The 72,089-nt window shown below is 43.3% G+C and overlaps 1 protein-coding gene across 1 annotated transcript; it reads left to right on the top strand.

The window, feature by feature from the left end:
* Positions 1-16,155: 16,155 nt before the first annotated feature.
* Positions 16,156-71,441, top strand: arid1b (AT-rich interactive domain 1B). Its single transcript, XM_029461201.1, has 19 exons — positions 16,156-16,218; positions 18,803-19,103; positions 30,609-30,695; positions 33,629-33,808; positions 43,258-43,579; positions 44,944-45,105; positions 52,192-52,328; positions 53,863-53,966; positions 56,092-56,286; positions 57,200-57,415; positions 58,032-58,242; positions 62,509-62,650; positions 63,996-64,165; positions 65,030-65,162; positions 65,243-65,362; positions 65,546-65,621; positions 66,546-67,281; positions 67,871-68,001; positions 68,295-71,441. The coding sequence occupies exons 1-19, from the start codon at positions 16,156-16,158 to the stop codon at positions 70,086-70,088; spliced, it is 5,280 nt and encodes a 1,759-aa protein (XP_029317061.1). The 3' UTR covers positions 70,089-71,441.
* The last annotated feature ends 648 nt before the right edge of the window (positions 71,442-72,089 follow it).

Here is a 72,089-nt window from a genome sequence, read left to right as displayed (position 1 = left end):
TTCTCTCCAATATAATGGAACTAGATGACACTCAGCGTTTGTTGCTCAAAGCGCCAAAAAAATACATTTGAAAAACTCAACAGTAATGTCTCTTTCCAGAAATCGTGACCTGGTTACTCACGATAATCCACATGACTATTTTCTTTCTACCAAACTACACCTGCCAAGTGTATAACCGCGCAGAAGGAAGCATGCCTCTACTCACGGACGAGAGAATCGTACAGCATGAGATGTTTCCGTCCTCGGCTGAGCTAGCTCAGTGGTGCTAGGTGAGCTAGCAATATCGGTTAGCGTCCTTCTGCGTGGTGATACGGTTGACGGGTATTGGCAAGTTAAACCCATTTCAGGTGTAGCATTAACATGCGTACTTCCCAGATAAGAATACAGATTGCATGTCAATAGCGGGTATGAATTGGGTCATAGTGTGACATTGAGATATTTTAGTATAAGCTACTTCAAATAAAGACTAAAGGTTTATCATTGAATGCTGAAGTTTGATCAATTGCAGTTAATTGGCTTAACTTTTTCTGCAGGTAACATGTTAAGATCTCCTTTAGCTAAGTCACGAGTCTGACCCTTAACGTTCATAACGATTACCAACTTAAATTGTATTGAAACGCCTCAACCGTCTTATTTATTCATGTATGCACCGACTTGTGTTTCATTACCGCTATTGTTTACTTGCATGGCCAGAGGTGGAAAATGATAAAGATCTATAAAGACACACACACACACACACACACACACACACACACACACACACACACACACACACACACACACACACACACACACACACACACACACACACACTCTATTTTACCCTCTCCTTATCTCTTGGTTTATCTGTCCATCTCTAATTCTTTCATCCACCCCATGGTCTCCTCTTCTCTCTGGTTCTTTATCACGCTTTCTTTGCTTCTTTTTTTCTCTCCCTTTTTACTTTCTGCCCTCCATATATGTTTCATCCACCTTTCTTACATTTCCTCTGTAATCCTATCTAGCTCCTCTCTATTCTGTCTTCCCTGGGAGACCATAGAGGCAATAACCAGAGCTGTGAGAGGGTCAATCTGTGTAACCTGTGCTTTAACTGTTGGTATGAAATGTGTCCTTCCATCAAACCATTAACGCCAAGGCCAGTTGTGCAGTCTTATCGGGTAAGAATGAGGAAAATGATCTTGTCCTCCACGTATATTTTCATGTATATGAGCCGTTTGTAAGATGCATGGTGCCCAAGGCCATGGCTGAAAAGGCAAGTCCGAACAGGTTTTCATACGTTCCAGGGTCAAAAAATTAACTCAAGTCGCCAAATAAAAACAGAGAGATGGAGAAAAATTGTCATGAGGTTTTCACACACCTGTTAGCCAATGCCGGTCGCAGTCTTTGTATTCATGCTTCACAGCGGCCTTAGATTCCACTTAAATTCAAAGTATTAAATCAGTAATGGTATATAGAATTGGTATTCACTTGACTGTGGAAGTGGGTTTGGGGAAAAACAGGCAGAAATTGAAAATGAATGTGAACTGCATGATAGTCTGCCTCCCTTCCTCTCTCCTATTGTTCACAATTCTTTCTCCTGCCTCCCTTCCCATGTCACCATCTCTCTTCCTCGTCTCTCTTTCCTACCCTCTGTCTCCCTCTCTCCAGATGGATTTGAGTCTAACTGGCCTTGGCGCTCGTAATGAAACCAAATCTATTTAAAGCCAAAAGCGATGCAAGTTTTAATTTCCTATTCCAGACTTAACCTTTTTGGCTGCGCTGCATTTTCACATCCACTTAATAACTTTTTACCCACCACTCCTCCTCTCCCCCTTCTTTCATTCTCCCCATCACTCTCACTCTCTGTCGCTTCCTCTCCTCCATCAACCCCCCTCAATTCTCCTCTTCCCACCCCCACAACCCTCAAACCCCCCCCCCCCCCCCCCCCACACACATTGCTCTCAGTGGCGAGGCACAGGCTGCCTCTTCAAGGGCAATATCTGTCAAATGATTCCCCTGTGAAATTAAGACAGAGGCCATGAGAGAGGGGGGGGGGGTAAAGATGAGGAGGGGGGTGGGGTGGGTGGGCTGAATGCAGTAGGTGGAGGGTGAGGAGTAACAGGAAGAGCTGGGAGGGGGGTGGGGGGGGGCTCCGGTCTCAATCTCATTTGACTGTAAAATAAATAACTAAAGAAGTTTAAAGATAGATCTGGCAGCGAGTCTCTGTCGCCTTTCTACAGTACATGTTTATAAAAAAAGACAAGAAAAGCAAAGAAAGAGACGATCTGGGAAATGAAAGGCTTGGGGAAGAAGGAATGGAGACAGAGAGGGAGATGGGAGACTCCTAAAAAAAGAGAGAGAGATTTTCTCTTGTCTTTTAATGACCGTGGACTCACTGGCTGTGTGAAGAAGCCTTCTCTTGTGATGTGCGGGGTTGTGTTTACACAATATGGTTGAATTGAAACAGATCATTTTCAGTGATTTACTACAAGCCTCATATAATCCCCTGTCAAAAGAATATCCCATTATAACATTTTGGATACATACTATACAAACTTGACAACAAAACTCTCTGAGAATATCTTAGGAATAATAAAGTAGTATTATAAAAGATAAAATATTCATAAACACTCCGCTGAGATCACACACATGTCCATATCAGGATATTAGAGGAATATTATAGTGATGTTCCTGTTTATTTAGTGTTCCAACATGTGCTTTGTAGTAATAACTGTCCATGTCAGCAGTGTGAATCACATTATGAAACAATCAGCGATGTTGGCTGATCCTGAACGCACCCCTCTTCTGTTGTTTAGAGTTTGATCACATGCTCTTCTCTGCTCACACCAAGCACAGCGCCATCTCCTGTCCAACTCCACTATTACACCCAGAGATCAATGACCACTAGAAACTACCTCCACACTTCCCCACAGCAGCTCATGTGTAAACAGACACTTTTCTCTCACTGTTCTCAAACAAACTTTAAACTTTTTTTTCAACTGCTTTGCATTTATACACATAATGAATTGCTTACTTCTAATTATTCAATATCTCAATTATCAGTGCTGTTAGCCTCACGGCACACTACGAGAGCTTAAATTTACAGCCCTATTCCGTAAATGTCTAAAATGAAATTAACTTTTTACAAGGTGTCATCTGTGGCTTTTAAGTGGTGAAATTGAAGCCTCCCTCCCCTGCACACACACACACACACACACACACACACACACACACACACACACACACACACACACACACACATACATACACACACACACACATACACACACACCCACACACACACACATACACACACACACACACACACACACACACACACACACACTCACACACACACAGAGCTCATAATGAGAAGCCATTATTAGGCCGTGATTGGAGCCAGGGTGCTGATATTAAAAGTGGCAGGAGAGGCAATATCACCTCAGTGTCTAATACGCTAGTAGATATGTCATATATTTTAAGACAGCTGCTGCGCTATTTATAATTAATAGCAATTTAGTCCCAGCAGAAATTGGAAGACAGCTAACAGAGGGATCTTGTTCTATTAAGTGCAGATTCAGAATCAATGTCAAAGTGACATTGTGCAGTTTTTGAGTGGGTGGTCCAGACTCTGCAGGGCTTATATAAACACCACAAAGCCCATATGGTGTTCTGTGTGTTTTGCACGGAAGACGATTTCCCTTTGATTCCGTATAAAAATAAGTGCAGAACAAACAAAAAAGAAATGAAGTTGGCCTCTAAAGACACATGAATAAAAATAATCTGTCTTTATTCTCGTGCCTTACAGTCATAAATCACTCCTTCCCCAATGACACCCTCATACACGGCGTATCAGTGTGGCAAATGGCTCTATCTTATAATAGCAATGTAGCACATAGCAATATTATCTGCTGTGGAGTATTGTAGTGCATGTGTCTCAGCGCTGTGCCCTGGAGCGCTAGCCAGATTACACTGGCCCAGCGACAGTCTTATAATAAGACTCGCCCATTAAATCATATCAGCACTGCTTTTTATAGGCCAACACCTCAGCTACGACACTATGAAACTGTCTATCATACAGAAATGTGCGTGTCTGTGTGTGTGTGTGTGTGTGTGTGTGTGTGTGTGTGTGTGTGTGTGTGTGTGTGTGTAAGGCAGAGATAGTGTGTTAGTGAAGGAGACTGTCTGGAAGGAGACGCGTGTGTGTTTTACCAAACGTTGCTGGCGTTTGAGCTGCTCGCCGCGGCATCTGACAGCGTTTCATCTTCTCCTGTTATTAGATCAGCCTCGCGTCGCTGTCACCTCTCCTTTCCCTGTGCTTACATCACACGCGCACACACACGCCCTCGCGCACACACTGCCAGGGCGACCATTGGCTCAATGAGCTCCGCGAGGACGTTCTGGTTGGTAAGCTGGTCTCTGCTCCATCAGGCCGGGGAGGGGGGGAGGTCATCCAGGAAGACTTTCCATCTCAAATCACAGTGTGAATACGCAAACTGGATGGCTGTGTGGTGTGAATGTTGAATCTGAAAGAGTGTGTGTCGTTGTATTAAGATGCCTTCTTTGGATTGAATGTGATGCTTCAGCTGTCATGTGACACGTGTCTGTCTCCATCGTCCTTATCACTGGGAATGATTGACTTGGGGATGCCAAATGTTTCACAAAAGAATGACCTCACAGATCACATCATAACTGACCAATTAAAAAGCGTTTTGGCTTTCTATGAGTCATCAAGCACAAAGCATGATTGTGTCCATGCAAAAAGGTTTTGTGTTCCTAAAAACCCACTTGTTTCCAATGTGCCCAATCCCTGGTGTGTGAATTTGTTAAATGAGTTATGTCAACTCTCTTCTATGATTCTAAATAATTGGAATCTGGATTCTTGCCAAAATTGAGCACTAAAAGGAAACAGAACCAAATGAGTTAATTGCTTATAGACCTTTTTTGGGAACTTACATGACACAACAAGATAAGTAGATCTGAATATGTGGTTTTGTATTGACAAACTTCCCCTTGTCTCATACTGTGCTGTAAGTAGTTTTCTGTCTTTAGTCACTGCTGCTTCCCAAGCGGAGCTGTCATGTCACATTTGTCATCTCTGATGGATGACATTGGTGCCTAGCTAGGAAGAGTTAAAGAACCGATCCCACAGAAGACATAGCAGAGCAGCTCAAATTCTTTTGGACAAAGCAGATTGACGTGTTTTTGTTCCTCTCACATTTTTTTGCTGCCCTCTGAGGGACGTTTTTTTTTCTGTTCTGTTGCATGTTTGACGCCGCTTGCTCGATTGTGGCAGTGCAGCAGTGAAGTTAATTCAAAGGGTGTATGTGTGTGTTGCGTCTTGTTTTTTCTGACAGCTTTGTGATTTCTTTCCATATCCTGAAATTTCAGATTTGCTTGAGTTGTCACTTTTCATGACATTTCTCCGTGTCTCACTTTGTTACTTCTTTAAAATGTAGAATCTGGATTTTTCTGCAAATTACTGTATAGGGCTTGCAACAGAAAGGCATTTTTGGAAGTGTACTATTTGGTAAATCATATCTGAGCAAAGTCTTTTATTGTCTGTAACACATTTAAAGTCATGTGCGTTCCCCAAAAATAATCAGTTGATGATACATTTCCCAACTCCAGCCAAGAGAAACAAATACTCCACACAGTGGGATTTAATTGAAATGCATAATTGCATTGTTACTCACACTCGTTTTCATGCTAATGCCCCACTCCATACATGCATACGCTTTCCCTGTCATTTACACAGACAGACCTGCACTACACATTAATGCTGTGCGCACACAAATGTACGGGCAAAATCAACTGATAGACAGGAAGAGACACAGAAACTCAAACATCATCACTAACCCTGCAACATACTGCACATACAAAGTAATGTAGTATACACACGTAGATGAACAGAAGACTGTCTGACAAACACACACACAAACACACACACAGCATCCCAAGGCCTCTCCACGTCTCGGTTAATCCAAGCCGTCAGTCAGTGCTCCGGGGCCTGGATGCTGCCGTTTGATTGTAATTGCAAAAACCGGAGGCAGACGAGGGAGAGCCAGGGATGTCAATAGACAGGTGGAGGGACGGAGGGATGGATTCCTCCTGCCATACCCACAAGTCCCTGCTCAGCATGCTGTGTGACTTTGTGTCAGCAGTTTGTCTTGTGCATAGCTAATGACGGCTCGACGAAGGAGTGGGCTATAGAGTCTGCTCTCGTTCGATCTCTCTGTCTCTCTATGCTCTGGTCTTCAGCTGAATCCCCGACAAGTGAGATTTTGCCCGAGGTGGATGGACGGATGGTATGTGGAGCGAGGCCTCTGTCTGCCTGCCTGTCTGTTTGTTAAGAAATCTCACAAGCCATAAAGGACCCAGAGGTTTTTCTCCTTCCTAACCTCCCTATTCTTCTCTCCTCGCTCCTTTTCTTTAGCCTCCTCTCCCGTCATTCTGTCTCTCTCTTCCTGCAGCACCGTCTGTCTTCTCATTTAAGATGGAGGCCAGAATAACTCACGGTGAATTGTTTTAATGAAGAAGCGGGGAGAGTGGAGAGGGAGGGGAGAGGGAAAAAGAAAAGAGGAAGAGAGAAGGAGATCGAGGAGGAGGAGAGGGCAAGGGCATCCAGGCACACTGAGCAGCAAGAAATTGGAGGGATGAAAAAAAACAATAGACGGAGTGGGTTTGAAATGAAAAGAAAACAGCTTCTCCAATTAAAGAGAAGTTTTTTTTTTTTTTTTTTGTTTCTTTGGTCATGGACAGTCAGTCACACTTGCTTTTGTTGAGTGTGTGATGAATTACACCCCTCCACTCCTTCTCCTATGCCTTTGTTGTGGTGAAGCTCCAGCCGTTTGTACCTCCTACAATATATTTTGCGCTGTGAATTCTCCATGCCTGTTTACCAACTAGGGTTCTTTTGAACTGGCATAGAGAAATGGCTTTTTGAAAAGTCTCTTTGATGGTGAGCTCAATTTGTTTTCACCACTAAAAAGTTTGTTTGAACGCTCTCAAATGTCGGCTGACGTCGATCGCCGTGGCCTGTCCTGAGAGGGCTCGTTCGGTGTATGAGCGTGTGTATGTGTGTGTGATGTGTAATGCAGGCAGCTTGTATGATTTCATTAACCTGAAATGAGAATCATATCTTCTCGTATTGTTCCATCAGCCCACTGTCTCCCTAATTGTCTCTCTGTCTATTTGTCTAAGTAATTACTAATCCATTTAAACAGCCACGAATGTGTGGAATAATGATGTGATCTTTAAACATAGATATTTATTTATATGTTGGGACATTCTCTTTTCTATTACACTGACCTTCTCTGCTGAAAGGTCAGAGGTCAGGGTCAGCTCCAATGGCATTGCCAACTCTTTGCAGCGGATAATAGGTCACACATGCATAACAATTTGCTAGATGCTGCCAATTTATGTTGTAAATTATTTCACATAATTGAATGAATATTTGCATATCAAAACATGTTACACAAAGGATGATAAAAAACAAGCAGAACAGAAGACAATACACTTTTCTTTTTTATTCACACATGTGCTTTTGAATATAAAATACCATAGGTAGTTCTGCGAGAGCTCAACCAGCGCTTTAGAATATTAATAGTAGTTATGTAGCCTGCTAAATGCATGAATGTATGTATTGAATATAAATGAGCTGAGTGTATTTTACCTTCTCACAGTGCAGAGGACCCAGATGAGAATTATTAGTGTCATGCCATGTTAATTAGAAATAGAAAGGAGGGGTAAAATAATTACTAAGTAGCTCTTTGTTACGTGTAAACATAGCAAAAGCCGTAGTACCTTCATTTTAATCAAGATTTTGCCGTGTGTGATATTTGTAAAATAAAATCTCCGGCGCAAATTCCACACCATACTGTGTTTTTGTATTTGGGGTCCCTTTAGAGGTAATCATCTAATTGTTTAACAAGATTTTTATTTCAGATGTTTCAGGAGGAATGTATGTGTTTTAATGCTCTGAACATGCGCTCCATAAACCAAACATGGACGTGGGGAGTAAATACCCTAAATCACTTGACGTCGCTACGTAGTTCAAATGCAATATGACTGAATTTCAAGTTTGACACTCAGAACAGCGTGCAGAACGTTAGGCGGGGCTAACAGAGGTGATTAGCGATCAGTCTTCCTGATTGTATGTATCCTCCAGATTAAAGACAGATTAAGAGTCAGGCGCGGTAACCGTTAGGATACACAGATCGCAACCAGATATCTCGCAGGATTTCACCAATCACATTATTGATTAGCGGTGGGGGTTGATGGATTACCGAGGCGGACGCACTGACAGGCGGCACGTCCAATGGGGAAGAGTTTTGCATCGCACTGATCAAACCAGAGCCCTCGCCTCCCCTCCCTTCTTTTGATCACAGTCATTTTGACAGTGATGCACACGTCTCTGCAGCACAGGGCTGGCTGGCTGGCAGGAAATGCCACAGATCCCCCAAGAGTAGAGGGATGGGGGATTAAACGGAGAAAGACACCCCCTTTAAAAAAGGAGTAAAAAGGAAAATCAATGTTTCCTCCCTCTGCGGACAGGGAGAGCTGTTTAAGGATGCTGCCACTTTTGTGTTTTCTGTAGTCTTTTCTCTTCAAAAGAAGCTTTTGTGTTTATGTTTAAACTCGTCTCAGGTTAGTCTGGTCTGCTCCACACCTGCAAGAGACTGAAGTCCTACGTGGAGGTTAAATTGAAACAAATCCTCACTATCATCCCCTGTGCTGTCCTTACCCCCCTCCCCATCCCCATCTTCCAAGCTCTAACTTCCTTTCTTTATTTCTCGCCACTTCTATCAAGGAGAAGTGAATGGCACGCGTTTCATCTCTCCAAAGCGACGCTGGGCCTGAAACACCACAGAGGCAGCGCTGGCTAACATTGAACTGGATTGGGTAGAATAAATACAAAGGCAAGAGGGAAAAGAAAGCAGCTGGGGAAACACAAAAGGATGGAGCTGCAGATGGGAACTAACCTTGCCTGGGTTTCTCTGATGTTCCTTTACACACACACACACACGCACACACACCTCCACCGCACCCATTACTGTCAACCCCTCTTTCTCTCTCTCTCAAGTCATCCTTTTATTTGTCATGTTCAGAGCACAGCACCAAAGCATCTGAGGAATGGGAGGTTACAGTGTATTAAAGGAAATGTTGTTTCACAAAAATGGTCATTCCCCTTTCAGCAGGAAATACAGAGGCTGTGCAGCTACTGCACTTCAAAGCTGCCCCCAAAACTTCCCATGAAATGACTTTGATTGTCTGCATCTAAAGGGGACAAGCAGGGGATTTTCCCACTGGTGCCTCGACTTTCTCACGTTCTTCTTGGCCGGTGTGCTTTCTTGCTTTATAAAAGTAATAGAGTATGAATTTAAAAGAGAAATGTCAGGCAGGCAAAAAGCAGGTTGGGAAATCCACAATTTTGGAAGAAAATTGGAGCATTGCATGCGGAGAATTCATTCCTACATTTACAAAAAATAAAATCCGACCTTGGGCACCAATAGCTGGCATGATAATCAAATTCATGATTGACATTAGTGCTCTTGAACCCTTGAATCTGGCTCACAAAGCAGCAACACTGAAGAGGATGTCATTATTCATGTTTTTTTAAATGGCGAGCAATTTACATTTGATAACATTTGAGAATGAATGGCATCCTGGAATGAAACCTGTCATTCACGTATCAGCTTTTATGCCATTAAAAGTCTCTTAGAGCATTTCAATGAAAGATATCACATGGAAGTAATGTGTTGGAGGCAAATAGACTCAGGAAGCAAGTACGTGCAAATTAGCAAGGATAAGGGGCGGTGGAGAGGAGCAGGACGGAGACAACCAGAGAGAAGTTCGACTCGTTGTTTGGACGTGTTAGTTTGAAGTGAAGAGGCTGCAGTCGGGTGGACTGTCTCCCTGACGCACACATACACACACACACATACACATACATACACATACACACACATACATCCAATCCCCCACCCCACACACACACAACCCCCCCCCCCACTCCTCCAATGGCCCTGTCGGTGTGCCAGGGCGGGTGATTACCAACGCTCTCCCCCAATTATGGGCTGATTATTCCGCCGCGCTCTAATTGACTGGGGAGATATGCAAATGGCTGTCATTTGGGATGATAAAGGATGCGGGTGCTGGATGCCCCCTGCATTATTTAGCCTCGGCTGTACGCAGCGTGAAGGATGTGGCGTGCGCTTTAATTGCTGAGGAGAGAGAGGTTAAGCTGAACGAGCAGCTGAATTAGAAATGAGGAATTTGGGCCCTTTTATTTCTTTATTTATTTTTTCCTTCCATCTCTCTCTCTCTCTCACATACACACATATATATATATATATATATATATATATATATATATATATATATATATATGTATATACACACTCATGTCATGCGTCAGTTTTTTCTTCTAGTTCTCTCTTGGGTGAGCGGAGAGGTGAGGTGGGGGGTGGATGGCAGGATGTCATGCTGGAATGTCATAAATAAAAACATTAGTGCAACCAATACGTGCAGAACAAATAGGGTGAATGTGTGTGTGTGTGTGTGTAGGTGTGTGTGTGTGTGTGTGTGTGTGTGTGTGGGTGTAAGGGGAGGCGGTGAGTGGTCGGCTTGTGCATTAAAAGTGTGTGAAGAACCATTGCAGACTAATGAAGAAAAAAAGTTTCAACAGCTCGGCCCGTCTCCTCTGCGTCTGTAAAGCTGCCGTTTGAAAAGCAGATTTAAATACACCGTTCCAGGCGGAATAACAATGACCTAACTCAACCGCGTGAAAGGTCGGACTTGTGGGCGGGTGGAGACGGAGTGTATGGCATCTTCGACTTCAATACCTGGGCACACAAAGATGGCCAACCTCCATCTCTATTCAGCCACTTAAAGGAAGTTGTTAGTTGTTTGAGACACTTTGCCATCATTGGTGCTGGTGCAGAGAACAGTTGGGGGGCATTTAGTGAATAGGGCCCACTGGCTAAGTACTCCTAGCTGCTAAAGCTTGGCATATTATCAGGGGGAATCGGAGTGAAACTCAACACTAATCCCTACGGTTTGGAGACAAGCAGAGCCAGATTTGGGCGTCTTTAACAGCTTAGGGGTAATAGGGCCTCAAACGTCCCTTTCAGTGTGTCCCGCCCCATATCTCCACATTATGAGAGGCTTAAGAGCCGGGGCAGTTATCACTCAGTGAGCCCCCTATCTTACAACAAGCAATAATTGCTAATGCGTTGTAGTCACTGTTAGCATTATCGCCAGATTTAGTCTATTGGAAATCCCGAGTCAGGTGTCCATGCTTTTGTTTGACCCTCACACCTGACTTCAGGACCGCTCCGAGTTTTTCTCCGCTCAGTGCTGGTAGTGGAAAAACAGTGAGAGCTTTCTTTTCCCCTTATCGAGATGCCACAGCATTATCAAGAGATTGTCTGGGCTTTGTGAAGTGTGCAGAAGCAGAATTGAAAAGAAAAGCACAATTGCTTTTCAGTGCTGCTGTGGCTCTCCTCTGCACAACTTTGGGAAGCCCTGAACAGTTTGTTCTAAGGCTGCTTTTGTTCCAGATAACAAAAACAGAGAAAGAGCAAAACACTTGCTTCAACAATGTAGCCTTCCAAATAGTGCGGAGTGTTTTTCAAACCACATAATAGTTCCTCTGTAATCATGAACTGCTGTTTGCTCAACTTCAAACCAACATTTTGCTCTCTAATAAAGTGTTTCCTATGAACACCGTCTACATGCAATTATTTCTCTGCGCAGTATACAGTAACTGTTCGTTTTTACACCTATCTAAACAAGAGGTGTAGCGTGAGCAGCACATTAACAGAGCAGCAGCGTCAGTAGAAACATCCAGGACGTAGAACCACATGCATTCGGGGTTTGCTTCCTGCTGAGACACATGTGTAATCCTAAAGCTGTGTAGGCCTCTGTGTACTTAAAACAAAGGGCTTGTTGGATTGGCGAGGTGTGTTGCATCTTGAAATACACGTAAAAGACACAGTTTGTGGAGAGATGCAGCTAGGTGGAAGTTTTGACGGAGGGTTTTTTGCCCCTCTGTTGCCATTTGTAACCCTTCAGCCTTTACATGTGGTGGGAGGTCATATCGTACAACATAGTTAGTTTCAAGCACACTGAACCCGTAAGGTGCAGTAGCTGCATGGAGGCTGCACCACTGGGGGTCAATATCCTGCTGAAGTGCCCTCAAACCAGTAGATAAACATACACTCTGACCTGCATGGAGGATGATGATGTGTAATGTAAACTAACGCACTGTAACATGAAATAATATCCTTATATGTGGATATGTCCTCACTGGTCACCATGTTCCATCTCTGAGTTGGTTCTAGGAAGATAGTGTGCCACCTGTGGCAGTCTCGACTAGACTTAAGTGAGAGACTTTACGCACTTGAGGAACATTCAGCCTCCAAACACATCACAGACGTTCATGGGTTGGCATGCTAGCATAATTGAGTGCCTGCTGGGTGCTAGCCTAAAGCCCACATGGGTTTTTTGGCAAGCCTGAGGCATGCCAAACATCTCCCCTTGGTTAGCAAAGAGTGCCCTTGCCTGTATTTGGAGTCTCTCTGAGTGAAATCCTCCGTGAGGAGAGGAGGCACGAGGCAAAGACCCTCAGGAGGTGGCACAGGCTCTGCTCGAGAACTCTTATCTCCACACACACTGGCTCATACATATACATACCACAGTTTTCACACAAACACACACATTATCTAGCAAAGACATACCCCGTTGAGGAATGTTCACACATTCCTACATAGAATTATTAAAGCAGTACTGTGCATTAGCAAGCACATTTTGATCAGCATTTTACAGTGTAGCGCTTAAATCTTCATCATTTCTATCAATTCTCATCATCGTCACCAATTATCATCATCATTCCTGCCTTGGTAGACACTCCAGCTGATTGACATCAAAAAAAGAAATGATGGTGTGGGTGTTGTGTTAAATCTCCCTCCACTAAGTCTCTCCCTCCTTCTCAGTTCTCTTCTTCTTTCTGTACTTAATAGCACTTAGTGAAGGGAATTACAGTTGGTGCTCTACATGGGGCATCGCATTAAAATCCTCTTTCACACATACACACACACACACACGTTCAGCAGTCCATTTGGATTCATTTGCATGGCATTTCATTTGGATTTTGCCTCAATCGACGGTTAGGAGGGATGATAAAAAAAAAACATCTTTGTGTAATAGCATTTCCTCTTCGTCTCCAGTGCACCATAAAGATAGAAAACACAGCGGCCGGAGTCGATAAATGAGTGCAGTGCTGCCATGAGCAGACCTGTCCCTCAGGCCTACAAACGATAGCTGTTTGAGTTAATTACAGTTTACATCATCATATTTACCCCGAGAAGAGAAACCGAGATTAAAACTCCCCTCTGAGCCCACTGAGGTGTTATTCTGTATATACTATACCACAGTGAAGTGCAGTATAATCATCGCTCTGTGTAACAATATAATGGCTTTTACTCTTGACCTATGATAACACAGCTCCTATATGGATACTTTTGTAAAAACTTCAATACAGCACAAACGTGTAGATAGAAAAACAGCATTAAAGTATACGTAGGTCCTCGTTTCTTCCCGTCTGTCTTACAGACAATACTGACCTGCCTTTATGTACATTGTAAGACTTTATGGTTGTTGTAATCGTTCCTCCTCTACGTAATAGCCGTTAAGACATCCTTTCCTAATGCATTTCCAATGTAAGAGACAGCGGATCAAATCCACAGTCCTCAGTCTGTATAAATATGAATTCTAAACTTCAGTCGAAGCTAATATGAGGCTTCAGTCGTTGGACTTTAATTGCAAAATGGCCTCTTTGTGTTTCCCCTGACAGTGTTTTCTGTCTAAATCAGTAACCTTAAATTCTTCTTTTTATTTTATTTAAAGGCTCAGTTCACCCAAAAAAAAAAAGACTTACAATATGTTCTAGGGACACTGTTTTGAGATATGTTGCTTTTGGATTTTCTTTTTCAGGGCTGTGAGCACATCAAACAAATCCCACTCACCTCCATCAAAGGCAGAAATCTCAGAGACAGATATCTCAAGACTTGGACAAATAAAACCAACTGAAGTGATGTAACTATTTGCTATTAGAACATTTGATAATGATTTTATAGTAAATATAGTATTTTCCACACTAGTATGAACACGGTAATATACAAGGGAGCTAGTACCGATTCTATTTTCCTCTGGCAGAGGGAGTTGTTAGCTGACATTTTTCGTGGTGCTAATGAAACTTATTAATCAAATATCTAGGCGAATAATGGCTGTCTAGTTGTAAAATCTGCAAAGCAAAGTCTGTCTTTCGGTTGTGTGCCGTTTCAAGCCATAAGAGAGGTTGTGTTTGAGTGTTAACGCTCACAGCGCTCGGTTGCTGTGTTTGAGTTTGTCTTTCAGGCTCCAGGTAGCTGGCTAGCCATCTGGTGCAGAGCCCTCAGCCATACTATCCTTATGACTGGGGCACACAGAGAGAGAGACAGAAAAATAGATACTCAATATGTGTGAGAGAGAGAGAGCGAGAGAGAGCGAGAGAGAGGAGAGAGAGAGAGAGAGAGAGAGAGAGAGAGAGAGAGAGAGAGAGAGAGAGAAAATGTGTGTGAGATAAAGAGAGAGGGAGAGTTAGGTAGCTAGTTTCTCCAGTCGCTCTCCTTTCCTGTAGCCCACAGGAAGCTGCAATCATTGGCTCCTCCCTGTCTAGACAGAGAACCGCTTTCGCACACACACTCTCTCACACACTTACTCGCACGCTTGGTGCCTTCTACCATAGCAACTTTCATTAATTCCCAGTGTGCAGTGAGAGGAGACAACATCAGCACCATGGTCAGGGGAAAAAGGCCCGCAGTCTGCTGGATGTGACAGCTCCCTGCTTCACACTGATGCATTATACCCTGCTGAGGTGTGTGTGTGTGTGTGTGTGTGTGTGTGTGTGTGTGTGTGTGTGTGTGTGTGTGTGTGTGTGTGTGTGTGTGTGTGTGTGTGTGTGTGTGTGTGTGTGTGTGTGTGTGTGTGTGTGTGTGTGTGTGTGTGAGAGCAGGTCAGTAGTATGAGTGAGGGACGGGATGGGGAGTGTGTTTGTAGCTTTGGCTGTCCCCTCGGCCGCATCAGTGCCCAAGCATGTCTCACTGTGACAGCTCAGCAACCTGTGTGCCTGTCACACACACACACACACACACACACACACACACACACACACACACAAACAGAGGCACAGGCACACTAAACGTGGGAGTGCAGGCAGGCGCCAACACCAGCGAGGTGAAGGGTCACGAGCGACTGCCTCACCAATGTTGTGTGAAATGTGTAGATGACAGTCTCGGCCCATTATGTACGTGTACGCGACTGTATGTGTGTCTGTCTTGAGTCCGGGGAGGGGGTGGGGGCATCTCAAAGTAACTGGTTATTATCACCTCAATATTTTTCTTATTATGACAATTACATGCTCCAGGAGCGAATTAAGCGATACAGGACGCCAAGCGGGAGTGGTTGACAGCTATTTGGAGACTCAATGCACAGAGCAATTTGCAGCCCCGAGCCAAACAAATTGGATTTGGGCCACTTTGGATCGGGGCCCCAGATTGTTGGGCGTTTGGATCCTCCGACCGCATGCCTGCCTGGCTGGTTAGCTGGCTGGCTGGCTTCGATTCTTTACACATGACTATGTAGCCAACAGTTAGCCAGGTAACACAATGCTCCATGGCCCTTGACAAGGATTAAGTGTGCATATGGAGGAAGGGTGTATGTGTTGGTAAATTCATTTTACTGTTGGTGCATTGTGAAATGACTTTTTTACGGTAGTGTTTCAGCAACCATAAGTTATAAGTGAGGGTTTATAGGGTATTTACAATTGACATTTTTATAGTCTGCGGGTGTTAAGCTTTCCCACCCTTTCATGTTATTATACTGCTGCTACTTTTTTGGTCTTGGGCCACACAGCTGTGCTCAAGTGTGTGTATAATCCAAATGAGCCTAACAGCCTCTAAACGAATTACTGGTACACATTTTCCCACCCCTAAACTGCCACTGGAAAAGCTGGCAACAGCACCCAATTAGGTGAAATGCAATTATTCTCATCCATTCACACAATTAGCCTGTGGGTTAACAACCTAGCCGTACATCGGGCTAGCTCTTGGTGTTTTGGAAAAAGCCATCACCATGGTTACACCGGCGCTCATGGTAACCCCGCTGTGTCAAATGGCATGCACCTGGGGGCAGCAAGTCGGTCACAAATAACATTCAGCCCTATTGGTTGAGGCAGCGCATGACATCACTCAGCTCAGAATACTGGGTGACGTGATTGGCTGAGACAGGGAGTGGTGCCACGGGTGAGAGAGAGAGAGAGAGAGAACGAGAGAACGGAGAACGGAGAGCGGAAAGCGAGTGCCCCATGTGCTCAGTGGAGCGAGGGTAGATAATGCCAGGCGACAGACTGGCAGGCTGGCAGAGCGGGTGGGCACTCACAGCAGCCTGATGGAAAACAAAGGCTTTGTGTGTCACTGCGAGATCGCATTAACCAAAACAAGCAGCCGTGGACCGACTGCCACACTGACTTGGTTGTCTGTTCCACAGGCTAAGCCATGCGTGGATAGAGAGACATGGGAGACGCCTGTCTCAGTTTTTATAGGAAATAACATGGTGCTAGGGTAATGAGAAAAAGTACAGGGTTTGCCACTGTTGACATTGAATTGATGATGTGACAGAGCTGTATAAATTCAAAACAAATGCCATATTTGTAGTCACAGCCAATGCATTCAAGACATGCAGGGTTTGGCAGGCATTGCTAGTGTTCTGGTACTTTTGGACTGAAGATGTTTGCCATTTTCATTCTTTTATTTAACTTTTATTGGCCCAAAGCAGGCTATAGCTTTTACAATGTGACACTTGCAGTAACATATTGCCACACTACACCGGCATTCTCACTTCTGCTTGGATATCTGAAGAAATGAGCAACGCATACTTAAGTTGAATTATTGTGTATTTATTAAATAAGATGTTCACCAGTAGAACCACATTGTAGTAGCTTTACAACAAGCATGCGTTATTGTATTGACTTTTGATTTCTTAATTTCACTTGAGTTGAGTTTTACTTAATTTTCAGTAGTTTTAGTTTGTTTATATTAGTATAATGTCTCAGAAGTGTGTAGCTACATAAACATGCAACAACATGGCTGGAGCACTGTGTAGCAATGGCCATGATGTTTACAATCTTTTGAGTTGGGAATCAACTTGAGTGATGTTGTTCACCTGAGTTGAACCTCAGCTGCACCTTGTTAATGGCACTTTATCTGCTGCGATATTTTTGATCATATTCTTGTTATTGAATTCTACAAAACTGCATGCGAAAACCAATAGGGATTAATATTAATTGTGAAGCTATTGCAGCATATTCTGAAAGAAATATTGCAGCCATCTTCTGGAATGTCAAGTCCTCTCAGTTTCTGTGGTTCAATGTCACGAGAGTTGATGGAAATACATGCTGTCTCCTTTTTTCGCTAGTGATATATTATAGCTAAAAAACTAAAACTGAATAAAAATAAAAATAAATCAATATTCTTTTTAATTCGATTTTTATTAATTATTAGATCATTTGTTTAGCATTTCTTAAATAATAGTTAATTAATAATAATTGTATTTAGTTTAAATTTACAACAATATTTTTGTTCTGTGCTTATTTTCATTATTATTTATATACTTATTTTTCATATAGTCATATACAGCCATATAATCTCTAGTTGACACACACACAGACAGACAGATAGACACATCATTCTGTGGTGGCAGTAATGGTTGCACAGGACTCAGGGGGGACGGGGTCACCGGGCCTGATAAAGCAGTTAGGATCAGCTGGCATACACCAGCAACTCTTCCCCTTCCTCCACAAGCGGGCACCAGCCAGGAAACCAGGGTCACTTACAGGTGACTTCCCTCATATTCAGCTACAGCTGGGGCGCAGCCGCTTGTCTGTGAATGTGTGTGGTGTGGAGTGAGGGGGCAGCCATCGCATTGCATCACATCACATCTGGTCTTCTCTTTACCTCTAAAACTGTCTCTCTTTCATCTTTCATTGCTGTCTTACTACTTCCTGGGCTCCACACTTTTATACAATATTCAGTATTCTGTCAGCAGTATTGGTGGGGATTCCCTGGAATCAATTCCGGAGGGGGAGTACCTACTAAGCACAAACACACACACACACACACACACACACACACACACACACACACACACACACACACACACACACACACACACACACACACACACACAGTTCTGTGCTCACCACAGGGAATTAAGTGTAATATGAGCTCACCCTTGGTCTGGATGAAAGCCCATTACAATTCATTTTTCACCACGGCAGCCAGTGTACAGCAGTGTCTTCTTACATGGCTAATGGTTTTGCTCCTTTGCCATATTCACCACTGTCGCCATGACTGCATAGATTTTATCAGTGATTAAAGTAGATTACGGAAAAGTCAAACACTGTTTGTGTACGTGCAAAGTAAAGTTTTAACCTGTAGTGCCCTGCAAAAGCATTGGAAAGCATCATGTGTTACACTTCTTTTTTGGTTGTTCAAAAGGCTTTTACAGGTTATATGATCGTTTTCTTTTGCCAAATAATCATATTCCAACCATGCGGAAATAGTTGCAATAGTGCCGATTTATCTCAACTTTATATTTACCAGGGAGATTTTGTCTTTGCTTGAGCTCACGTATAAATGTGCCACCTGCTGCATGTCAGTTCTCATCAAATGCTTGGGTGAGCTTCAGAAACACTCACTGTGAGTCCTTTCTTCTGTTCCAGGATCTGTCCGGCTCGATTGATGACCTCCCCACTGGGACGGAGGCCGGTCTGGGCTCCGCCGTCAGCGTCGCCGGCTCCTCCAGCAGCAGCAGCAGTAGCCAAGGGGAGCAGGGAGGGGCCAGCAACCAGGGACAGTCCCCCTTCTCCCCTCACGCCTCCCCCCACCTCGCCAGCCAGAGAAGCGGGCCCTCTCCGTCCCCTGTGGGTTCGCCTGCCGGCTCCACTCAGTCCCAGCACTCGCGATCTGGTTCCGGACCCATCTCTCCTGCCAGCGGACCCTCAGCCAACACCACCGCACCAGGTAAGGTTGTCATTATAGCCTCTACAAGTATGTGCACTTGCATCGTGATAATCAGATTTTTTTTTTTAATGGAAGCTGTAACATGATAACTTTAATATGTTAAATCACTACAAACAAACAAGACTATAACTAACAAGAAGTACCAGACACTACACTGTGTTATATATCATGTACCACCGTGTTAGATTCCCTGGGAAATTTGCAAAATTGCTTTACAGCTTAAAGGGGAAATTGCTTTGTGCCACCAAACAAGAGGCTGCTGTTTGAAAGCAAATGAGAAAACAATCACAAACATTCCCCAGTCAGTTTTGCATCTGCAGTGATGTCAAATGAGGTGTATTGCTTTTGACAGAAAATAAAAAAGAGTAGCTGCTGTGACATCACTGATTGGGGCGTGGCCAGAAGTTTCAGTTTTCGGTCCCATGTGATTCAGTTCATTGCTTGAAAATGGCGCATCTTTAAGGAAGTACCATAAGTAAAGTTGTTGCTGCTGTAAGCATTTCACAGTCATCACCCCTACATTTATGCTTGACCTTTCCATATATTTTGCTATTTAAAGCCCTAAGCCTGATTTCATTTGTTTTTAAATATGTGCATTTAAAGAGGATTTTTAAAAAGGTCATATAGAAAAGTGACCCTAATGCAGAATAGGTAGACACAAATAACAACATGCCAACTTTTAAATGTAGTTTGTTTTGCATTGCAAGAGTAGATTTCAAGTAAAAAGCTTTCACACCTTTCCATAACCAAACAGGCAAATAAATCAGGCAAATAAATCAGCTAAAAAAAGTATTGGCGTGACACTCCTAGCGCTTTACCACCACCAAATCTCTGAAGGAGCTAATAATTACTGTATTAATAGTTACTGCGTGTGGCTATTTGCGCTGATCTTTGTGAATTGCACTGTTCTTGCAACAAGGCTCATTTGTATGGAAAGGGGCCAATTTTGCGCCGTATTCATATTACCTCGTTTAAATATGTGCGACAAGACCACCGAGACGCTATTTGCTTAGCAGTGCAGTTAGAAGTGCATTTCAGCCTTTTGCGGGTGCTTTGAGAATTACACAGTTTTATTTTTGTCTTACTTGTGCAGGTTTAGCGGCTGCAAAAGCCACGCAATCCTTTTTCTTGAATTTGCTCCTTAGGCTTTGCCTGAGTGTCAGGTGAGCAGGGTTTGACCTCTTTTTAGAGCAGTGCAGATGACCTAAAGCAAAAAGGTGACAATATCCTGGTTTAATAGCATCTCTTTTTTCACATCTCCAACTCACCGTCTAATCCATCCAGATCAACTTTCATTCTGCCAGTTTGGACAGAGGATGAAGCTGAGTGCACACTGCAGCAGAAGACAAATATTATCAATCCAACATGTCTAGTCTTTGATATCTCTGGTCCATTTGAAATCCTAATTCAGACGGCAGAATATTAGAGCTTAGCGCAGAGCACTTCATGGAATATGTCTCATTCGTTTTCCTCACACAGTTTTTGTCCTTGCATAGTAGGGATTTGTTAAGTCTTTGATCACAGTGTTGTAGAAACACGTCCCTACATTGCAGTGGAATTTTGATAAAGTCCATCTCCCCTGTGGATCGCACAAGTATTTCCAACATTTACGTCCAGACAATATTTCCTCTCCACTCTGAGTGTTAATGAATTGAGACTGACTTGTAGTGGAGGACCTCCCATCTGATTTGGGGCATTATCTAAGATATGGCAGGCCAAACAAGACACCAACAGGATTATCAGACAAAGCACGGTGTGTCTGTCTGTCTCCTGAGGCCATAGCAGAGCGCATATCCATTTAGATAAACACTGAGCATTATAAACCAGTGTGGATTTGATTTGCCTCAGACAGGCGTGTGAATATGTGTGTGTATGTGCGTGTACTCGCTGTTCTCGCCTGGCCTCCCCGTCATCTCACCACCTCTCTGCCCGACCTGCGTGGCTGACCGGCGCATCAGCATGTCTCAGACCTGTCAGTCACTCTGACAAGGCGGGGCAAAATGTCTTGAGTGAGATCCCAACGCCGGCTCCTCCTCCTCCCCTCCTCGCAGCCGCTTACCAGAGTGATTGACGCTAATGAAAAACTGGGACAGTGCTGTTCCAGGCGCCCGTGCCAAGAATCACGACGAGAACCCGAAATGAGGCGGGCGAAGACGGGAAGCGAAACTGATCGCTGGGACGTGATTAATAAGAAAATATTTTAAAATATTCCCCATGCCAAGTAAATGGTGATAAAGCGTGGAGCAGTGAGTAACATCTGGCATGTTTTAGCGGCTGTACTACAATCAGTTTGAATTAGATCAAGGAGCAGCCAGCCTAAGAGAGACACAGGAGAACTAATGTGGTTAGTGCACATCTGATTACGAACGCTCCACTTTCTAACACTTCATCACAAGTTAGGGCACTTTGGTTAATGTTATCGTTTTAGTTTGGTACAAGTCAGTGAGGAGAGGAGGGTTTAGAGGTAAAGAAGTCTCATCCCAAGCTTTATAGAACCTGTCACTTTGTGTGTGTGTGTGTGTGTGTGTGTGTGTGTGTGTGTGTGTGTGTGTGTGTGTGTGTGTGTGTGTGTGTGTGTGTTAGTCTGTCACTGGTCAGCCTCACTCTCTGGAGTGATGCGACATGTCACACGGCTGAGCACTCGCGGGACACACGTTACCCTTGACAGCGGTCAGGGGAGAGCAATTTCATCATGTCATCCTTTCACCTGGCTGTCAAACGCACACACACACACACACACACACACACACACACACACACACACACACACACACACACACACACACACACACAGGAGGCATACATAACAGCACATGAGGAAATAAACCTATTTCATAGTTTCATGTGAAACATATATGGCCACACATATAAATCACTTAGGCCTATATATGCTCGCTTGCTTGGATGAGTGACAGTGTTGTCTGTTCGTGTGTGTGTGTGTGTGTGTGTGTGTGTGTGTGTGCGTGTGTATATATGCAAGAGAGAGGCAGACAGAGTGGGAGACGGGGGGAGACTGACATATTGCCAGCCTATCATACACCCATATACTTGCACAAATCTATCTTGTCGGAGCTCCGCGGCACGTCTGTGATTCCCTCATCTCCTCACTTCTCCTCTTCTTTCTCCCTCCTCTCTCTCTCTCTTTCTCCCTCTCTCTCTCCGTCTCTCCATGAAGCAAATCCAATACACTGTAACATTATCCGGGCCTCGCCTTGCTATTTGGATTCTCTCCCGGAGCCAAAAAGGCTCACACAGGGCCAAATTGATTTTCCTGTTGCGCTAGATTTGTGACAGTCGAGCAGAAATCACATTGCTCAAACGCCAACCTCCCCCTCCTCTTCCTCCACCTCATATGCACACACACACACACACACACACACACACACACACACACACCTCCTTCTTCCCAGTGTCTCTGAAGCAATTCAGAGCGTCCTCAGAATATTTTTCTCCTTCCATGAGACATCGGGGACGGGGCAAGCAGACATTCGTCTTTCATCCGGATAGATGTGGGGCTGAACGGGGTCATCAGAACACAAGGTCCTGTAAGGTTCAGCATTCAGTCCCGAAGTTACTGTCAGTCGCTGCAGCCACAGAATCCATCAAATATGCTGATTTGTGTCTGTTTGCCTTTCCAAAACTCTGCATTTCCTGGATATTTCTAGAAGTAGAAAACATAGTGTTCCCTGTGTGGTTGTGAGTGTGTACATGGTCTGGTTCGTAATGTTGTCGCCAGGTCTCCTGTCAGTATGACCTGACTTCCTGTCAGCCTTTCCATGGCTGTCACTTCTCCCCCAAAACAAGTTGAAGCCATATCCATTACCAGACTCAACCTGATGCATACTAAATCAAACTTCACATAAACAGAAACTCAGTTGTCATCACCGTTGCTGATAGTGTGTGGCTGTTAAGGCGGAGAGATGCGAGGTAAAAACCCACAACAAATTTCAGTGTCAACTAAATATCCTGAAAAAAAATGCACTGCTCTTCTCTGATCTAAAAGTAGTGAGCAGATTGTTGCTCCATAACCATCTTTAGAAGCATTTGTTTCTCGACTCATTTGTCATATAGTAAATATTAGATTATTATACAGAAACACTGGGGGTAGAGTGTTTTGCCATTCATAGCTTGCAAATAATGTTTGCTGCTGTTATTACTGAAGGGATAGTATTAGCAAAACTCATTTTCATTTCTGTTAAATTAATTGACCATTTTAACCTCTTAGAAAATAAGTAACCTTGTGTCCCTGTCACCTAGACGGCCATGACGGAAGCAAAGTAAACCTGATTGGGACTGTGTGTATTTATGTTCCGTTATCAGATCTGGTACATATTTGGTGTTTTTTTCATAGGTCTGTGTGTGCCTGGGTTTATACATTTGTTACTGTGTGCCTGCCTCGCTTTGAGAGCCAAACTGCTCAATGTTTCCACAATGTGCAGCTATTAATTGACACAGAGCACATCCACACTCCTCCATGGCCCGGCTCGATCTGTCTGCTGCAGAAAATCACAAATACTCATCTCTCCCCTCTTCAAGCTCCTCCGAGGTCCAGTTAACAGTGCCCGCCTCCCCCTCCTTCTCTCCCCCCCCCCCCCCCTCTCTCCTCTCTGCCTCCCTCCTCACCCCTCCAAGTTTTTATTTTCTTCTAAAGAGGTGATTGGAGCTCGCGGGCGAGCGCTCAGGAGAGTTTAATCTGTGTATCTCCGTTCGCTTCAAGTGCTTCCAGGGCCTAGAAAAGGACGGAGAGGTCAGGGAGAGGGGAAGGAGGGATAGATAGAGGGTGGGAGACAGGGAGGGTGAGAAGGTCAGGCCTGACCAGTTTGTTAGCTTTAGGGTCCTTCCCAGTGAATCTCCTCAAACCCGTTGACATCCGCTCTTGTCCTTTACATCGTCCCCCAGCTTAGCCTGTGGTTTGCATTTAGTTTTTCCATTTCAGAAAAATATAATTCTATCTCTAATTATGGTAATGAGAACCACCGATTAAAATAAAAAAAACAAGTGCTGCGTTTTTTCCCACTCTGAGTTCAAAGGTCAAACACAGACGCCTGGAACCAATCAGAGTGATGACCTCAGATCAGGTTTACACGCATAAAGGTTGCCATTTTTTTTTTTATATATAATGTCCGTAAACGACTTCCCCGACGAGAAAGAAAAACATATTTATTGGCTGCAAAATATTGGACCACAAAAGACGCCGCAGGGTTGTTCAACCAAATCTTATATTTTTCCTCTGTTAGCTGTGGAAGTTATTACAAGAAAGCAGTGGAATAGGGTAGGGGGTTGAGTTTCTATGCAAGTATGTTTTGCGGTGTTGAGTGTAGGGAGCCGGGCGAGTCTTCTCGTCACACCACTCCCTAAGAGGCTGTGTGGTGGGAACACTGCCTCTGGCTGTCCCTGTCCCTCTCTTTTTCTCTCATTATTTTTATGGTGCTCGCTTTCACTTATGTTCCCTCTTGTGTCTCACGTTCCCTCGTCTCCACCCTTTCCTCCCCATTTCTGTTTGTCTCTGTTGCTTTCTTCGCTCAGAGCGTTGCTGTGGTACAGGCCTCCCACCGAGGAACAAGGCTGAATTTTCCATCCCTCTTATTTCTCCACATCTCTCCTCCAGCTCTTTATTTTTTTTTCCTTCTTCATCCCCATCCACACATCCACCCTCCTACCCCCATCTACCCAACTTTTCCCCCCCACTCCCACATACCCTGTTTCTCCTCCTCCTGATGGCTGCTTGTGTTCGTAGTGAAATAGCAAAATGCCCTCCCCGCAGACATTATATTCACAAAAGCACACCATCCGCCAAAACAGCGGGAAAAAAAGAAGAATATGGTGCCGGCTTGCTGCGTTAGCCATTTAGAGAAATCCCATTCTAACTCCGTCCGACTGGAAAACCCTAACCGGAGCACAGTGCACAATTATTTTCCCTACCCAACACCTATTTACTTGCTTTCTCTCACTCCACCACTCTCTCTCACCCGCTCGCTGTTTTTTAGCTTAAGCTGCACTTTTGCTTTACTTACAGTTGCTACTCAGCATTGGAAGTAATGAGGATCTTGGGAGAGCGCTTGTTTTGCGAGCCACAGCAGGCCTGCGCTCGTCCCCTACAGGGAGAGTTAACTGGCATTAGCCCCTGGCTTGGAGAGGCATTGACTCGCACCCATTGAGATCTAAACCGCCATTATTGGAGCACGCTGTTTATCTGCCTATTTCCCCTAAAGACATGACAAGTGGGGGATATTAACTTGGTGTGTGTGTGTGTGTGTGTGTGTGTGTGTGTGTGTGTGTGTGTGTGTGTGTGTGTGTGTGTGTGTGTGCATTTACAGCCTAAGGGTTGTATTAAGAGATGGTGCTGAAGCAGCCCTTTCTCTGTACTCTACACCGGTCTATTAGTGCTCACCGCCGTTACCTCACTTTAGCAAAAATGGCCCCTGCTGCTCCAAGGATTCTGCATTTGTGAGAAACAGTTAGTGTGTGTGTGTGTGTGTGTGTGTGTGTGTGCGTGTGTGTGTGTGTGTGTGTGCGTGTGCGTGTGTGTGTGTGTGTGTGTGAGTTTAGGCAAGCAGAGGCCTCACTGCATCTCAGTGTATACATATATCTGCACACCCTTGCAAGCATGTACACGCATGTCTGCTAATGCACACCTGCACCTTCCTTTCAACAGTAATTAATAACATTTACATTGACTCTCTGGTTGACCTTTCTTCATTGGCATTAGTCATACAAACAAATGCAGTAGCTCCTCTGCTTAATATTACCAGGGCCCTGAAACAAAACAGAAATATGGCCACAAGTACTCTCCCTCGGCTTTGAACTTCCCCGGCATTTGCGTTTGAAACCCTGATGAAAAAAAGCTTCAAAGACCCCACTCCCTCTCTTCAAAGGAGACTCAGGGTTGCCTCGACAGTCCTCGCAGAAATTACATTTAAAATGTGTATTGGGTTTTTAGCGAGGAGCATTATCTCCAAAAACGCAATGAACTCCCATTACTTTTGGCCCCGCTGCCTTGTATCATGAGCGAAGAGTAGAAAATGTATCTGCCTGCTAAGTGCCTTTTTTACAAAGAGGAAATTACAGTTGTTTGACTTTTCAGCACAATTCCAAAAGAGCATTTTCGTTCTAGACATCTTCCTGTTTGCTCTTGTCCTTGATGCAGCAGATCCTATCTTTCTAAAACTCCAACACGATCAAAACATCAGCTCTGTTCATCTTGAAAGCCGAGTGGTCTCTGATAGGTCAGTGTTTGCACAGGTACACTCTCATGAATGAGTTATGTTTGTTTTAGACTTGCCATCAAAAATCACTCTTTCGGGTATGTTTATGTGCGTGTGTGCTCAGCTGGGCGCTTGTGGAGGTGTAAATTGCCAGTGATAATGACCGTGGATAAAGATGCATGCTGAGGGATAGCAAAGATATTGCCATGCCACTGATGACCACATGTGCTAATTGTGTAATAGAGCACCTATGGGAACACTAGTACTATAAGGAATACACAGATTCATTCAGAAGAGATCAAACAAAGACACATTCAAGCAAATACACATGAAACCATACATATTTAAAGACAAGATACAAGAATGATCACAAATACAGTCCCTGTTACACTTAAAAACACACTTAAAACTTAACATAAAATATTCAAAACCCATCTAATCATATGTAATCACAAAGAAAATCTCAGAAATGTAGAAGACACACATTTATATAAAGTTCATTGTTACAGCCGGACTTACGAGCTTACAAATAGACCAGGACAAATATTAAATCACACTCATGCACACCAGCCAGAAGAAAGTGAACTGGACGGTTGAAGCATTACTTACCATTTTATTTGTTTTACATTTTCATTCATAGCAAGCAAATACGGCCTTTTTTCTTTTTCATTTTCTTCTTTTTTGGACAGGGAAAGATATACAGTCAGCTCCTGCTGACATTTAGCTCTCCTCGCTCTCTCTCAGCAGCACCTGGAAAAGAACTGCGCGTCAAAGATTCAGCGTATGAATTATTAATGATACGGATTAAACGTGCCACGACTCACTGTGGAGCCTGTTTGTTTTATTTGGACGTAATTATTTAATGGGACATTGTTAAAAATGAGAGTGAGGAGAGGCGAGAGAGAAAAGGAGGAGTGGAAAATGTGGGGAGAAGCTTTGTTTGGACAGTAATTGGTGGTGAAATAATTACGAAGTGTTCCAAGCTTCACTCGTTCATTGCACAGACCGAGGGAAGGAGGGGTGAGGCCTTGTCAGACTCAACTATACTTCCACTCCTCTCTCATCTGCTTTTCAATTCCTTCTTTCTCAACAAGCATTTCTGTTTTCTTGTCATTCTTCTTTTTTTTTGCCTCTCTCTCTCTCACACACACACACACAGACACACACACACACGCACACACACGCACACGCACACACACACATGCAAAAACGCACACTCGTATGTCTTTGCATTAATCTCATCTCTGGTGACAATGTACTTGGGTATGTGAAGAGAGTAGTGGAGCATGGAGGGCACTGTTCCCTATTTGTACCTTCATAGTGACTCACACACACACACACACACACACACACACACACACACACACACACACACACACACACACATACAGTACAAGCTGCTGTCACCACCACTCTGCCATCCAAACAAACAGAGTCTGACAGCATAGCCGGTGCCTGGCATGCATCCCTGCACACACAAACACACAAAGGCTCCCCTTTATCGTAGGGTTGACTTCCATAGTTTAAGGGTTCAGTAAACTCCTGCTAGCATACTTCGTCCTCACTACCCATCCACCCATATAAAGTGGTGCTGCAGCTAAATCTGTCCCTCTGGCTACAAGTGGCCATGACCCTCTATAAGAGGCTTTAGGCTCCTCCAGTCAGACACGTAAACACATACTACATAAACAGTACAATAAACACAGTGAAGCAGAAACATGCAAACAGTTGCTTACACATATACATACCAGTGGTGGAAAGTAAATTTATTAGTACTGTACATAGGTATAATTTCAGGTTATTTTACATAAGTATTTCCATTATTACTACTTTATATTACTGCGCTACATTTCAGGGGGGAACTTTTGTTCTTTTTAATTCACTGTGTTTTTTGTACAACGTTGAGATTACAGAATCAAATATTTGCGAGAAAAATATAAAAAATGCTCTGGGATTAAAGTCACAGATATACAAGAATTGTGCAAATGTGTGAGGATGTGCAACAGTATAGAACATGGCGATATCATGGCGTCTGATGGTTTGATGAGGTTTATTAAAGTGAAGTGGTTCCTTGACCAAAAACAAACACAAATATCCCAAGTTTTTTTCTTTATACTTAATTATTTTATTCATTCATTTATTCGTTTTTCTCATAATTATATAACACTTTAATCTTTTTCTCTAAATAATATTCCCCTCCCTGGCTCCGTAACAATAATAAATACGAAGTCTACAATGGCCCTAGTACGCTGTTGTATTTTTGACAGCGATACTATAGTTGCTTTGCAGAATAACATTAACATTAACATTAAAAATGTATGATTAGTTTAGAAAACGTGCATTGCTTAGATTAAACTCCAACACTATATAAAGTAGTTAAAGCTTGCTCCCATTTGAAGTAATAAAATGTTGCTTACATGTCAATACATCATTAAAAATAACCCACCTATAACACATATATATCATAATAAACATTCTGAAATGGGCCACAGTGCAAAATGAGTACTAGTTTTACTTTTTCACTTGTAAAGGAATATTTTTATATTTTGGTATCGCTACTTTTACCTAAGTAAATGATTGTTTCTATCACCACTGGTTCATGCGCACACAGAAGCACAGAGCTTGTGTTTCTTGTGTTATCTCAGGGTTTCTTCAGGGTTTGTGCTCTGACGTCTCCCCTTCCCTCTACCACATGGTGACGGACTAATCGAATATTCCCTCTTTGAAGCAGCGTCGCTAGATCTATTCATGTGTGAGGCAGGGGGTCTGTGTGTGTGTGTGTGTGTGTGTGTGTGTGTGTGTGTGTGTGTGTGTGTGTGTGTGTGTGTGTGTGTCTGTGTTAATATTTTAGCACATATCCTATGTGCCTTTATGCTCTTACGCGTGTTTCCTTGTGTGTTTGAGTGTGTTTATTTACGCTTATTTGTCCAATTACTTTTACATCTGTGTGTGTGCGTGTGTTAGTGTGTAGGCAGCTTTGTGTATGGAAATGTTGTTTATGCAGTTTATGCAAAGCAATTATGTTGACTTAATTGGGTTTGTTTATGTGGAGAGTGTGCCACCTCCAGTCATGTATTACTGCTACCGTGGACAGACACATCACACACACACACACATGTGCACACACACTTCTGGAAACAGCAACACTTTCTACAGCGTGATTGAATAATGTGAAGTGTTTCCTTTATAATAAGGGATTTATATTCACTGCGGGTTCTAAGGACACTATCGCAGAAACATTTTGTTAATATGTCACTCCAACAGCACTTCATAATGTAGCATCCTGAGTAAACAAAGTCAAATCATATCCCGTAATTGTAAAAATATGTAGTGACAATCATCACTGAACATGTACAGTTGAATAACGTCAACATTTATTGTGTGTTCGGGCATGCGGCATTTCACTCGCATTATATTTAAGCACTGGATTTTTCATCCACTGCAAGTCCAACCAGTACAGTTAGAAATACTAAATCACTTCCCCCCTCATCTTTTCCTCTCCTCATTGTCTCTCCTTCCTCTGGGCCAAATCAATCCACCATAGTATCTGTCTGCCATTGTCCTAATCAGACCCTCAACTCACAATTGGATTTCAATGGAACAGGCGCAGCCCAAAGACCTGCACAACCGCCTAATCAATGACCCTCAAATGGCCCTGGTTTTCTATAGGGGATCGCTCTGGTTTAAACGCTTACACAAGGAAGTGGCACAGGGTCCAATGACTTGATGTGTCCTCTGGAAGTGCATTTGTCATTTAGCGAATAGTTAATCACAAACAACTTCCTGTATAGTTATTGTGCTGAGCTCTCGGTGTGTCTTTAAATGTGGCATCAAGCCCTCTTACCCCATCGCGTGAAGCTTCAGAAACACATCCAGGGCATCCTCAGTCAAAATAAAAACCTTCAGCTTAATACTCATTTCTCATTGTTTTTTCAGTCAAATAACAGAACACTTGTGGAACCAGCTGACTTCTGTGTTATTCAGAGAAATGCAGGAAAAAAAGTACTTTCCTTCAGTACCTTCAGTACTTTTTAGTTAGTTAATGCAGTTTCCTTCAGTTTTCAAGCACGGCATAAGGCGGGGAATTGAAATTGAAAAAAAAATTGAAATCAATTTTCTTTTGACCTCGCTTTCATGCAAAGAAGGGAATTCAATTCATGCAAAATATTTTTTTTGGAATGTGACAGCTTTTCTTACAACCTGTTGAACCTTTTGTAACTCTGAAATATGTCAAATTAGTGCGGTATTTAACTAAGTGTATGTCTGAATCTTCACGTCATGACTTCATGTTGTTCTGCAGGTTCTGCGATGGCCCCACAGAGCTCTGGGAATGGACCCGAAGGAGCCCGCCCGCCTATCCCCCGCTCACCTATGGCTCAAGAGAAAGGTATGTGTATATGTGTGTTATCCACTGGCATGCTTTTGGTGTTTGGCCTTGTCTGGCAGAAGAATAGTGAAGGTTGTTAGTCTACGTGGAGTATACAGAGGTTTGTGTGTGTTCATGAGTTTTACTTTAGCGAAACTTAGTGGCTAACACACATTCTTAGAAGACCCAATGTAGTCTCTGTATATATGCAACATAAATAGTTTCCATGATCACACTCAGTATAAAAGAGGCTGTATAAAAACGGGAACAGTTTGTTTGTTTATATTCCACACCAGTGAGGGGGGGCATGAAGAGTAAAGATCATAAGAAAGAAAAACAGAACTAGTATGTTAGCAAAGCTCAGACAACAGCGCCAACAATCGTTGTAATGAAAGGTTTTCTGAGGGAGCAAAAGGACTTGGAGCAACAAGAGATGTTAGCACAAAGATGTAAACAAAGAATATGGCTAGTTTGGCTCAATGCAGGACTTTGTTCTTCCTTCTTCTGCTGTTCCAATATGAGTTCCTTCAGCAAGCGTACGCCTCTGCATTTTTGACAGTGCCAGCATGTGTTGAAAACAAACTTTTTTTATACACATACTGGATCAAATGATAGTTGTTGTCGACGAGGCTGAGCAGGTGCTCTCACAGAAACGTACACAAGGTTTTAGCGTCATCATTTTCCAACATAGGTCAGGGGGAAACCATGTTAAATATGTAACAGTAAACATTTATTCAACTTTTCCTCGACTTAGTTCAAGTCAGAGCGTGTGTTCTTTTCATAGAGCCACTTCAGTTTTGCCCACAACCTGTTGCCAAAGGCTTGTAGCGTGAATGCTAACCCACAAGCCACAGTGCCTGCCAACAGGGAAATTGTTTCCAACAATTATGGACACTTCTCGAGTATTACTAAAAACAGCAGGATAGCTCATTTAAAACAAAAAGCATCCACACAACATAGTAAAAAACCTGAAAGTCTGGGATGTAACTTTAATGGGATGACTGTGATGCTCCCTCTCTATCACCCGCTAAAGAGCAGTTAACATGGAGAGAGAGAGACAGGGAGTGGATGGAGGAAGACAGAGAGAGAGAGTGAGGCACTGTAAAAGGTTATTTCCCAACATGATGAAATCAAGCCGGAGATTTAATGCTGCTCTCTAATGCCTGTAAACCTCGAGCCCTCCCCAGTCCAGTCCAGAAAAACACAGCGCTGGTTAATAGGGCTGTTGTTTTCCGCTGTTTTCCTAGCAAGGATTAACCCCCTCTCCCCAACACACACGCCCCACTTTGCTCAAGTGCCTGCCTCCCTAAGAGCCTCTCTCCACTCTTCATTTCCATAAATCCGCTGAATGTCCCTTTTTTCCCCCCAAACTGTCTCTCGCGTGCTTCACTGGCTGCCTGTTGTTGTTGTTGTTGTTGTTGTCCGGCTGAGAGCTTCATTCGCTTTGCCAGAAAGAGAGAGAGGTTTGTGTGTGCGTGTGTGTGTGCGTGTGCGTGTGTGGAGGGGGAACGAAGCAGAGAGAGAGAAATCCTTGAATGTGTTATTTGCTTTTAGCACTGTCTGCACAATGTTCCTCTCCCCATCCATTTTCCAGGCAATTTAAAGTGCGATATTACACACTGTAATTTTTTTCTCCTCCTCTCCAGAATCCCCTTACCCTAATGGAAGCAAAACATTACAATAATGTCCTCGCTCCTTAAACCCAGCACTCGCAGCCTAAGCACTTTCAGGCCCCAATCGCTCTTTCCCTCCGTTGCTCTGTCTTTCCCTCCCACACACAGTTTCTCTCTGTCTCTGTCTCTGTCTCTGTCTCTCTCTCTCTCTCTCTCTCTCTCTCTCTCTCTCTCTGTTTTGGTCTCTTTCCCGCACAAACAAACACACACATAGAGCGTTTATTGCTCTCTTTCTCTGTTATCTATGTACACACATGTACGTGCACAAAAGCATTTAGTGAATACGCACATGGCATTTTTAAACTTTTATCTCCCTCCTCTCTCCTCACATTTTCTCTCACATTCTAAGCAGAAACAAGGAATTATACAATTGTCAACTTGCACTTTCCAACTCCGTCGTTTCCCTAAACCCCAAACTGGGTCTGTGCACGCTCCTTCAACAAAGCGGATAGCTATCAAAGTGTACAGTCAAGCAGACCCAATCCATTTACACCTAATCTGCAATACTGAATCCCCCCCCCAACACACACACACACACACACGCCCACACACCCTCGTCTTTTCCCTGAATGGCTGTCCAGCGACCTTTCCCCATTCGTGGTGGATTGGGAGACCTTTCTGTGGGTTTTTCAGGGCCGCTTGAAAGAACGAAGCCCAGGCGAGGATTGCTCCAAATGTCAATTTGAATGGTGGAGGCGGGTTTGGGCCTGAGAGGCTTTGACACATCTATTGACAGAACGGCTTAGAATAACATAGTAGCCATGGTCAAATCACCGGCTTATTCTGTGAAGAGTGGAGCACATGTTTTATTTTCGTCACACACCCCTGCACAGAGACACGTGGACTAAGCTTTGCAACTACACATACATCTTTGAGGCAATGTATACACTTGATCTGTGCTTTCGCCACAGAAAAAGTCCACTAAATTATCTGTGTGTGTTTTTATTTTGGCTCAGGATACCTTTTACATGTGAGCCTGTCCTGTTCCTGCATGTTTTTGTCTAATACCCGCTCCATGCTGAGTTACTCATGATGTATCTACGAGTAATAGGAGCCAGTGCCAAGGTAAAAGATTAGGGCTTTCATCGAAAAAGGAAGAGTCTCTTTACACATGGAAATTTAATGGGTTTATTGAGCGAGAGAATGATCACACCCACCCTCGCTTAATCCCTCAGTCAACATTTGATTTCACTGAGCAGGTACATACACTCTTGAAGAACTCTTTGGATTTTAGGCATTTTGTAAGAAAGTGTTGACATTGATTTTTTATGTCTATTTCAGGGTTCATGTCCAACATGCAGAGGAACCAGGCAAGCTCTCAGTTTGCTTCTCCTCAGTCCGGACCTCCTATGTCCCCGCACCCGTCCCCTGGGGGCCCAGTGTATCCTGGGATGGGTCCCTACCCCCAGAGCGGCCCTTCAGGCTCTTATGGACCTCAAGGATCACAGTATGGACACCAAGGTTAGAGCCAGTTTGCCTAAATAGGCATTATAACATTACTTTATCACACATTTCAACTTACTTTCATTGGTGCAATTACACTTAAAAAGAAGAGACATTTCTGGAAGATTGGCCCATTGATTATCCATGAACTGAAGCTCATATTAAAGGCCCAGGCTTTTATTATGATCCATTGAGGCTTGGTAACGTAGCGACTACAAACTTGCCAGCTACTAGTTAGTGAACTACAATTGACTGCAAGCCTGGAACATGCCAAAGCTAATCAGCTCCCCAAGCTTATTTCTCTTTGTGGTATTTTGTTCTCAGGATTACAATTGATGAAGAGTTTTACTGAAGGGAGGAAAGAAAGTTCTCTGAGATAACGAGCTTGCTAACTGCTAGCTATCACTTAGCAATCTGGCTGGTCGCCAACAAGATAAGTTTGCAGTTTATTTTAAAAAAAAAACACTTGTACCATCGACTCCTGTCTCTTAACCGTCTGAAAATCAGTCCTCTTTTTGTGGAGCAGTTTATACTCCAACACAGGAGCGTTTGATAAAATGGGTGGTTCAACCTCAGCTAATAAGCTACGAGAGTTTCATTTGGACTCCATGGCCATCCGTTCCCTTAAAGATAAGCACTGTCAAGTCACCTTGGTATTCGTCAATGCCACACATTTGCGTGTCAACGTCCACCAAGGTTGAACTCTTTGCTAAGAATTCATGCGGATGTACGTCACACAATCTCTGCAATTTCATTTAAATGATTTGATTTTGCTTTGAAATTGTTCTATTTTAAATTGCAGGTGTGCGCCGGCTTTAACACTTAATTATCCAGTATTTTAAGGAAATATATGAGAATATTTTTTTATTTGGAATAACGCATACATTTTTTGAATATATTCTGGTGGCGAAATTAAACATTTGTCCTCAGCTTTACAAAGAAATGTGTCACGCATGTACGTTGTAAATGGGACATAGTTAGCACTAATTTAAAAAACTATTTTCTCATCTCCTTCCAGGGCCAGATTTAGCTGCATGATAATGCTTCATATTGTGTTTAATATAGCGTTAGCTAAAATCCCCTGAACCAATCATCTATTGAGGACACAAAGGCTGATCAAGAAGTCTAGGTTTGTAATTTGACCAATAAGTCGGTCTACCCCACATGTCAGTGCATTCCTTTAAGCAGGAGTGGTGACATTATCTTTGGGCTCTAATTGAGTTGAAATTGAGTCCTTGGAGCCAAGCTCATTGAAACAACACAAAGCAACTTCTGTCACTCTTTGTCTGAAACAAAGGATGTACTGTAACACAGTTAAAGAAAGACTATTCAAAACCAAAAGAGAGAGAATTGGATTTCCTACACGCTATGAATGTTTTGAAATTTTCACAATGAATTATTAACCATGAAAACCACTAACAGACCCTGTGTTGACTTACTCTGTTGACTTTTACCTGACATCAGTTTTGTGGAACAGATTTTGCTTTATGACTTCTTGGAGTGGTTGAATACCGTGTGTCATTCATTCAGAACGAGTCTGGCCTCAGATGGGAACGCCACATTTCACTGTTGGCCCCCATTTCACAGTCACATTGGGCCTTGACATCAGTGTCATTGGTTTCAAAGAGAGTTTGCTAATGAGGAATACAAAAAGACAAATTTTGAAAGACATATCCATCCTTTGTTTCCATCCAACTTTATTTCTTTATACAACTTCCACACACTCACACACAGATACAGCCTTCTCTCATACTGTGGTGGGTCTCACTGCGGGCATTAAAACCCAGCTTTTTGAGGGTGTAACTCTCAGAATATTCATGAGACACTTGAACTCTGGACGGACCTATTGGCCCTCCTCATGATAATATTATGAGGTAGCTCCAGAATGACAAGGCAGACTGACACGTTGTGAGGTTTATAGGTTTATCCACTGAATGATGATGTCCAGTCGTGGAAGAAGCAGATTTTTTACTTAAGTAAAAGCAGCAATACCACAGTGTACAAATACAAGGAAAAGTCCTGCATTCAAAATCTTACTTTAGTAAAAGTACATGCATAAAAATATACTTTAAGTACCAGAAGTAAAAGTATTCATTATGCAGAATGGCCATTTCAGAATAATGTTTATTATATTATCAAATTACAATAATTGATGCATTAATATGTATGTCACTTTAATGCTGCAGTTGGTAATGATGGGGCTAATTTCTATTACCTAGTTATATATATATATATATATATATATATATATATATATATATACTGCTGGGTTGCTTAATCTATATTATTACATCTTAATGTATTAGTTCATTTAGTTTTATAATGAATCTGAATCTGGAAAGTAACTAGTAATTTAAGATATCAAATAAATGTAGTGGCGTAAAGTAGCATAACATGGAAATACTCAAGTAAAGTACAAGTACTTCAAAATTATACATAAGTATAGTAATTGAGTAAATGTATTTAGTTACATTCCACCACTGATGATGTCCAATCCTGTCACCAAGCTGTTTAAATATTGGAGCCAGTGTTTTAAAGAATATAAAGAGGTGTTTTTTTATTTCATCATTCATCTATAAACTCAATGTAATGTTAGCAGTAGGATATTGTATCCAAATAAGGGCGTCTCACACTTCCCCATATGCTACATCCAGCACCAGAAATAGGGACTTCTGGATTAGTTATGGCACTTTAATTTAGATTGGCATCGTCTTGTCTTAAAAGCCCACCGTCTCTTCTTTTATTGAGACATTTATCGTGTTTGACATATTTAAATTCACCAGTCATTCATGTATATTGTCTGTTGTGTATTTAAACAAGATGACTGCAAAGATTCTGGTGTTATCACATGGGGGGAAACGCTAATCCGAGGAAGGAGCTTGTTGTACTAAGATGCAAAGCATACAAACATAAGGCTTTAAACATTAGTACATTCACACGTTCACAACTGTGAAACTTGAAAAAAAGAAAAGAATCTCAAGACTTTCAAAGTATATTGCTTCACTTTTAATGTATGTGACGACCTTAGAGCTTTTTAGCACCGCTAGCTTCTCTGCTAATTTGCTACAGTTAATTCATTTAATAATGATTAGTTTCCTCAACATGATCAATGTGGGAACAACATTTATGTCTGTGTACTGCAGTGTATACTGTAGGCCTGTTTGATGAGACATTTGGTAAATCAGTCACATCAACCATCAATCCAAGCTTTTTCTGATTCTCCCAGAAATGTGGGTAAAAACTTTGGATCGCTCTCTGTAATTAAGCATTCTCAGCTTGCTTGTTTTTCTCCAACGTACGACTCCTGGCCATTCAACAAACGTTGACATCTGCTGTTGTACTTAGTTTTCTGCCTTTGGCAACACACCAGATGAAACATTATGGTATTCTTTTGGTAAATGTGTGTTTAAATGTGTCACCTTGATGAATGCGCCCATCCGTGCGTGTGTTTCCCCCAAAGTTGCGTCCTCTCCCTCGCATTTGTTAATGTTGATTAATAGCCCTAATGCATTTGGTTTTTGGTCTCCCTTCTCCACCCACTCTTATCTCTTAATGTGACTTTGGCTGGGCTGACAGCCCAGTAAGCAGACAGAAAAAGAGAAATAAAGTAAGCAGAGAGCGACATCGAGGCGGACTAGCCTGGAAGAGGCTCTGGAGGCAGATGAGCGTGAAATGTCACTCGGATGACAGGAGAGATGTTCCCATCAGAAACGGAAAGAACAGCTCAGGCTCGCTGTCTTCTCATCACACACACATTCAGTATATATATATTGATGTATGTATACGCTCATTCAAATTTAATACACTTGCAACTGACCTGCATATGTCCTGTGTAAGTACTCGAGGATATTTTCAGTCAGCAGCGCAGCATTCACCTAAGAAAGAGGGGCTTCTTGAGTGGCGATATTTGTATCTTCGCATAGTATCAAGAAAAAAACAAACAAATGGCAGGTAGTAAAATATATGTTTTACTACCTGCAGTATCTATATTTCACAGTTTATTAGGTACAACCTTAAACCAATGCTGTCTAATACAATAGCCCTGCAATAAAGCCTACATTCATACAATGTTCAGTTTTTGTTGAAATTGTTGAGATGTGTTTATGGTCATTTCGGAGTAGTTGGCAGTGCCGTTGTACTGTTTTCCATTATACTGAAATGTGCTTCTTATATCTTGTCAACCCCATTATTTTGGCCAGGAACGTGCTTTGCTGGATGACGTAGTGTTGCAAAGTTGAGTCAGATTAAACCTTTTTGCCAGACCACCCAGCGTTTCTTGCAGGAGCCTTCTGCACAGACACCCGCACTGTAGCAAAGCATTGATCTCACTAAAATGAATGAAACAACTTTGTTTTTTGATGCAGTGCTATTGTGTGTCTGAACACGGCCTTACCCTCATGTAAAACATTGTAAATGGCCCCTTTAAACTAGTAACTGGAGGATTTTCCTCAGATTTCCATCCTCTTGTGGACATGTCGTCCAAAAATTTGATACACAAAGAGAAACCTTTCAGTCAGAAATATGAAACATTTCTCCCGACACCTTCAGTACTGGAAAGTATTCAAATGGGGACATAGCCAGTGTCCCAGTTCTTGAAGGGCCTGTTTGGGGTGAACAGGGCAAACAGCTGCTGGTCATTGTTCTTAATGACGGCTCCATCTGTTTCCCTTCCCACTCCCTAGCGCTGTAACAAATTAGCCAGGCGTTAGCCAACACAGAAACGCACTCCAAGTTTCTGAACTCTGCTCTGCTGTTTTTCTTGTGTAAGGGAAGGCTGCAGCTCAGCTCTTTTATGCCTGTTGTACAGCTTGTGTAATCGACTACATACACCCTTCCAGCACACAGTTATGGTGATGCATGAGACTGCAGGAGGATATGACCCTTCTGCAAACAATCCTAAAATATTTAGTACTTATTTCCAGAGATATTTGATTAGTTGAACCCTTGCAAAGCTCTCCCCACCCCCCACCCCTTTGCTGTTTTCTCACAGTCTAGATGAGCGCTCTTACCGTGAATGGACTGGCTAGTATTTTCCCCAAAAAATATGTATGCTGCTTTATGTTCATGGCTTATCCAAAGTTAAACTGATCTCTTAATGCGTGTTGATATTGGGCTCTCCTCAGGACTCAAATAACTCCAACAGCTGTTTTCAAGACATCCACTTGGACATGGTGCAGAGCCAGCATGTTGAGAACAGTGGACACACAGACATCGCATAGCTCCCTCCACCATCCAACCCCCCCCCCCTTCTGGAGGGGTTAAGCACTCACTGGTAATGACCATGCTTCATACAGCACTTTTAAACCTTGGTGCCTTGCTTGAGCGGCAGTGTAATTCAGCCAAAAAAGCCAGCGCCTGGGGGGGGGAGTGGAGTTTTTTGGAGGAAATTGACAGTGTGTGGAGCTCGGGAGCCCCGAGGCGAACCCCAGCCCTGCTTAGGCTCAGACGCCCTGCCGGGGAAGGTGCTGAGGTGGCTGAGAGAGGATGTGGGAGCCTAAGGCAAGAGAAGTTGCTGCAAAAAAAACACTATCCATCCCAGCAAGTCATTCATGTATACTGCAGTCTAATACTGAGTCTTAAAAATGTAGAAAGCAACTAAAGAAATCAGCTGTTTGTATTTAAATTATCGATAACTGTGAACTGATCTGAAGATTCAAGTTTCACAAGCTTTATTGTCGTTATGCAAGCACAACGGAATAAAGGTTGTGTCAGCCTCGGTGCATTGCAATAAAAAACTTCACACATATTTACAAAGAATAAATAAGGCACGAATGAGATAAGTGATAAATAAGTACAAAGTATAAGCGATACGAAGTATAATAAAATAACCATAAAATACGTCAATTCCAGGAACATCACTTCATATTAGAGAAATGAAGTGATGTTGAATGATGATGGTTAGTGTAGTAATAAAACAAAACTGCATTAGAAACTGTTAGAATAAGGCTTTCAGTAAAATATTCTTATACTTCTTAATGACACTTTAAGTTGCAGGGGAAAATAGAGGAGATGGTGTTTTATAGCACCTCCACTGAGATTTAGAAAATGTAGCTTCTGAGTGAAAAGGAACAGAATCAGTACCAGGGTGTCCAGTGGCACGTCCACAAACAGTAAGGAGAACAATGCTGTTATTCATTCATTTTACTTGTGTTCATCCACATGTGGACATAGACAGCCTGCCCTGCTCTTGTCCTTGGCAACTCATGCATGCAGCCATGTAATCTGCGTTCCACTCCTTATTGATGGAGCTAACACATCCGGAGGGCTCGTTGGTGCACCATCATACCTCACTCCACCGTAGCCGAGAGAATGACTGCCTCGGCTGTTAGCATCGGACGGTCCAGTCTGCTGAGGAAGCAGTAGACGGTAATCTGCTCGGTCACACTCCAGCTCTCCCGCAGGACTGCAGGGATTAAACCCGGCGCAGTATATAGCATCCGGCCAATGCGTGACCGCGCCGGGAATTTCCATGTAATTGTGAACATAGCACCATGAGCTCTCCTTCTCCTTCTCCTCCCCTCCATCGCGCTATAAATACCACCAAGACTCCCCAAAGGCACCAAGTGCCCGAGAAACAGGCAGGAAACCAAGACTGAGCCACAAGGACACGAGAAGGGACAAATAAGAAATGACATCCTACTTGTCCTCTTTTCCTCTTGTCCCTCCTTGATTGGTTTCCAGCGTACTATGGGAAGCATGCAAAGTAGGTGAAGCAGATGACTCACTTCTGTGCATATATGTTAATGCTTACATGTGCATAATATAAGCTAACACGGCAAATTTCTGTTTGAGCAACAGGAAGTAGGAAGTTGGAGTTTGCACAAAAAAGTAACAAACTTACATCTTACTTCATATTACCTCATTATATTGCATTTTCATGATAATACAAAACAACCAATTGTTGCCCTGCAGAAACGTTTGATTATTTCTATCCATTTCAAAAGCGTTGTATTGATATTGCTGATATAACGTTACCAAAAACTCCCAATGAGGTCTCAAGATTGTTTTGACAGCGGGTGGAAGAGAAAGTACCTCTCTCATGAGTTCCATATTGGCTTTTACAGCCAAGGTTATCTGTCTCAGGTCTGGACTCACTTTTAAATCAACAGCAACGTATTTTCAACTATAAATATAACACTATATGGAGTCATCATCAATTTAGTCGACTAATGGACTAAATTAACAATAATACTATGTCAAGTTACGTTACAATATATTTGTTGTTATTGTAATGTGATATAATGCATATATTCTATAGTTATCGGTCGTTTGCCTCTCCAATGATCCATCTCCTCTGATGTGAACTGAATGGCACCTCCTTAGAAAGCATGACTGACTCCGATGAAAACATCTAGAATTTCAGGGTAGAGCTCTCAGTCATTTTAAAAAGTGGGTTACGCTATCTGTCCTTGAAGAAGCGCCCTGGCGCAGCACCAATCCTTCGGGAAAGTGAATCATTCTTGTCAGGACGGAGCAAGACTCTCATAGGAAAGCTTAGCGTTAACCCAGTCCCTCAGCTACTCTGTCTTTCCTTTGTTAGCCGAGGCAAACATAGCCCACAACTAGAACATTTTGAATGGTAGTACATCAAGACTGATAGGTTTGGCTTTGCATTTCACCCCTCTCAGTAAAGTTGAATACAGTCTCATGGAAACTTCAAGACTCTCACTCCCACTTTAGGGGCTTTTGGCCCGTTCGGCGAAATGAAGAAGAAAAAATGCAGATTGTCCAAATGGGACTGTGTGATATAAACAACTCCCCGGGAGGTGTGCTGAAGCCTCAGTCTGTCATAGGGGGCCAAAAAAAAAGTGTCATTGAGAATGTATGGCAGGCAGCCATGACATGGAGCTCAACAGCTGTCCAAAGAGGGCTGAGAGGTCACTGACTGTGGCCTTGTTCATCTGCAGCGAACCGTCCACCCGAGCCGAAGGGAAGGAAGCTGCAGGGCACCGCTCCCAGGATTTTCCACAGCATTGTAGGCAATCGCTTATGAGTGCAAGAAACATGGAAATGTATCTTTCACTGGTTGCAAGGTCTCAGAAGTATTATATATGCATCCACACAGAGAAGCAGATGGACACACACACATGTACTGTGCACCATATGTATCCTCTTGTGTTCGTTAGCAGACATCCTTTCTTCCTGAACGCTTCCCTATTATAGCCCCAAAACCCTTGACAGGTGTCAGCCGTACTCAGCTCACGACTCACCAAAGCCTCCCCAGAAATAATCCGCTTCGTCTTTTCCCATCTCCCACAGTAGATTTCATCACAATTTCTCGACAAATTCAACCGATGCTGCTGACTTTTATGGGAAAGACTTTTATTTTGATTCAATATAAATCCTATCTCGGGGCTTGAGGGGTGGCGCCACCCCCCCCTTACCTTCTGTCTTCCTCTCTTCCGCCCCACCCTCTGCCGCTTCCTACTGCTCTCTTCCTCTGTTGGACTCGCAGGCTTATGTCATGTGGAAAGTGTCTTCACTGAAGCAGCTCGAGGACACTCAGAAGCCATTTCCATTTTCGGAGACATTTCTTCCCCCTCTTGGTGAATATTGTCATTCAACTTTCCCTCGTCTGAGCGTGCGGAAAAGCCTTCAGGTTTTAAAGGGACTTGATCCCCTTTTCCAGACATATTCTCAGAGGATTAAGCAGTGAGGCCCAACTAAAGCACCCTTAATCAAATCAAAATAAATAGCGCCCTCACAATGCAGGATGCCACATTTTCCTTTATATCTTGCAGGGGATTTGTCCCAGGGAGGGGATATCACAGTTGAAAAGGCACAGTGCCTGCAGTGTGATGTGCTGTGTGTGTGGGAGTGTACTGCACTTACATGTGCAGTAGGTGTGTTTTAGTGTGCCTAAATGTATGTACATGTTGTCTTTGACAGCATGGTGATTCTCTTGCAGCTCTTATTGCAGCTGGTGTTGGAGTCGAGCTTTGCTTTTAGAGCCAAAATGGAGGGGTTTAAGTGTGCCTTAGGAAAGCTTCTGGCATCGTGGCCGTGTGAAACTCCGAGGCAGCAAGAAAGCATTTACTGCAGATTAGAGCTCCTCTCAAGTGTTTCACAGAGTCAGCAACCTGCAGCTGTAAAAAATGTCACCACACCACACCCCATATAGTTTTTCCGGTCTCCAATGGAGGTTAAAGAGGTTATGAATCAGAATTGAGTTTTGCACTTCGCATTCCTCATTCCCCATCTGTCACAAGATTATTTTCTTGATGGACGAACTTATTTTATGTGTCACTGTTCAAGGTATCAGGGTATTGATAAACTCCATTTCATCGCACCATCTACAGTATTTCACAGTAGCCATTTTGTGTTGTTCTTGTAAGCGATCTATCACATTCTAGTGGGAAGGTAAATGTCTCAAGCAGCCATGTTTTACCTTTTCATGTGACATTGTCTGTGTAATACCTGTTTTTACAGTGATTTTAGGCTCATTCACATGTTTCATCTTCTTCCAGGTAACTATCCTCGGTCCTCCAACTATAGTGGGCCTGCCAGTACCGGCTACAATGGCCCCAGCCCCGGCATGACCAACAGTCTGGGAATGAATGCAAGCAGCCCCATGCACGGCCAGGGGCCCGGCCAGCCCATACCTGTAGGACGCAGCCACGGCCCTGGCAGTCAGAACAGGGTGTACCCGCCCATGGCTCCCAGCTCCCCCGGCATGCCTCAGCCAGCTGGGCCCGGGATGGGGCCTCCTTCTTTGGGTGGCTCTAACCGCAAGGCCCAGGAGGCAGCAGCAGCTGCCATGCCAGGATCTGCCAACTCCACAAACAACAGGTGAGAACACAGCAAGGACTCTGGAGCTCCAATGTCTTTAGGAAATCGAGTATTTCTAGAGTTTAACGTGTGTTTCTGTTTTGTTTTGTGTATATATGTACATATGTTCAAATTAAGGGTGTCGCAATATACCGGCAATGGCAGGCCAGTGATATTAAAACATTTAATATTGATATCACGGTAATAATACCGTATATAAAATATAATTAGCTTAAAAAGAGACAAAACGCACAATAAAAATAAATTAAAGATGAATTGGTAGCATAATTATATTTTCTTGAAATGTATTGATAGTATATTATTATATTATTATATAGTTATTTTGGCCACGATAGTCGTGTAGTGAAAATCTGATATTGTGACTGCCTTAGTGTGAATGTGTGTGCATATATGCATATAATTAATTGCAGCTGCTCCTATTCAATAATGGTCCTAAAAGTGATCGCAACAAAAGAAAGAAGAAGTTTGTAAATTATTATTACGCCGCCACTCTAACAGAAATGGCCCAAACTCCTTTGTGGGACTGAGTCTATTTCATCTCACCTGGAAATAGTGGTATGCTAAAATGAGGGGCCAGCGAGCATCTCTTCTCTATCTTGCATCACTCTTTCTGCTGGGTCGTCTGTGGGGAGGTGCGCTGAAAAGCACCACTGAGGGTTTCTGTGCCACAGAGTTTGTCTTTTTTTTCAAGAGTCTTTTCAGACGTGAAGGAAAGAGTCGTTCTCAGGGGTTCCATGCTTCTCTGAGCCATTGCCGAGCCATCCCTATTTTCACACATCTCATAAAGTGCCTGACATTTTGATAGCTGGCACTATACACCAAGTGCCATTTGTTGCAGAAAGAGAGATATTGGCCTGTGAGCCGACTGTATCGGTTGAATGCTGCACTGTCAAAACATAAAAGAAGAAAAAGCAAACCACAGCTTTAACTGTGAAAACACCAGAGACAGGTGACACCGACCACCTTATCACAAATACAAAGCACTTTGATGCTATAATGGCATATGAGTTAAGGGATATTATGTTTCCATCAGGGTTGGAGCTTTGAGTATATGAGTATTTGTAGAGTTGGAGACCAGAGCTGTTGTGGGATTGTGTGGGCAGTAAACTTTTGCTGAACCCTACCGGGGGAACTTGTGGAAGCATGGCCGTCTTCTCAGAGGAAGGGTGTATTTCTGCACTTCCTCCAATTGGTGCGGTTTTGCCCAACAATGGGAGCAGTCTCGCCAGCATCATGCAGGCCGATTAGTATTCGCCAATGTTCCCTCCCATTTCTGATGATGCACGAGTCCGCCTGGAGACTGAGAGCTAGTGATGAAGTTTCTTTTTTTTTTTGGTCGGGGGTTTGTTGACGCCGTCCTGCAGGCGACCTCCATATGTGAGGTCCCCAGCCCAGATGCAGCCACCCCAACCCACCTCCACCCACTGGCCTGCACCCCAATACACCTCCACCCGTCCTCCACCTTCACCTCCACTCAGAGCTCATCTTCCACCCATCCTGCCACCCTCACATTCACAGCATCATAGGTAGGTTCACCACCCTCATAACACGTGTGTGTGTGTGTGTGTGTGTGTGTGTGTGTGTGTGTGTGTGTGTGTGTGTGTGTGTGCAGTTAAAGGGATAATCCAGATTCTTTGAAGTGGTGTTGTATGAGGTACTTATCTACAGTCAGTAAGTGACCTTCAGTAGGTGGCGGTGGGAAAGCCCCCAGTTTGGAGAAACAGACGAGAGCAAATGAATGTACAGCTGTTGACGGGGGCAGCTGCAAAACATATTTTAGCCACTTAAAAGAAACTAAAAACTAAACTAAACTAAAAAAATCAATATCCGTTTAAGTTTAAACTATATTTAGAATATTTTGCCATGAGACAGCAGTTTTCCCACGAAGAGGTTAAGACGTTATTCATGCTCTCGCCAAAGCCACCATACTCCATTGAAAAAAACATTTTTTTTTTTTTTTTATTATTACAAGTTGATATTGATTTTTTTTTTTGGTGGGCCTTCCTTTTAAGTGGCTTAAATAAGTTTAGCTGTCCCCGTCCACAGCAGTACGTTGCCTTTCTTCCATGCCAGTACTCCGGTCCCGCCATCTACTATAGTTAATACACTGACTATGGATAAGTACCTCATGCTGCCCCACTTCAAAACATCTAAACTATCCCTTTAAATAGAAAACTCTCTATAGGTGTTTGTGCGTCATAAGACTAAAGTGAATGTAAATGTCGCATGCTAAACTGAACTGAAGTGATCATGATGATATTCCCACATGCTCCCTCTGATAGCAAAACAAGAGGAGTCATCATTGTGATCATTGTAATTGCCATCATCACCTTCAGCATCATGACTGTAGTCATCATTATCATCATCAGCATGTTTGAGTCACTCTAATGGCAACAAGTGAGCACAAGAAGTATGATGCATGGACACACACAGACACACTCACTGAGTTTCAGATTGTCGTGTGCACTGTGTTGGCATTTGGGGGGGGGGCTGACAGTGTGTGATTAATTATGTGCATCAGGGGGGCCTACATACACACACACACACACACAGCAATGCAAATGCTCGGCAAGCCATTAAGAGATGGCTGGGCTGTCAATAAGAAGTGGCATGACATGATCCCCACTGCTGGGACCAATAAGACGGCCTGTCAGTCTCTCCTCACATTCACCAAGACGCCAGAAAGGTGTCGTGCGCTCGCTGCGGTGCTGCCAGAGGAGAGGGCTCTCTCTCCTCCTCTGTTTGTTTACATATCTGTCTGAAAAGTGTGTGTGTCTTGGTTTATTTCTCGTCTCAGTGATTCTGTTTTTGATTCACCATTGACTGTGAAAACATCCCTGGGTTTCTTGCCTTTGTTCAGGATCATTAATGTGTTGTTTATTTTACAGCATTGCAAAGGTCACGTTTGAAGCAAAAAGTCCAGCATTATGACAACTCTTTCTGTTAGAAATCTGTCTTGGTGTTGCTGCATTTGCTAACTTCCAAATTGCTATCGTATTTATTCAAAACAAAGCATTACTTCCGCTGCACTGGAGGGAAAACCAAACAGACACTGGATGCTTAGAACAACTAAAGACTTGCATAAACTAGCTGGTGTAAAAAGAAATATCTGTTAACTAGGTGAGACTATTTGTTTTCAAAGCACATCAGTGTTCACAAATTTAAATCGTTTGTCATATTGCTGTCGTCTTCTTTATTCAGAATATTGATTTAAGGCAAATTGTTACTACATATATGAATTAGTCTTCTTGCAGAAAGTAGTTTTGACTGATTTACAACAACAAACGACCTAAATGTTTGTTAAAACGGACATTTCTGGAGAACAATCCGGTTAATGTGCTGCCAGTTTCACCCTCTGAGTTGTTCTTGCTCATTCTACTCTCTGTTTGCTCTCCTCCCACCTGTTTCACACTTTTTACCAACTCTCCCAACTGTATCGCCCTCTCTGTCTCTGTGCAGCTCTGTTATCCTACCCAGACTGTTTTATCTCCCTCAGTCTTTCTTCCTCCCAATTTGCTTTTTGTTCTCCGCTGTCTCCAGCACAGCCTTGTTATGTTTTTCTTCCTCAGATCCCACTTTAGAACATCTGAGGGAGATCAGGAGAAAATTGGCCTCCGAAAACCTGCAGTTAAAGGCTCCAGTTCCCCGTTTGCTCTTCAGATCTCATTGCAACATTCTGAAACATTCAGACCTAGTTCCTCTCCATCTGAGAAACAAGTTGTTAGTCGAAGCACATGTCTAGTTTCACTCTTTGATGCGTCAACCCCGAGTGAACTGCCACAGCCACCCGCTCCCGACCTTCCAAATCAGGGGCCAGTTAGCAGTGATGTCATTGGCTGGTCCATTCTTCTTCTTCTTCTTCTTCTTCTTCTTCTTCTTCTTCTTCTTCTTCTTCTTCTTCTTCTTCTTCTTCTTCTTCTTCTTCACTACATCTCGACTAATAATCCTTTCTACATTTCCACCTCTCTTCCCCAATCTCCATCCTCCCCTGCCTCACACACACTAGTAGACACACTCCAGCTTCATTACGCTGAGTGAAAAGAATGCCAAATGAGCAGAGGAGGGCCACTTCTGGTATCCCATGGCTGCAGGCGTGGGTCGTGATTAAATCTTCATAAAGTCTGGCGTGAGTGTTTTCTTCCCTCGAGCCCTCTCAGAGTTTTTCCTCCACCGGCCGACTGGAATCAGAAACAAATGTCCCACTTTTATTGGTTAATCAGGTTGATTGGTGGTTGAGGGAAAACAGGGTTGGACTAAAGAGTTGGTAACATAAAAAAAGAAACTTGTTGTTGTTCTACTAAAAGTCTTGCTGATCATAACCTTTTTGTAACGTAGTTGTATTCTGCTGTTACAGTTACTTTGTTAAAAACACAAACAAATGTCACTTGCACTGTTACCTAATTAGAAAAATACATTTTAAAATGACATCGATTTTAAGAAAGATTGACTCTTTAGTCAAACCAGGCTGCCAGTTGTAAAAAGTCTGACATTTTATGTTCAAATAACACGGACGGTGTCAAAGCCTGTCAGTGCGGAGGAGGTACAAGTTTGTTTGGAAGAAAGGTGCGGTACAAAAAATGTTTGGGGCTGTGGATTGATGTTTAGGATTTTTTTTTTTGGAAAAGAGAACAGAACAGAAAGTATTAAAAGGTATAAGCTTTTCTTGGCAGCAGCTTCTGAGGACAGAATTGGCTTTTCAAATGACTTTCCAGCGCTGCCGGCGACACTCTACACAAAGTTCCTGGAGCTATAGGAACGGGCTCTGTCGAAAAAATAAGCACTTAGTAGAAGAAGAGCAAAGCTCAGAAAAAAAGGAGTCGTAAATCAAAGGGAAATTGAAGGGAGAAAAATGTTGGAAGAGGGAAGAAGAGAGGAGAGGAGAGTGCTCCCAGGCAAATCCTCGCCAAATAATTCATTTCTGACCTCCTTAGTAAGTAAATTTGCTAAATAAATAAGAGCAGCGCTTGAATGTCAAGAACGAGGGATGCTGCCTGTGGTGCTTTGTCGCTCGCAGTCTTGGCAGTGTTGCGGAGCGCTCTGCTTTCATTAGATGGGCAAAATAAATGGCTTCTCCTCCATCCATCCTGAGCTGTTTGATGTTTAGGAAAGAGGGGAGGGAGAAGGGAAGAGTAGCTTTTCTCTGGATTTAATATGTTAAAAGCTGTCCTTTTATTTTTTGTGGGGTGGGGGGGGGGTTATTCTGCCCTCCTCTGTGTGTGTGTGTGTGTGTGTGTGTGTGTGTGTGTGTGTGTGTGTGTGTGTGTGTGTGTGTGTGTGTGTGTGTGGTGAGTTGAGTCAGGAGTTTGGAGGAGCTATGAGCCCAAGCTGCCCTGAGAACAGATTGGGTCCATATATAATTCATGGCCTCCAGCCGATCCACTCCATCCTTCCATCCAGCAGCCTCTCTCTGGCTCTCTTTTCTCTCACTTTCTTACACACACACACAAAGCAGAGGGATCGATAGGGAGGGACGCTCAGCCATCACACACACACACACACACACACACACACTCTTGCAGTCCCAGCGCTTCTGCTGTCTCGTCCAGTTAGCAGCGCTGGGAGGCATCAGCGCGGCCTGTCACCACGAATGAAGGACAAAGGCGCTGCCACTTCTAGAGAGACACCGTCAGCTGGTTGGCTGGCACCTCGTAACCATGGCATCCCCTTGGCAACAGCGCCCAGCCCGCGCATGAACACAAGGACACGCTCAAACACATACACTGACACACACACACTCTGCCCACGGTGCGAAAGTGGCCTTCTCCGATGCCCTTCACACATGTGGACTGAATAGCAAAAAAGAGAGAGAGAGTGTGTGTGTGTGTGTGTGTGTGTGTGTGTGTGTGTGTGTGTGTGTGTGTGTGTGTGTGTGTGTGTGTGTGTGTGTAGAATTAGGAAATAAACAAGGGAGAGAGTGAAGGACAGCAAAGGAAGAGCATTTAGATAGAATGAATGGCAAAACAATAGCGTAGTACTTATCACTTTGAACAATGTGCATTTCATAGAGCTTTATTTTAACTGTGTCAGATGACGTCTTTTCTGCCCTAATGGTGTTTGGACAGGCCGGACAAAAGATTGAACACCAAGACAGAATTTTATACATCTTCCCTGTAATGTGGTGTCAAAACTCTCATGCTAACTTTTCTTAAAAAACCAAGAAAACTCTGAGAAAAGGGAGAGTTTCTCTCTCTCTCTCTCCTCAGGCCACTCCCAGACAACAAACTGAGAGTGCACTGGCCTGATGGTGTTAGGATAGATGTTTCCACGTTTCTTACTGAGAGTGTGTTCCCTCGGCTCATTCTCATGGAACAGCGATTACCTCCAGCTCTGGGGCCCTGAGCTAAAGATACGCCCCCCCTCGGTCCACCAGGGACACATTCACATACGACTCAGGCTTCTTCTTGCTTTAATTTTTGCTCCCTCCTTCTCTCTTCCCCTCCACCTCCCTTCTTTTCTTCCTCTCCCTTTATATCCATCTCTCCTCTCTCTTCCTTCACTCACTCTTTTTCTCTCTGCGGCAACAGGATGGGTTTTTTTTTTCCCCGGCACAAAGGTGCCTGAGAGCAAGATGAATGCACTGTGTAGTTTTTTTTCTTCTCTCCCCCCCCCCCCCCCCCCCCCGAAAGCGGCACATGCATATATTAAGTGTGATTAAACGCTGTGCAATGCCTCCATCAAGTGCTTTCTAATGGGCTTTTTTATGACATGAATTAGTCATAATGGGAGAGCGCCACAGTCGAAAACCTTCAACCACTGTTGTTGTTGTTGTTGATTTGGATATTTCACCATTCACATGAGAGCTTCTGCTTATATTGGGGCGTTTTTCACAATACAGTATGGATAAATGAGGTTTGAAGGCATTTGGCAACTTATTTTTCCTTGCTGGCTTATCAGCGCTCTCTATTGTGGGAGTTTGCATGCAGCATACATTTTCACTTGAGAGAGAAGTTGCAACGATCAAAAGGTACATTTATTTCCGTGTCTTGACTCACACAAAGCTTTTTAGGGAACACGTAGGCAGTAACTAAGGAGTCTATATTCCCCCCCCGTTATAGTGAAATGGGGCCAGATAAGCGTGGATTTGGTGTGAGCTTGTTTCTTTGCCATGGTGCTCCCCTGTGCACCTCGGCCCCCATAGAGGGATTACATATGTATCATCAGCCGTGCTCTATGACTAATTACATCTGTGAGATGAGATTATGGGGAGGTTTACCAAGCCAATCCCTCCTCTTAGGCTATGTGTATCGGTTCCAACACGAGGTATTACACTATGTGTCTGTGTGAGTGTGTGAAAGAGAGAAAGATGCCAGTTAGGAGGGAATTGACTGACACAAATCCGGATACATTTTTTCTTTTTGTCCACATAAAACGGTGTTGCATTTTGGGCCAAATACTCCTTGTGGTCTGGCGTTGCCCAACATTGTCTGTCCCTCTGATGTCTTCCTTCCATCTTCCTTTATCTTTACCACCATTCACTCTCTCAGTTGTCTTCCCCTGCGCACCTCTCCTCTTCCTGTCTTCTTTTCTATTTTGTTTCATTCTCAGTCTTTCCGCTCGTATTCCTTCATTGTTTTAGGCCTCTCTCTCTCTCTCTCTCTCTCTCTCTCTCTCTCTCTCTCTCTCTCGCTCTCTTTCTCTCTCTCTCTCTCTCTCTCTCTCTCTCTCTCTCTCTCTCTCTCTCTCTCTCTCACTCGCTCTCTCTCTCTCTCTCTCTCTCTCTCTCTCTCTCTTTCTCTTTACTTCATATGTTATTTTTTTCTCTGTCTGTGTCCCCCATTTCTCCCAATCTTCTATTATATGGTTGTCCAGGAGATAATCTTGAGTCAGCAAGAGATGGACCAAATTGTTCCAAACACGGTGTTCCCTTTCAGGCCCCATGTCACTGGCTTTGGCCTGCCTGGCATGCAATGATAGACGTTGCCTTCAATCACACACACACACTCTGTCTCTGACACACACACACGCACACGCACACGCACACACACACACACACACACACACACACACACACACACACACACATGTGGCCAGCATTCAGCAGGTTGCAGATAAGCCCCTCTGATGTCACTTGCAACACCATGTGATGAGCCACGAGAGGGAGAGAAGGAAGGGAGGCTGAGGGAGGGAGGGAGATTGAGCGGGATTGACTTCTGCCGTCACCATGGCAACAAATAACATGATCCTCTCCAAAAGCACACCTTAATTAGTTAAATTATGACTTGTGGGAGAGGGGGAAAGAACGGGGAGAGAGGGGAGGGGGGATTTGTAGGAGAGAAGAGCAAATAGAGGATGGGAGAGTTTTTTCTTTTCTGAGGCTGCATGCTCATCTTCAATCTTTTGGAAGAGCTGTTTGTTTGATCAGGGATATGTTGTGTACTGTGCTTTCATCCTGACTTTCAGACATACATGCTGCTCCGTTTTTTCTACAATGATAAAGAGGCATGGCAGCGACAGACTGCCAAGTATCATCTTCGTACAATTTTATGACTTCTGTCTTCTGCAGCTTTCACTGTGACCCACTTATCTCTCCACAGCCTGTCATTACATTGTGAATCCAAACTGGATTTGTCTCTACCAATTCAACGAACATCTTTCTCCTCTCTCTGTGGTAGGCAGGGCAGCTATCAAGGCCCTGGCATCAGCCAGGCGAGCACCATGGCTACCACTAGCCCCTACAGCCAGCCAACGGGAAACAGCAGCGCAGCCGTGGGCAACGCACAAGGTCCAGCCTACAATATGCCACCATCAGGTATACTGACTTAATGCCAGCCAGCAAAGTAATGCTCTTTATTGTCTGTGGGGTGGAATACTTACATACAGGTTGTGGTATTAGCAATACACCCAAACACATATCTGACAAGGGAGATAGCGTGTTGATCTCAATTCCTCTTCATAGCCAAGCCCATTCATACAAGCTGTCAGCCTCCTACAGCCCTCCGTCAACATATATATATATATGTTATATACAAAGGGTTAAAATTAAGTCATGACTCCATCTTCACTGACTTATCTTGCCATGTACAGAATACATGTTGTTAAAATAGAGAAGAACCTGTTGAATAAGAAGTTGCAGCCCTCCGGGTTAACGTTAAACGGTACACATGTTTATGTTGAATGTATCAGGATTGTTCCCATTCAGAGAGGGAGAGAGAGAGAGAGGGGACTAAAAGTGGCAAAAGATAGTAAAAGGCTGAGTAACTTTCTCATAGCTCCTATTTCTCCAGTAGAGCTCGCCCTCCTGTGAGCAAAGATTAATGTGGAGCATCACTTTTTCTTACAGCCTTTCACCCCGCTGAATTGTTGCTAAACGCACCTCACTGTGGCTCCCTAAATGAAAGGCGCCTTTTATTTAAAACCGAATATCAGAAAGCGTGACATTTGGAAAAACTTCAAACGAATTAGAGCGCCAAGGTTCCTCAAAACTCATCTGGTTTGCCCCTGGGCACAGTAAAAAGCCATTAGTTTTCCCACCGTGCCGCAGCACACAAGGGAAAAATAAAGACGGGGAGCCTTGTATTCAAGGATCCCTTCTTTTTGTTAATAACTAAATATGCAGCTGGTACGATGAAAAGTAGTCTTTAAGGACCTCAGCTCTTCTTCAATTAGAAACCTCGCGAAGGTACACAAATGTCTTTGAAAACAGAAACAAGTCTTCTTGTCAGACAACATCTCTTGAATGCTAACCTTCACATTCTGTTGCCACTTTGAATATGTGACAACATCCATGATTTCTCCCAAACTGAGGATGTGCAGCCAGAAAGGTTGAGAGAGCGCACTGGCTCGCTTTTAGTGGAGTCTTATCTCATGCTTTGTCTATGTCTTCCTTTAGTCTTTTTATAAGTGTCTTTCACGATCGTCCCTTTGAGATGAATGGCTGGACAGACTTTAAGGACTGAGGGCCTTGAGAACACAGAAAGAAAGAGCATTATATTCAAACCATTTCACGTTGTCTGACTTTGTCTGTGACATTATGCAAACCATTGTCAAGCAGCTTTCAGCACACACAAAGGGGGCACCGTTCATTTGAGGGAGTTAAATCATATTGATTCGACTGTAATACAAAAACATGGCAAGTATTCCTCTTCTTTCCATCGTAGTGAAAGCATAGCTATCAGGACAAAGCCTCTTTAAAAAATGATATTATTTAATGCCAAAGAACAAAGCTTACCGCCATGATATCTCTCACTAAATGTTTTTTTTATTCAGGCTCTCAGCTATTTTTGTTTGTGAAAATTTCCGTACACATATTTCTTTTAGTAAATGTTTCCTCATTCTTGGTGAAGGAGCAATGGGAATGTCGGGAGACGGGATAATGAGCCCTGATGGGAAACCGAAAACAGACGTAAAAGATGACAGCGGCCCCGCCAACGAGCCTCACAAACCAAAGGTACCTCCTTGACCTTTTTCTTCTTGCCATCTTTCTTCGCAATTCCCTCTCTCCCTCTCGTTTTTTTTGTTTTTGTTTTGTTGTGGGTTTTTTTTATCTTTCTCCACTAATGAAGCAAACCAAATCTGATCAGCATATGCTGCCTCAGCACAGTGGGCCGTTTCTCTGTTGTTTTCTCGCCATATTTAATGATTTGTTTAACATTTACCATTCCTAATGTTTTCCTCGCTTTGTTTTTGCCCCCAGCACTCTGTTCTTGCTGATGTTTTGGCAGCCTGAGCTGCAAAAAAAAAGACAGAGACACAGAAGAGAGAGGGCTCAGCATCTGCAGTACACACATGCATGTACACACATTCAAACACAGAATACAGCGCATATACACACACGGGCATATTTCTTCATTTATTGTATTTAATAAAAAGACAAGAAACTGCACACTGGCCTTTCCAGTAAGTCACACACACAGGAACACACATATACACCATCCTTCTCTTAAACACTACTTCCTCAGCGCACACAACACACACACACGTCCCAATACACAATGCTGACTTCTCATTTTGCCCTACAATTGCAGCTCGGCTTGGCTCAGCTCAGCAACAACAGAACTCTGCTCTTTGCTCTTTTCTACCCCCTCCCCTTGTTTTTGCTTAACAACCCCTCCCTCTCTCTCTCACACACACACACACAGACATGCACAAACAAACTCACACGCCTCCATCACATCAACTACACGTATTTTTCCCTCCAAATCCCTGTCTTCTCTTTTGCTGATTACGGTAGTAGGGCCTTTTGAATTATTTAAGGCAGTCAGAGCAGCCAGAAAGACCCCCAGTGCTCCCAAAAGAGATGATCTGTCTGCCAAAGAGAGAGGGAGAGAGAGAGAGAGAGAGAGAGAGAGAGAGAGAGAGAGAGAGAGAGAGAGAGAGAGAGAGAGAGAGAGAGAGAGAGGGAGAGAGAGAGAGAGAGAGAGGGAGGGAGGGAGAGAGAGAGGGAGAGAGAGAGAGAGAGAGAGAGAGAGAGAAGAAAAGGGAGAAAGATAAGATTTTGCTGACATGAGCATTCTGTACACAGACCAGAAGCACTTGTCAAGCTGTTGTTCCCTCTTTCGCAGTCTCTTTCTCTCTTGCTCTCTCACACACACACACACACACACACACACACACACACACACGTATGTACTCATGCACTGAAGGACTAGTCTCGCTCACAAACACACTGATGTGAGCTAACATGGAGTGATTTACACAAAGTGGAGCGTGTACTGTATCCAGTTTCACACACACACACGCACATATAAAAGACAGACTAGTTCATACTGATCTGCATGCGTTCTATATCTCTGGCATGCAAACACATGCATTATGCATGGTGACAAACACACACCTGCAGTCCTCCTGGCTATAGGACTATTTCAGTGGAGGAAAGTAACTAAATATATCTTTAAGGTACTTGTACTTTATTTGAGTAATTCCATTTTATGCTAATTGAAATTGTATTTTTTACTTCCCTTTTATTTATCTGACGGCTTTAGTTACTTTATAGATTCGTATTCTTAATACAGTCATTATAAAATGCTTTCTAATATTTAATGTGTTATTATTGTTATAAAGCATTATGAGCATATTTATAAGTGCTTATAATTATAATTATACAGAGCTATAAGCAGATTATAAAGCATTATGAGTATGTTTATAATGCATTATAATCTTGGGTCTCATAGAAAATGCTACAGAAAATGTTATTCTAAAAAAGTAATTAGTGACTATAGCTGTAATGAGTAAAAAGAATGTATTCCCCTCTAAATAGTATCTAGTGACATACAAATAAAACTTCAAATGGAAATACTCAAGTGGAGTGGAAGTACGTCAAAATTGTACTGAAGCACAGTACTTCATCCAAACTTCTGCAATACAACACAAAACACACACATGTCTGTATGTCTGTTCACACACATCGACTCATTGTGGGTTATCTACAGTTACTGAAGCTACCTCACTGTTGGGACAGTAGCAGAACTCACCATCGTGTTAGACAGGGAGGAAGTGGGTGAAAGGACACAGTGCTGGATCTCTTTATACAAAGAAACTCAAAGTCCTTTTCCTCTCTTTCTCCCCCTCACCAGCTACAGGACGGCTACATCAACAATAACAGCAGCAGCAGCTCCCAGCAGTGTGTGTCGCAGCCAGCCACGCCAGGCGGTGCCCTTCCCGTGCCCTCCCCCCTCTCACCCAGCCCGGCCAGCCTGTCCTCCTACCACGGAGACGACAGCGACAGCATCAGCAGCCCCCCCTGGCCCCTCAAGACACCCTCCAGTCCTGTAAGCACTACAAACTCAAACACTATTGGATGGACGGGTTTGTAGATTTACTGAAGAAGCAAAGGAACTACATGAACATATAGACACAGAGACCAAACCAAACGACTTAACGATCAGTGAAACAAACTTTCCCTTTATGGACAATAGTGTCAGTAAAAGCTGTTAGTGTGATTGATTCATGTATGATTGAAGGATTATTGTGTAATGACATGATCAAAAGCTGATTCTTAGACCACCAAGTCTTTTCAAACCTCTGGCTTTGTGAGATTACACTTTGTCCACCAATTTCAATTTGAAACAAGAAATGTTTGGGTGACCAAATGTTACAATTACCTTTCATAAACTGAAAATGTGGTCGCAATTTCACAATCACAATGTAGCTACGCCGTAAAGCATATCTTGCTTTATCGTATGAAGTGGGACCGAAACTTACAAAATAAAGATCATGTTGTATTGAAGAAGACGATCTCATTAGGAAATAAACTCCTAAATCAAGTGAGTCAAGTAGTGTCATTTTATCTTAGACTTCTACACAATCTGATTTATTTCTGCCATCAATGGAGTCACCCCCTGCCTGGCCATTTGAAGAGATGCAGGTTTAAGTCACTTCCACATAGGCTTCACTTTTCAGACCCGGAGGTCGCCCCTTGTATAAAGCAAAACACAACAACTGCATTATAGACTATATATACTAGAATGTATAGTATTTACTGTGCATGAATTCCCCAAATTAGCATTTATAATGTTATGTAAATGATGTGTCCCCAGGACATGAATGAAAAGTGTAGGAAAAACGGCTTTGTTATTGTCCTTATATACCAGGAGAGGCTAAAAATGCATATTAACATGAATGTAGTGTAGTAAATGTCACATTCTACATTACCATAAGCCAACTTTTCTCCTCTCTCACCAGAAAGCCAACCCTAACTCCTCCTCCCTCACTGGGGAGCGAATCGCGCGGCTATTTGAGCTGGGTGTGGAGCCAGAGAGGCGGGGCTGGGTGGAGCGATACCTGACCTTCATGGAGGAGAGAGGCACGCCTGTTGCACAGCTTCCCGCTGTGGGCAAGAAGCCACTGGACCTCTGGAAGCTCTACATAGCTGTTCGGGAGATCGGAGGCCTTGCCATGGTAACGTTTAGAAATCACACTTGTTGTTATGTTGGGATGATATTAAATAAGATTCAACTGTACTGTCATTGCACAGAGTGCAGGTACTGAGACAATGAAATGTAGTAGAAATGCAGTAAGAGATAACAGACAGATTACACAGTTCAAAGGATGGACGGTGTAGAGGTCACAGCACTGGGCAGGCCAGTCAAGTTCTTCCACACCTAAATCTGAAAAATCCTTTTTTAATGGACCTTGCTTTATGCCCTGAGAGATTGTAGTGTTGAAACAGGAAATGACTTTCCCAAAACTGTTGCATGGACCATGAAAAACAGCTGCAGATTAAAAGTATGTGTTCAGGGGTGTCCACATACTTTTTTGCTGCTAGATTAAAAACAGCAATGTGAAAAGTATGTGCAAGAGTGACTTAGAACACTGTGGTTTTAGAAAGTACAAAAACATTAAGTGCACAGCCATGGAATTGATTATTTTTGATTAAATTCAGAAGGCTGTGGTCTACCGTACTCCAGGCAAAATGACAAGTGTGTGTGGCGGATGCTCCTGGGATATCTCACTTTATAGAGAGAGGACATGATTTGACTTATTAATGTTTTGTGGTTCCCCCTCAACCACTCAGGTAAACAAGAACAAGAAGTGGCGCGAGCTGTCCACAACCCTTAACGTGGGTACATCCAGCACCTCCGCCAGCTCGCTGAAGAAGCAGTACATCCAGTATCTGTTTGCCTACGAGTGTAAGATGGAGAGGGGAGAGGAGCCGCCAGCAGACAGCAGCAGCATGGCTGGAGGGGACAGCAGGAAGCAGGTCAAGATCCAGCCACCCTCACCTGGTAAGGCCTGATAACAGACTCGTTCGCTGGGTTTTTTGTTTTTCACCACTCCACTCTCCCATCTGTCGGCAGCCAAACAACAGGTGCTGCTGATCAAACTACAGGTGTCGGGAATCTTCAGAGAGAATGATCTGTATTCAAGACAATGTGGCGTACAACATCGTCACAATAAATGCTTTGCAACTGAGTCAGAAACCCTGTGGTGAAGGTAGCTGCCATGTTTGCATCTTAATAGAAACAGTTGTGAACAGACTCATATAAAGGTTTAATAAGCAGATTGTGTAAATTTGCTCTCCAGTTTAGGTTTTGGTGACAGACAATGTTGCACAAGAATCAACTCATTTGGCCTAAACAGACAGCTGCATTTACTTTTGCAGCTAATTAGCTATGCTGTTATTTGATCAAATAAATGAAAAGGCAATGTTATTAGTTCCAGCTGTATTGTGTCAGCTGCTGTGCACATCAGGAGTTCAAATAATGAAGTGATTCATTACGAGCCAAAAATAGAATGAACCACGTCTGTCCAACAGTGCAAACACAGACCATAGAGGCACTGACTGAGTTAAAGGGTCAATTCACACAAATTACAACCTTTCTTTCTTAAAAACTCTCTAAAACCGACTTTACAAAAAATATATATATATTGGCCTAAATGACACTTAAACAAATTACAGTACCATAGCCAGCTACATTACTATTAATAACAGCATCACTACATGAACACAGATTAAAGCCCAAGAGAGATGATTGAACATTAGCGCTGTTTTGATGAGATGATTCTTAGTTTAATGAAGGTCAGCTCAGATACGATCACAGTGCTTTTAAGGTTAAGTAATATTGTTTTGGTGCAGCAGCGTAACACAAAGGGTTTGTTCTTTGTTTGTGTATATTACCTGTTCACACCGTGTGTGTCTCTGTGCACAATTATGACGTGAGGATCAGCAGAGGAGAGGGAAAGAGTTGAAGCGATATGGAGCGTTAAGGTCACGTCTCTAATTTGCAGCGGAGATGAGAAAAGTGACCCGGCTTTTAAATAGAACATCACAGCACTTCACCTGCCTGAGACACTGCAGATTGCTTTTCCTGGTGGGTGTAAAAGAGCACCGGCCTTCATTTGCATACACACACACATACATACAATACACATGAACCACCTATATAAACACATATAAATTAATTCCTACTCCCTCTTGCTCGTAACACTTTATAATTCACAATTCAGCCCCCTCTCATACATTTAACGGGACCTTACCACGGCCAATTTCACAGAATCTAATTTTGCCCAGTTCAGCTGATGGGGCCATGGTACACATAATCAGAGATGGCGTCTATATTTTGAAATATGAAAAGGTCAATATTTGGTCCGCCTTTTGGATATGCAGCATTAAACGATAAAGTGCTTATGCTGCAACACTTGATTGAAGTAAGATCTGCTGCATGATTTTCATATCACCTGCATATGTAAAAATATGGGCCTCATGAGAGTTTAAACACTACAGCTAAAACTGTAACACGGATATTAGACGAGACCAAAAAAGCTTTTTCTACTAAGTATTCTACAAGTGCTATAGTGCATTTAAAATATACATATTTTGAAGTGTACTTTACTGTTGTAAATCCATCACAGCTTACAGACCAACTTCCTGCTTAACGTACTTGCTGTAGCTGTGAAAGAATCAGTCATGACCTGTGCAATGAGGGATTATTAATATGGTTGAATCCATCAAATGATTCCGTATTGTTGACATTGTGGTACTTTCCACCTCAAAGATAGTGTTGTTTTAAGGGGAATTGTTCTTCTACTAAATGTATTACCACATCATTTAATGAATATGAAAGAATAAAAACTAAATTATGATAAATTGTCTGCTCTGAGGTTTGAAATCACGTCATTTATGGCGAAGTATCCCAGGAAACCAGGTGAAGGAAGGACATATTACTGTGAAGTAATAACCTTTAAAAACATCCAACCCTAATCTGGCTACTGTTGACTTGTTTACAACCTGTATGAATGCAGTGTAGCAATGTTGTCTTGTTCCCAGACATTAGCAATTACTTTGATTAGATTATCATAGCAAATAGAAATGATATATCAGGTTTTGTCATATTTCTCCTCTCCTCTGATCCACGTACTAAGAGCTAACGCTCTCCTAATACAAGAGTCACCTCCTGGATCGACTGGACATGTGTAACTAGGAGGACTCCTCCCCTTTCCATTACGATGTCGAGCAAACAGTGATGCTAATACAATGTGATTTTTATGGAGGCGAGAAAGCCCATACTTAACTACGTCAAAAATTGCAGTTAGAGGGTTAGGAGTTACCGTTTCAACATTCAATGGAGACTAACATGACAAAAACATGACCTAGGTGAGAACTGGGGTACACCCCACTTCTAAAACTGTGGCTGTATGAAAAGTGCTGAATACATAGCTGGAAGAAATCCCATCCATTCCCTTTTTACGCCTCTGTCTTTAACTACTATCTATGCTTTCCTGCTGCAAAGTGCAAAGTGCCCTACTGACACCCTGCTAGCCTATATATAGACTGACAGCCCAATGATGTCACTGAGGGAGCTTGTCCAGCGGGCTGGTGGGGGTGTGTGTAGTTGTGGTGGTGGTGGGGTGTGGGGAGTGATTAATGAGGACTGGAATGTAGAATGTAAACAAACTCGACCTCGCCGTCACCTTTCATTCACAAAACTGGCTCGGCTGACTGACTTTTTTCCTCCCCCCCCTTAACCACTACCACCCCTCTGGATTATGTCACCCGCTGACACACACACACACACACACACACACACACACACACACACACACACACACATAGCCTCACATCAAACGTCAGCCACACGCCTCTTGCGCACACATTTATTTATTTTCCCCCCTCTGTCATTCTTTTCTCCCTCTAAATATGGAGCAGAGGGCACTTGAGTTCACGCTCTCCTCCATCTTCATAACCCCCTGCTTGGTATTATGTATCCGTCTGTCTGCTCTCCTGCTCTTGAGGAATAGTAAACCTCTTAACCTTGGCTAACCCCGCCATTGTTTGCGCTTCTCCAAGTGTGTGTGTGTGCGCGTGTGTTCCTCTGAAGCAGGCATATCCCAGGAAGTGAAGAATCCCTAATGCTCACCGGCCCTTCCCTGCCCTCTCTTCTACCTCTGCTAATCATCATGGGATAACCACCTCTCCCTGTCTCTCTCTCTTTCTCTCCGTCTCCTATGATGTAGAGGCAGGGGGTATCATTGAATAATTCAGAATTAGCATGAATTTTTAAAGCTTAAGTCTTTCTTTCTTTTTCTTTTTTCTGTGGAAACGTGCGGTGCAGGGAGAGGCCACTAAGGCTGTTCCAGAGAAAGTCTTCTTACGCTAAATGCTCATTAGGACACTTTCATATTCTCTCTTCCTTCGTCTTTTGTCATCTTTTAGCCGGAACGGTCCACATTTTCCATTAAACCTGCTTCTGGGAATTTGTATCCCTTGGTTTTATCTGGTTGGGGGTTCTTTGTGTGTTGGGCTCTTGTTGCTCGGCACTCTTATAATTTACAAGTCATCTGAACTGAGAAATTCACAGAAATACGGTGTCATAACAAGAGAGCACACTAACCCAATTTTAACGGTTGGATTCTCTGTGTGAGGAGATGTATTTTTGTCTAGGGGGTCACAAGCAAGCGTTTCTCAAGCTCATATTGAGGAGATGTTTTTTGAAGCTTGCATATAGTTTTACTTTAAATACACTAATGGTAGATATACAGTATATGTCTTTAAATACATCTGTGCCCCTCAGCTTTGCCCTCCACATGAACCCCTCATCAAGTCCACGGCACACCTAAAAAAAAAAGTCCTGCTAAACCATCTTCAAACAGCTTCTAAATAAAGAGCTGTGCTGCGACCGCCCAAGTGGGCAATTCCCTCTGAGAAATCCTTTGCTGTGTCCTCTCCTCCTGCCTCCTTTCTCTTCTCCTCTTCCTCCACTGGCCTCTCTTAAGCAGTCCCTCTGTACTCATCTTCTCTGCCCTCATGTGCGCTGTTTGCTTAGAGCTCAGTTGTCTCGTAGGGTAACACTGTTAGTGCTTTGGCCTTAAGTCCAAAGTTATCTCTCTAATACAGCACCTGCTGCAGAGAAAAAGTCCACTATGGCCGCTCTAACTCAAACCAGCTCCAAGATCATATCTGAAGAGCCCTGCGGTCTGAATGTGTTACAGTTTTGGCTGTGAATTCCGTGAAGCTATATAATGATAATAAAAAGGATACTTGTGTCTTACAGCGAATTCAGGCGGCTCCCTCCAAGGCCCACAGACGCCCCAGTCCTCCGGCAGCAGCTCTACAGCGGAGGCAGCAGGGGATCTGAAACCCCCCACACCTGCCACCACCCCTCTGGGACAGGTCACACCACTGCCCACTAACAGGTACCACACAGACATACTGCAATACTAACACTACTACTGCAGCTACTGCTGCTTCAGTTGTAGTACTTTATGTTCTATGATTAATTGTCTTGATTTTGTAAAACAAGGTTCGTCTGTTGATGTTTGGTATAAATCTGAATTGTCAACACGTATCGTGTAGTGAAGCAGGATTTAACTAAAACAACTTTATGTGCACTGTTATGTTCAAATACACCATTGTCCATAAAGACTAAATCCATATTATGTTGTGTTGCTCTTTGTATGATGATGATGATGATGATGATGATGATGATGATGATGATGATGATGATGATGATGATGATGATGATGGTGATGATGATTATAAGGCTTTTTCTCTTGTGTAAAGATAGTCCTCTGATTATAAAGGTTGGCAGCCTTTTGTCTGCAGATTTTATTTTCAGCATGGGACAGGAGGCACGGTTCTTAGTTTGTGATATCATGTGTGAGAAGCTATGTTCTTGTCTAACAAGTGTTTTCTCATTGCAATGGTTCATTAGCTTCTTTTAAGCCATGTTGACAGGGCACTTGTATGTGCATGAAACAAATAGGTGTGGAAAGTAACTATCAGTACATTTACTCAAGTACTCTACTTAAGTTTTTAAGGTACTTGCGCTTTACTTGAGTTTTTCTATTGTATGCTACTTTATACTTTTTACTCAACTACATGTATTTACAAGTTGCTTTGAATATCAAGGCTTTACATACAAACCATGTTATCCGTTTATAAAATATGATGCGTTGTTATTGATGACACTGCTCAACAGTATATAAAGTCGTTACAATGAGTTTTACTTTAACAAGCTACAACCTCCCTGCTGCATACAGGTCTACAGTAATGCATCTGTAATAATGATCCAATAATATAATATCTCACTGACAGGAGTACTTTTACTTTTAATACTTTAAGTGCATGTTGCTGCTTATAATTCTTTACTTTACCTTAAGTTATTTTTACTGCTCTACTGACAACAAACTACTATCATAACATGTATATGTGATATATGAAGTATTTCATATTACAACTATAAGGGCACTCAGAGAGCGCAGAGCTGGTTCGAATTCGCTTCAAAATGTAATGCTACACAAAGTTTCAGTAGTTTTTCAGTAATCCGCTGACAGACAAACAAACCGAAGCGAAAATATGACCTCCTTGGCGGAGGTAATTACACATCCATTTAACAATTAAAAACGCTATTCCTTCACAGCACACATGATATCCATATTTTCCGTGTGTGCACTCCATGGTCTGCACCTCCCTCTCACAGCTTCCACCTTCTCCCTTCTCTCTCCCCGCTGTCACTCCCTCCCTCCTCATCTTGTCCAGGAGCAGTGTGAGCGTACAGGATCCCTTCTCGGAGGTGAGCGACCCGGCCTTCCAGAAGCGTGTTACCTCCCTTCCCCCCTCAGCTCCCTACCAGCAGGGCCTCAGCATGCCTGACATGATGATGAGGATGCAGTACGAGGCCAAGGACCCCTTCGCCGGGATGAGGAAGAGTGAGTGAGACACACGCTGTGACATCCTATCACCCAAACACCAACACCCCTGTTTTCCCAATTTCACCAAATATTTTGAGACTTATGAAAATAAACCATTAAATAAAGTATTTTTTATGGTCATAAAAACTTTAAATGAGGATATTTAAATGTAAAACTTGAATAAACTCTTTGTTAAAATGACTCATGTATCCCAAAGCCATTGTTCTTTCGTCTTGTCTCGTTGGTCTAATTCATCGCCTAGTCAGGACAGGTGTGTGTGTGTGTGTGTGTGTGTGTGTGTGTGTGTGTGTGTGTGTGTGTGTGTGTGTTTAACTACTAGAACTATAAAGGAGATGAGAACTGTTTGTTAAGCCACACACATCCCTGTAACGAAAACACACCGGCTCGTCTGATGTTCTTGTAGCTTAGCCTTCGCCTCATTCTTACTTTGTTCGTCCTTTTCATCCTCCTCGTTCTCAACCTTTCATCCTTTCCATCCTGCTGAGAAGCACCTGTTTTGACCAACTCATGCGGTTTAGTTTTCTGAACAAACAGTAGTTTTAGAAAGGACGGCGGCTCCTCTGAAGGCTGGAGAGAATGGAGTCTGAATGAATAATATGGTGGATGTTAGCTGCATAACAACAGTCGCAGCCTCTGAACAATAGGTTTAATCATGGGAAGTGGTGAATAATCATAGAGGAATGCTGCCACCTGGTGGTTTGGCAGGAAATATGCTTCATGCATATAAAAGAGCATGTTTGCGGAACAATCACTATTCTTCTTTTTTTTCTTTCCCATTTTGTTCACGTTGTTTCGATTCAGTCTCTATTATATACGATAGTCTAAGATGCATTTTTCCTCATTTGCTTTTCTCCTTCTCAGTGGCAGGAGCTGATCCCTACATACCAGCTCAAATGCCCAGTGGAGGCATACAGGACATGTATGGTCGATCCCCGTCAGCCTTGAGCATGAGCCAACGCTCGCAATATCCATACGGGCCAGGCTACGATAGGAGGTAGGCACACAAACCAGCAGAAGAGGGTGGTGAACCTGTAGTATCTCAATATCTCTTTGACATTTCGCTTGTTCCCTCAGACCGGACCATGTCATGGGGATGGAGGGGAACATGGGTCCCCCTGGCAGTCAGAACAACATGGGACCTTCTAACAGTGAGGGCAGCATGTACTCTCCCAGTAGATACCCTTCGCAGCAGAGGTCAGCACCTGTGTGTGTGTGTGTGTGTGTGTGTGTGTGTGTGTGTGTGTGTGTGTGTGTGTGTGTGTGTGCGTGCGTGCGTGCGTAGTAGAGTACAAAATAATATGTCTTCATGTAACTTTGCTTATGATTTTTTAACCAGCGAGTGATGTATTCCTCCTCCCCCCCTCCGTTCTGTTTCAGACACGATGGCTACAGTCAGCAGTATCCCAGCATGCCATACGGGATGCATCCATCTGGGATGTACCCACAGCAACAGGTGAGAGAGCTGTGAGATGTAAACACAGTAGTTTTACACTCTTCACTGTGACTTCATGGAACACGGTGTATAACATCTGAGTAAAACATTATAATGTTAAACCCATTTTGAACAGGAAATGTCCTGTATTAATAATTGATCAAGTGAAATACTGACTTACTTATAGTATGTAGGAAAAGGGGTAATGCTTGGTTGTTGTTTTATCACCTTGCTACTTCTTGTTTGCTTTTTAATCATCCATTTAGTTTAACCTTTACAGTTAAGTAAACAAGAGTTTGCGCCATGTTCATGAATCAGCTTAATCGATGGTCCATTGACTGTGTGCAACATCAGGAACTGTTATGTAATTGTGGTGTATGTTAAGCATCTTGGTTAAAAAAATTTTACTTCTTAAATTGATAGTATCTAATACCATATTAGAAACAACATACCATTACTAGAGTGGTACATGGAGGGCGCAGACCTCCACAAAGGCATTCATGTGGTCTCTGATGATCCAATTTCCTGATTTGGGGAGGCGTTCTTCCCACTTCGGTGTAAGATGTGTTGTATTTTATTGCTGATATTTGTTCCCGAGTTTTTGTTCTGACCTAAAGGGGTGTTCACGTGAATTTTCCCAGTCAGGAACTAATTCTTTCATATATTCCGACACCACATGAATGGAGCACAAATGCCCTATCTTGCAATATTAACGAAAGTGAAACATAATTTGTGTATCTGTGTATCCATTCGGATTCGCTCCAACACTGTAATGGGTTCTTGCTACACCCTTCCACCAAGTTTCATTAAAATCGGGCCAGTAGGTTTTTCCGTAATCCTGCTGACAAACAAACAAACAGACTAAAAGGAGAGAATCCTAACTAAATAATTTGCCATACCGTGGCTGCGTGTTGTTACTAACAATCTACACCTTTGCTTCAGCAGGGCTACAAACGGCCCATGGACGGCATGTACGGCCCCCCACCCAAGAGACATGAGAGTGACATGTACGCCATGCAGTACGCCAGCCAGCAGCCGGACATGTACAACCACTACGGTGGTGGGTACTCAGGCCCTGAACACAGACCCCTCCAGGGACAGTTCCCCTACCCCTACCCCCGCGACCGCATGGCCCCCTCAGGTCAGAGCCAGCACAGCATGATGGGTGGGGGGCCCACTCCTAACCCTGCCGCCGATGGCCCCAACATGTGGCCTTCCAGGACAGACCTCGGCTATCCCTACCCCAACAGACAGGGGCCTCCGTCACAAATGCCACCTTACGGCTCAATCGGCAGAGATGACATGGACGGGCGGCCGGGGCAGGAGCAGTGGCACCGTCAGTCTCCCTACATGTCATCATCCGGCGGCATGGTTCCCCTCTCCTCACGTCAGCCATCATCTTATTCCAACTCTCCATCCATGGCCAACCACCTACCCAGAGCACCCAGCCCGGGGGCCTTCCAGCGCTCCATGGACTCCAGGATGTCGCCCGGCAAAGTCCCGTTCATGTCAGCCATGAAGATGCCTAAGCCTGGGATGACCATGATGGGCTCCCAGGGAGGCGGACCCCTTGGTCACTATCCTCCCAACCTGAGGCGAGACCTCAACTACCCACCAGGATCCGTGGAGGCCACCATGCCGATTCTCAAGCCTCGACGCAGGCTCACCTCCAAGGACATTGGTGAGATGGAGCCCCATTATTTCAATAATTACTGTTTTGACTAGTGGAAAAAATATTTTACTTAAGTAAAAGTACAAATGTTTTAGAATCAAAATATACTTAAAGTACCTAAAGTAAAAGTATTCATTATTTTGGGATAATATATATTAGATTATGAGATTATAATTGGTAGTGCATTAATGTGTAAGCATCATTAATATTACAACTGGTAAATGTGGAGCTAATATTTTAAGCAACTATTTTATATTCTGTGTAATTTATAAGTATAAAGTAGCAAAGCATTTGAAATAGTATAGTACAAGTACCTTAAAGTTGTACTTAAGTAAATTCTATTTACTTACTTTCCACCACTGACTAGTACAGCGAGCGTTGGTGATGTGTTACTAATTCTTCAATTTCTAGTTTGTGGATTTTTTTTATCTCTGTTAATTTTCGGTTTAAAATCCGCTAATTTTCAGGGAGACAACATGAGGTCAATTTTATGAAAGGAAATGCGATGATCAGTGTCCCCTTATTATCATATGGACCATGTCTGATCACTATTTCTTTTCTCTTCCTGGTTCCAAACATCCCACTGTTTTCACCCCAGGAACGCCTGAGGCCTGGCGCGTGATGATGTCTCTGAAGTCCGGCCTGCTGGCAGAGAGCACATGGGCTCTCGACACAATCAACATCCTGCTGTACGATGACAGCACTGTGGGCTCCTTTAACCTCTCCCAGGTAAATTTAACCACTACACCTCACTGCTGACAGGACAGATTCATTCAGCCCGCTTTAGCACGCTGTGACAGTACAATAATACAGTGCGTCTCTTTAAACCTGATCTTTCAGATTAACCTTTTCTGATGGAGTAAAGAGCTATAGTAGTTAGTGGGGGGGGGGGGGGTATTCAGAAGGCAATTATGTCATTATGTAGTTAAAAGGATTTAAGATATTAGATTTAAGATATAGATTGGAATTAGTCTTCCTCCTGCCTAAATTGCTGACATTTATTTCATCTTATGTCTGACCAGTTGCCTGGATTCCTCGAACTGATTGTGGAGTACTTCCGCCGTTACCTGATCGAGATCTTTGGCATCCTGGAGGAGTTTGAGGTGGGGACCGTGGCTCCGACAAGCCTTTTGGACTCTGCTGCTGACCAGATAGAAGAAGCCATCCCTGACCATGAAACAGACTCTACTACCCAACCTGAACCTGAGTCAGCTCCAACAGCAGAGGGGGAGCCAGCAGCAGAGGAAGCTCCACCAGTCACAGAGCCAGAGCCAGCTGAGGTGAAGGGTGAGAAGGAGGAGTGTGATGTGAGCATCAAGAAAGAGGACAAGAATGAAGAGGATGGAGAGAAAGAGGGAAAAGCAAAAGAAGAAGAGAGTGAAAAAGGAGCAGAGAGTAAAAAGGAGTGTGCCGACCAGCCTGTACAACCGAAACCTAAACAAGCCAGTAAATACGATAAGCTCCCCATCAAGATCGTCCACAAAGAGGACCTGATTGAAGACATGACGAAGCACTTAGGTTACATCACTGAGTTCACCAGCGGGCTGCTACACTGGCAGGCTGGTGGAGGTGATTCCACAGCACACATTCAAACACACTTTGAACCCCGGAGTGAACCACCTGCCAAGGAGGACGGAAAGACAAGAAAAGAAAAGAAAGAGGAAAAAATGGTGGAGGACGGGAAGAAACATATCACTGCTACTATCGATGATGTTCTGTGCGCTCGGGTCGACGCCCTTTCTTACGCCCACCCTGCACGCTCCTTGCCGTCCTACCCCTTCAGGGTGCATCAGGACGGGGAGCAGGACCACATCACCCTGCTGGAGGACGAGCCTCGCTGCCTGGACGAGGCTCCGCTCTCCAGATCCTCCGCCTGGCAGGACTCGCAGGCCAAGCGGTGCCTCTGCGTGTCCAACATCGTCCGGAGCCTGTCCTTCATCCCCGGGAACGACTTGGATATGTCGCGCCACCCTGCTCTGGTTCTTCTCCTGAGCAGGCTGCTCCTGCTGCACCACCAGCACCCGGAGAGGAACAGGTCGCCTCCTAGCTACCAGCGAGACGAGCAGAAGGAGCAGGGGCTGACGAGTAGCAAAGAGGAGTGGTGGAGGGAGTGTCTGGGTCTGCTCAGGGAGAACGCCATGGTCACTATGGCCAACATCTCGGGCCACCTGGATCTCTCCACCTACCCGGACACTATCTGCCTCCCCATCTTGGACGGCCTTCTCCACTGGATGGTGTGCCCTTCAGCTGAAGCCCAGGATCCCTTCCCATCTGTAGCACCCCACTCCCAGCTCACCCCCCAGAGGCTGGTGCTTGAGTGTCTCTGCAAGCTCAGCATCCAGGCCGGCAACATCGACCTCCTGCTAGCTACGCCGCCTTTCAGCCGCCAGGAGAAAATCTTCACTATCCTGGTGCGCTACATCGGTCAGAGGAAGGCCCAGGTGTACAGGGAGATGGCGGTGGCTTTTCTGTCCCACCTGGCACAGGGAGACCCCACAGCGGCATGTGCCATAGCCATGCAGAAGGGCAGCGTGGGTAATTTGGTAGGCTTCTTGGAGGATGGTGTCAGCATGGCGCAGTACCAGCAGAACCCTCACAGCTTGCTTCACATGGGGCACCCCCCTATGGACCCGCCGAGCATAAACATGATGTGCAGAGCAGCTAAAGGCTTGCTGGCTATGGCCAAAGTGGCGGAGAACAAGAGAGAGTTTGTGCTGTATGAAAGCAGATTATTAGACATCTCCATTTCCTCTGTGCTCAACGCAGGGGTGGTGGCTATTATTTGCCAAGTTCTCTTTCACTTAGGGAAATTATGACAAGAGGAGAGGCAGGACTCACACGGCAGACACTAACATACTTCTGTGGTTTTCTATTTTTATTTATCAAAATGACAGAAAATGTTTGTTTTTTTAAAAAAGGAAATATCCACATAAACAAAAATATCTCTATATATGTATAGCTTCTGGGCCCCCGTTAAAAAAGTGGGTTCGGGATTTAAAGCCCATTTTAATACAAATATTTAATACCTGCTGGTGTTGGATTGCTACTTTTGTTCGGCATTTGTTTTTTTGTTTGTTTACTTTTTTCAGCCAAAGCTGCCACCAGATGTCGGTGCTGAATTACGTGGTTCCTTTTGAGTCGATGAGTCGTGGAGATGTTTTTCAGTTTTATAAATGCTAAATATACTCATCAACATTTTGTTAATGGAGAGTATTTATTTAAAATGTGACACTGTACAGTAGTTTGAACTTTTTTGCCAACAGTCGTGTGTGTGTGTGTGTGTGTGTGGGGGGGTGGGGGTGGACACACACACTGACTTTTCAAATTGAAATGTATATGTCTCCATCGCTGGAAGATAAATTGTGCAATAGGACTCTAGAGCAAGTTGTCCCTTTTTGAAAAACAAGAAGAATCTTTAAAGACACCTGCAGTGTGTGCTTTAGGCCATGAGGAGGCAGCATTGCACCAGCCAATCAACATGAGAGAAGAGCGTCTGTCAAAAGAAGTGTCTAATTTATCAATCATAGCCTCAACGACTCTCACAGATGAACTTTGTGTTTCCTAAGCACTCGTGTTATGTCTGTATTTTTTCATCACTGTGTATATAAACCGTTGGACGCACATGATTCTTTCAGTCTCAATCAAGCATAGCAAGAGGCTTTCCGACTATTATAACAAATGCTTTTATTGTTGGTAAATATTTGTTATTGTTATTATACATATTTTGTTAATGGGGTCAAATATTTGAACATGGCAGATGTAACTGGTGTTTCAATGTAAAAAAATTCCTGTATGCATTGTATTATAGCTGAGAAAACAATCGCTTTGGTAATCAAACGTGGAAGTGCCAGGGTGAGAGGTTACATGAGAAAAACTGAACACATTTCTGTTTGTTACTGTCCTCCATTCATGTCAAGGGGCATATTTTTGAATCGAGATAATGCTCTAAAAAGAAACGTGTGAAAAGAACCTTCAAAATGTCCTGAAAGCTCATTGTAAAATTTGCCTTTTTTCCGTATGACTCCATGTCTCTCTTTTATTCAGTATACACATTTATACTCTGTGCTGCACATGTCACAAATAAATGTACGATGACCATCGTTAAGCACCGGAGACGTTGCATTATGTCCAGACAATCTTAGGCCAATAAAACAAACATCAACTGCTTACATGGACTGCCTTTTATTGATGTCATTCAAAATAATCTCATCACGGTCACGACTGACTCCAGAGGACTCGGGTGAGAGGACCTGATAGTGTTCTGTGGTCACAGTGGTCGCTTGAGTGTTGATTTGTTTGCTATTCAGGTTTCACATCAGAGATCTCGGGTGTTTATTTAAAATGTTTCACATTCACATTAGGAGGTGCGCTGTATTACTTTATATCACATACATGGTTTTATTTTGAAGGTGTTTGATAATAACTATTGAATGAGATACTTCTTGCAAGTTAAGTGTTAATATAGTGTCATTTATTTAAATAGTTATCAGCATTACTGCCTTCCTGTGACTAATAGGAGGAAGAGGTGATGTGAGGTTTTACTGAAAATGTCCTTCTGAAAGGGGAGTCATGTTCTGAGTGTGAAATGTGGCTGTTCCAGCTCACAAACCACTAAATAAAACCATTTGAAGAGGAAAGAGAGTATCTGGAGATCTCTCGCTCGTTCAAAAACCGACCACAGAGAATTGTGCATTCTCACTCGAGGCGCTGATGGAGGTGAAGCCATTTGCACAAAAAGTGATATTACAGCAAACTGTGAAACTGAGCAGATGAATAATAACATGAAATAACATTTCCAGTTTCATTGTGTCCAGGAC

The sequence above is a fragment of the Cottoperca gobio genome, chromosome 22 (assembly GCF_900634415.1).
Source record: "Cottoperca gobio chromosome 22, fCotGob3.1, whole genome shotgun sequence".
Classification (NCBI taxonomy): Eukaryota; Metazoa; Chordata; class Actinopteri; order Perciformes; family Bovichtidae; genus Cottoperca; species Cottoperca gobio.
The sequence above is the reverse complement of the archived record's forward strand: the minus strand, read 5'-3'. Positions and strand labels throughout refer to the sequence as shown.

Coding starts and splice junctions, on each gene's coding strand:
- arid1b (XM_029461201.1), top strand. CDS start 16,156: ATGGTTACACCGGCGCTCATGGTAACCCCGCTGTGTCAAATGGCATGC. Junction 30,696..33,628: donor ACCTATGGCTCAAGAGAAAG/GTATGTGTATAT, acceptor TGTCTATTTCAG/GGTTCATGTCCAACATGCAG. Junction 43,580..44,943: donor GCCAACTCCACAAACAACAG/GTGAGAACACAG, acceptor GCCGTCCTGCAG/GCGACCTCCATATGTGAGGT.